The following is a 72089-nucleotide window of genomic DNA, read 5'->3' on the forward strand; positions in this document are numbered from 1 at the left end:
GGACGTTTAGTTATTAAATAAGTTGGGAAAATCTCTATTAAAGTCATATTATTTTATCTTAATTTACAAATAAGTCTCAACTAAAATTTGTTTACAAAAAACATGAATTATCGATATAAGTGATGATTTGATTATTTTCTCCTTGTGACATATTTTATGGGTTACATTATTAACTTGAACACCTAGTCATTAAATTGATGGGTTTCATAGGTTATAAAATTCATGTACAATGCGGAATATAACACTTAATAATTAAAGGTACATGCAATTTATTAAGGATCTAAGTCTTCACATTAAGGCAACATACTATGAAATACAAACCCTGGATCAATCCTACTATTATCGAAAATCATAGAATGTGATTACATACATTTTGAATTGTTATAACAAACAATGCTTTGAATCATTCCTTGAACTTTAGAAAATGAACACCAAAAGTATGATGTCTCTAATAACTCACCCAAAACCCTAGAAACCCTATAATAAAGAGGAGAGAGAGGAAAAAAAATGATATTCCATTCATATGCCTCTTAGAAAGGTTATGCATAGAAATAATGAGCTAAGGGGTCCTATTTATAGTTAAGGTAACTTGCAGATAAAGCCATATTTGAATCAATTAAATAATAGATTTAATCACAATTTAAATCATTTCCTTATCTACAACTAGGAGACTTCCGAAAACCTTAGGAATCCCTGCACAACCGTCCATACCATGGATGGTTCTATAATTGATTCTTTTGTTCAACTATTGAACAAATACAATTCAATTCTTGCACCTTTAAATAATTCCAATTAATCCAAAATTTAATTTTAGTTAAATATGATTATGTCTAAATTAATTTTCATTGATTTCTTATTAAGTTATTAATCATATAAAATAACAAGTCAAATTTTTAACCATTGATCTTATTTTAATTTACTAATCACATAATAAATTAACAAATCAATTATATATTTATAATTAATATATTAATCATATAATATATGAACAAATCATTTCTTTTCTCTCGTAATATCATTTCTAGTTATGTATGGTTATGAAGGCAACCCAAAAATGACTTTGATTTAATTACAAGTATATACCAATTTAGTTATGAGCTTAGATACATTAATCCAACAGTCTCTCACTTGGATAACTTTATAATTATATTTGCAAGTATAACCCGAACCAAACAACAAAATGTACTATCCAAAGCCACTGTCGAACTCTGATTCAAATCAAACGTTGGCCCTAAGATAAGTGATCGACTATTCCTTCGTTCTACAATGTGACATCCCCAATTTTAAGGTCGGAAAATACCGATTTGTTTATGCTTATTAAAAAATCAGATTATCATTTTCAAAGAAAAATATTGTGGACTTTGTTCCCTAAAACATGATAATGATATCATCAACGCATTTCCGAGGAAATGTATTTTATTTATCTTAAAACATAGGGATTTCATCGTCATTACAGAAACATAAGCATAAAAAAATATTACAAGCCTTACAATAATTAAACTAGTGGCCTAATACTCCTTGAATCTCTCAGCATAATGTATCTTTAATATCGCCACCTATGATACAATAAGCTGAGTGGGTGAGGTTGGGAAACCTGGTGAGTACATAGGGTTTTCAACCCACAATAATATAACTAATATGTTTAATCATCAAACAATTAACCCAATTTATCATCCCCTTTATCTTCTTTATTCTTAAGGATTTACCCTAAGGATCATCTATGTTGATAGTACTAGTTCAAGGATTCCTCCATGATACTTGTCAGTAGGTATTCTTCCATATTTATTCCTAATGATTTGTCCTAAGGAGTAGGCACGACGTCCATCACTACCAAGGTTTATCTAATAGGCAATAAGTCCATAGCTGCCAGTGTTATCTATTAGGCACAAAGTCCATAGCTACAATGTTTATTTAATAGGAACTAAGTCCATAGCTGCCAAGGTTTATCTAATCGGCACTAAGTCCATAGTTTTCAGGGTTTATCTTCTTTATTGACAACATTATTTTAGGGTGTCCACCCACAATACATGTTAATGTGCTTTTAGGGTACATCTGATTAACACATGGTTCACGAACACCTACAGGTTGCAAAGCCTGCAAGTGTTCCACTGAATTCTCTAGAATAGTCTATGGTTGTCATATATACTCTGCTAGATGACATCATCTTTAAAGTCAAGGCCTCTCATCATCTATTTCATCTTTCATCTCTCATCATCTATATCATATTTCATCTTTCATCATCTACGTCATCTTTCATCTACCCATCTTTACCTAATATATTTATAGGTACAACAATATGTATACAATTTAATAGATATCAGGAACACAGATAATAAGAACATTTAGCATGTATTCATATTAAATACTTCATATCTATGTGTAATATGAAAGTAACTATGCACTCATTTGTTAAAGTGATGATTCAAAATTCGGACAACGCTTCGCTTCTAGCAACTGTCTTTTCCTTTGACGTAACCTAGTATCATTATCACTAAGTCTTAGTATAATATTTACTACGACTCTTTATTAGTCTAGATTCATCATTAACTCAAAGTCTACTTCAAGATCTATCATGTAAGGATCGGTCAGGAAAGACAGTTGGGAGGCAGGATTATTTCGGCGTATAGCTTTTTTGAAATCCAACAACCAAGCCAATGTAACCATTCTAGACACTTCTCCCATAAGTAGATCAATCAGTATAACAACTTAGAATCACTGATAAATCTTGTTTATAGGTTCATAATAACGATAATGAACTTAAACATAAGTTATAGTTAAAGTACGATACGCATAAGTCAACTTATAAGTGGTTTAGCGAGAAACTAGACTTTGCACGAGCAGAGCTTCTAAGCCGAAATCTCTACTTCTCGGAGCTTTATGACACTCCGGAGCTTCGCTAATAACACCTAGGAAATGCTAGAGAAAGTCACTGAGGCCTTTGGGGGTGGGGGGAGAGAATAGAATGGAATGGTGTGAGGAAAATAGTGAAAATCGAGTTCTATTTATAGGCTACCCAGTCCCCAGTACATGGGGCGTACACAAGACTTATGTGGGGCGTATTCAGTATGTTGTGTGTATGCGAATTATGTTGGGTGTACTAAGGGCCAGGTGTCTCCATCAGATTTCAAGCCTTGTGGAGGAAGGTGTATGCCATATCGCGCCACGTGTCACACCGAGGTTAACTCAAAAATTAATTGTCTTGTAAAAATCACAACTTTTGCATACAAGCTTCATTTTTTACTTTCTTTATATCCACGCGTAGATATCGATGAGATATACAACTTTCGTTTAGACTCTGTCGTCAAATTTTGACTTTATTTTTAAAGTTATATTTTAATAGTCTTAAACCGTTAAAGTCCGTTAAAATTTCATAACTTTGTCATCCAACGTTTGTTTTCGACTGTCTTTATATCATTGAGCTCTTATTAATAATATATTCAATTCTTGTTTAGATTTTGTTGGCTAATAATCGATCGATATAAAATTTAATTTTCGAGCTGTATACTGCTACGCTGAATCTTAGAAAAATCATAAAATCCTCAAACGAAGTCAGATTTGGACGTTCTCTATATGCATGCTATTGGTTTAACGTCTACTACGAATTTCATTTAGATTGCTAAGGCTAAAAAATATTTTGTCAAAAATGTACTTTTTACGATACACGGAGCCGTATCGGTTTAATCGTGAAACTTCGACGGGTCATGACTTCTTCGTTATAAGTCAGATTTCAACGTTCTTTATATATACGAAATCCTTGTGACATATATTATAAATTTGGTTAAGATTATTTAACTTATATAATATTCTATCAAAAGCCATTTTTAATGTTTATTATCTCTAAATTGACTAGCACGGATCTACGAGCGTTACATACAAGATATCATATGAACAAAGTCATAGATTAAAACATCAACCTCATGTTCATTTATTTGTTTCTCGATCTCCGATTTTATGACCATATTCAGACTACAAAGTTGAGCACATTAATTTAGTCCGGACCAGACCTAGTTCTTATAGATAAAATCAACTCACCGATGGGTCCAAAGATATTGTTTTTTCTGTTAAGGCAAAAAGAAGGAATAAACTTTGACTACATAATTATAACCTTTACTTATCAAATTTTACATGACACTACGCTTTATAACATCAAGTTATTGATGTGTTTGCATAGTACCAATGCACAACTGACTTGCAAATTGCAACTTATGCATCTCTGTTTGAAGATAGAAGATATTATCGTCTTAGAATTACTTATGAATTAATCGATGAAGTAATCTCTAAGTTTTGGTTTATCTAATACTCAAAAACTCCATTTTCTAAGTACTCATGAATATTTCAGCAATCCTTATGCAATGTATAATCTCCATAGATAATCTACAAATGATTCATGACAATCTTAATTCACCACTTACTTCCAAAAGTATGGTCGAGTATGGATTTTGAATATTATTTAAATTACTCAGGGAAGTAAACATGCAAAGTGAAAAAAATAATAAATTAATTAACTATAGTATCATACCCCTTGAATATAAATAAATCTCCATTATTTACTCACCATAATAATTACGAATTTATTCATTGTATATTGTTTCGTGTAATCAACTAACCACTTTAATCAAACAACATCAATCATGCCATGTTATAAACATGTATACTATGTCTCTCTATGGTCCGTCCTTTGTGAATAGATTGACTGGACATTACTCCAACGATGCTCATTTTATAATTTCTAATTCTTATCGTTATTCAAGATGTAGTGGAATTTCATCTTTATAGGCATTAACCTCCAGTGATGTAGAGGTTCTAAAGTCACAGAGACTTAGCCTTCGATATTACAGAATGTTCCAATGGAACTTTTTACTTTAAACAATTCCATGGTTATGAAGTTTCAAATTCATGGTACACTCCTGTAACACTTTTCTTGCATTAAAGTTTCCAACTCACATGTATATTTTATAACCGTCTCCCATTATGGAAATATTTCCATATTCACATATGACCATCAATTTATGTCCAAGAATCATCTCAATCCAAAACATGTCAATATGATCGGCCCTAAATAATAACATACTTTCAACTATCCACAAACAACCAATCTTTGGTAAAACCTTAAAATTTTCTTGATAGGTGTTTAAAAACTTTAACCACATAAAATTCTAATCCTTTTCTCATACTTCTCAAGGCATTTGAAAAATTAGAATAAGCATATACTATAACATATATGATTGATCCGATATCTGAAGCATATGGGACTCAACTCATTGTTACTCGTATAAGAATTGAATATATGTTGAATTTCTTGCTATAATATTTACATGCAGAATCTCCTATGTTGAAACATTTCAACATCATATTCATATATGTCTTTGACTAATATACGATCTAAACATTTAGATTCAAAATTAAGTATGAGTGCCCACTCCCTTAAGTCCATTATAGCGAAGCAATTTGTAACACTCGGTTTCAAATTTGCTATGTTGCCTGGGGCTACGGCCCAGTCATCAGTTGTCATGAGAATTAGGGCTTCGGGAAAGGAAGGATTTAGTCCATTTAGGATGTAGTTGCCATGGTATAAGTGATCCAAGTATTTGAGTTTGTCTTCGGAGCCAAGAGTATGATTGTAATTGGGTATCATAGTATTTTATAGATTTTGAGTTTTGTTCGGGAGGTTTTAAGGCTTGGGTGTGTTGTTAGGAGCGTAGGGATTCTCACCACCTTTTCGTGGATATAAGGTTCATTGGAAACGGACCTAGAATGATGGAGTTATGATACTTTGAAGTTATCGATAGATTTAGTCCTTGGTGGAAAAAGCTTGCATTTCATCGATGCATGAAAAGGTGGCATGCACGTGAGTACACCCAACGTAGGTTGGTGTACGCCCAACATAGGAATGGAAAAGTGGAACGCAGTTTGGGAGACGTATGACCAACATACAGGAAGTATGCCAAGCGTACGTCCATGATCCCCAAAATCCCAATTGTTAGGGTTGAGCACTAAATAAAGAACATTATTAAGGACCATCCTCCCTCTCATCCTTAAGTAGCTCCCACAAAACCCTAATTCATATATTATGTGTTCATGTGTTTAGAAGGCCTCTTGAGAGCATTCTTGGTGTTTTGATCCATTCTCCAAGGAAGTGAAGGTTGAAGCAAGGTGATGGTTAAAAGGAGAAGGAGAAGATCTAGGATTGTTGCTGTTGGATTAGTGTCTAAGTCCATAACTATTTTGGTATGTACTTGACCCGATGGTGCATGGTCCTTTTGGGTTGCCTTCACCAAAGCAACTTGATTGGAGAAATAAATAAAGAGAGAGAGGTTATTATGATTTATTAATATGTTATAAGAATAATATATTAAAGGAGAAATCATATCTGCTTAATTAATATTGGTCAATAATTAATTAGGAATTAATTTTGTGATCAAGTGTAATTAATTAAACTAGAGGGGCTGAATTGTAATTATGTGATATTTACAAAATATGGTAATGGTTATCCTAAATATGGGTTGAACAAATTCAAGGAGATAAGGATCCTTGAAATCGTCCAAAGGATAAAGGATAAGGGTTTTCAAGGCTTATCTTATGGTTGCTTTGTGGATAAGCAACTAGATAAGGATAATGACTGAAACCCTATCTCTACACCTATATAAAGACCCTAAGGCCTTAGAATTCGTGTACTTGTTCCCAAGAAGTCCTAAGGATGAATTCTAACCTCTCTCCTCTCTCTTTATACCTTCTCCATTTGCTCTTGGTGTTTGTAAGCCATTAGAGGAGTGACACTTGTGACATTCAAGCCTTCCAAAGTCAAATCAAGGAGATTTGGGATTGTTATTGCTACATAACAATCAAGGTATGATCTTAAACCTAATTACATATTAATATGATTACTTGAATGCTAGAATTAGGGTTTATAGTCTTGGATTCAAAGCATGTACAATAGAGAAACCTAGATCCAAGCATTAGGGTTTGTATGAGCACATAGGATGTCTTATGACCAAAACCCATCAGTGGTATCAGAGCCATTGGTTTGGTTTCAATTGTATGAACTTGATATATTAGGGTTTATTGCCAATAAACCCTAAGAGGCTAGGGTTTTTCGAGATTAGGGTTTGCAAACCCTAATTTGCAAGAGTTTGAATAAGATCTTCAAATCCTTTCCTTAAACCCTTAAATTTCGAAATCTAGGGTTTGTTATAATCCCTTGATTTTCGAAATTTGCCTCCTCCCGAAGATAAGATCCTAATTTTTAGGGATTTGGATTATCCCATATCCTGTAATTATCCTTTAATTGTTATATATGGTAATTCAAGATCTTGCATTATCCATCCATATTTTCGAAATATATATAGATATTTAAGGAATTAGGATAACTTAAATGAATAAATGGTAATTATCCTCATTATTTAGATAATCCCTTAATGTTTAATAATTAAATTAATAGTCTAATTCAAGATAATTATTAAATCAAGAGTTTTAATATTTAAAATTTTAATTTAAATGTCATAAATTCGAAATTTTAAGATAGATTAAAACTAAATTGTTTTGAAATGTTTCAAAACTTCCCTCAAGTTTTGGAATTTAAAAGTGGATTAAAAGTTTAATTAGGAATGTTAAATTCTAAAACCCTAGTAATGTTTTGAAAAGTTCAAATCACACCCTTATGGTTTTATTAATCAATTAAGGTGTATAATTAAAGGAAGTTTAATAAATCCATAAAAGTTTAGGTTTACAATTTAATTGAATTAAAAGTATAATTGTTAAATTTGATCACCTAATATTTTAAAAGTGTCAAATGCACCCTATACTATATATAACATTAAAAGTCTAACATTATATATATGTATGAGTAAAAGTCAGTCTTACCGTTAGTAGGCCTCATTCACGAAGCTGGTCTATAAGGGGTGTTTAAGGAAATTGCCTATAATATGGCGATTGAATGGGTATCCACTCTTACCCACCGCACTCTTGACTAGTGGAGGGTCGTTAGCCGAACGGGTAGGATAGGACGAAACCTTCCATTATAAGTATAATGAAATACAAAGTTGATGGGTTTTGGTCATAAGACATCCTATGTGCTCATACAAACCCTAATGCTTGGATCTAGGTTTCTCTATTGTACATGCTTTGAATCCAAGACTATAAACCCTAATTCTAACATACAAGTAATCATATTAATATGTAATTAGGTTTAAGATCATACCTTGATTGTTATGTAGCAATAACAATCCTAATTCCTCCTTGTATTGACTTTGGAAGGCTTAGAGTCACAAGTGTCACTCCTCTAATGGTTCACAAACACCATAAGCAAGAGGATGAAGAGGAGAGAGGTTGGAGGCTGCCAAAAACGTGTGTAAACCCTTACAAGAAGCTTAGCCACGTTTTTGAGCCTTAAGGAGTCTTTATATAGTTGGGCTATTAGGGTTATCTAACAAGGAAATCCTAATTTGGATGCTTAAGCCCTAAGCAACCCATAGACTCCTTTTAATCAAGCCCTTGGACGATTTCCTTATGGGCTTCCCCATAGAATTCGTCCAACCCTTGATACAAGGCAATCCATGGCCCAAATTATAATTATCTTATAATTACAATTCCAGTCCCTTAAGTTTAATTAATCTCTTTTAGTCACAAAACTAATTACCAATTAATTATTGACTAATATTAATTAAACAATATGATTTCTCCTTTAATATATTATTCTTATAATACATTAATAAATCATATTTAATCCTTACTCTCCATAAATCATCCTATCAAGTTGCTTTGGTGAAGGCAACCCAAAAGGACCATGCACCATCGGGTTAAGTACATACCAAAATAGTTATGGACTTAGACACTAATCCAACAGTCTCCCACTTGGATAAGTCTAACAACTATTCTGCGTATGACTTCAGATCCCGATCTGCAATCGTAGCTTTCCAAAACCGCTGTCAACTCTGATCCTATCAGATACGCGTGTCCTTAGATAAGGGATCATATATTCCTCCATTCTAGATATCGTATGAGATATGATTTCAAATCATTCTCTTTGTACTATATCTCGATTTCCGATTTATGATGATAGACTAATTGAACAAATCAAATTAGCCCTAGCCCGGCCGAGCATTTACGTATGTCATCACTAAACCATCGAGGGGCCCAAAGATATCGCTTCTATCCTACCTTGGATAAAAGGAACGGATAAACTTTGATACAATGCTCGCTTGCACTCACTCACCGAATTACACACAACAATATGTTTTATAACACCAAGTTACTGGTGCGTTTACATATTATCAATGTGCAACCGATCAGCAAGATACAACTCACACATCTCGGTTTCAAGAATATAAGATGTTATCGTCTCACTAATCACTCGAGATAGTGATCCAAGTGAGCGTGGGTTTAATCCAATGCTCAAATCATATTCATAAGCACTCATGAACGTTGCAGCAAACATTTGCTTATGTCTAATACTCTTTTAGACAATCCACACACCAATTCACGACAATCTTCATTCATATCTACTTCCAACATATGAACGACTGTGGCCCGTTTGAATAATTCGATTATTATTAATAAACTCAATTATTCTGGAAGTCAAAACATGCAAGGTGAAACACAAGAATAATACTAATCCCATATGGCCTCAACCTTTGAGTATAAACAAAAACACGTTTTATTTATCATCATATCGATTACTCATTATTTGTCGTTTCGGGTAATCAACTTCTTACTTGAATTCCAACAGTTGTCCCATGCTCCTAGCACGCACACAATGTTTACCTATGGTTCTTACTTTTGTGAAATAGACAAATTGAACACATTTCCAATCATTCTCATTTTACAACTCCAAATCCATTTTCTTAAGTGTAAGAATATCAAATTCTTGTTACTTATAGAATATACTAGATTCTAACACTTTATGCAACGATCCTTTTGTAATGTCACTGCACCAAAGTCTCAAAGACTATTGCCAATGATATTACAAAGTCCTCTATCGGAGATTGTTACAAGACAATTCCTTAGATACGATGTCTCTCACTCAAAGCACATTCCTTTTGAACATCCTTTGACAACCCATCAGTGGTATCAGAATCTATGGGTTGCTTAGGGCTTAAGCATCCAAATTAGGGTTTCCTTGTTAGATAACCCTAATAGCCCAACTATATAAAGACCCCTTAAGGCTCAAAAACGTGGCTAATGTTCTTGTAAGGGTTTACACATGTTTTTGGCATCCTCCAACCTCTCTCCTCTTCATCCTCTTGCTTATGGTGTTTGTAAGCCATTAGAGGAGTGACACTTGTGACTCTAAGCCTTCCAAAGTCAATACAAGGAGGAATTGCGATTGTTATTGCTACATAACAATCAAGGTATGATCTTAAACCTAATTACATATTAATATGATTACTTGTATGCTAGAATTAGGGTTTATAGTCTTGGATTCAAAGCATGTACAATAGAGAAACCTAGATCCAAGCATTAGGGTTTGTATGAGCACATAGGATGTCTTATGACCAAAACCCATCAGTGGTATCAGAGCCTAGCTTGGTTTCAATTGTATTGATGCATTGTATAACTGGAAAATCGTTTTTTGGGCTTTATGGCTGAGGAACTCGGCGAGTACCCCTCAACTCGGCGAGTACAGTGTAGTACTCGGCGAGTTCGGCATCAGATAATGCTTATCTCGGGATTTCTTGTTGTTTTTGCATTTGGATAGTTACCTTATCATGTTAGATCAATAATAATCCGATTATATGATATATTTGACTATATTTTTGATCTAATTAAAGATAATTATCAATTAACAAGATAATTGTTTCCTTATAAGATAATTGATTAATTATTTTGAGTAAATTGATAAATTGTTTTGCAAGAAATCATTAAATAAATCAAATATAGATAATTATGTGATTAAATGTTAATTTAGATTATTTGTTATTTGATCCTTGTTGTTATAAAAAGTTTCATATTTTACCATTTACGTTTTATAGTTTAAATTTGAACCTAAAAGTTTTGTTGTTTTGAAATTTAAATAGTTAAAACCCTAATGTTTTGAAAAAGGTTTCAAAACTTGCCCTCAAGTTTTGGAATTTAAAAGTTGATTAAAGGTTTAATTAGAAATGTTAAATTCTAAAACCCTAGTAATGTTTTGAAAAGTTCAAATCACACCCTTATGGTTTTATTAATTAATTAAGGAGTATAATTAAAAGAGGTTTAATAAATCCATAAAAGTTTAGGTTAACCATTTAATCGAATTAAAAGTGTAATTGTTAAAGTTAACCATATAGTATTTTAAAAGTGTGAAATACACCCTATACTATATATATAACATTAAAGGTCTAACATTATATATATGTATGAGTAAAAGTCAGTCTTACCGTTAGTAGGCCTCATTCACGAAGCTAGTCTGTAAGGGGTGTTTAAGGAAATTGCCTATAAAATGGCGATTGAATGGGTATCCACTCTTACCCACCGCAGTCTTGACTAGTGGAGGGTCGTTAGCCGAACGGGTAGGATAGGACGAAACCTTCCATTATAAGTATAATAATATACAAAGTAACTAAATGTTTTTCAAATTCCCAATCTTAGTTACTTCGGAAAAAGTGAATTGATGCAATTCCATGAAATTACACTTTGTGCCTTTGCGAAGACCTTAGTGGAGCGTGTGTGGTTTACCGGCACACTAAATGGTTCTAAGCAAAGGTAGCAAAGGGTGACTCAATGTTTGTCATAGTTCGGTGCAGCGTGTGTGGTTTACCGGCACATCGTATAGGTGATTGTAACATGTGAGGGCACCATGTAGTTTGCATGGTTATTCACACCCGCTTTGTGATCCTCGGCATCCCAGTCACAAACAAGAGGGGCATATCGAGATTTAAACATGCCATTGAAAGTTCAATGAATCTCAAAGGATCTAGGAGTTTTCATAGATTTAAAACTTAAATTTCTTTTTCGTTTTTTCATGGTGGAAATTAGTGAATCGTCATTCCCTTACCTTCAAATGTTCTGCAATTTGGGTTACGGCATCCCTCTCCCGAGTTGTAGGATATTGTGTTGGGTCCTAGCCTTGGATTTTCATTTGGGTGATTTACCAAGGACTCAATCAATCAACTAACTTGAATTCGTTTTTCTCCCGATGTCAAAGTTCGAGAACTATGGTCTTCTCAAATCCCGTGGAACAAGCATTCCACATGAAGATGATATTCCACGATTCGATCGAGGAACAAGAAATCATGCTTCACTTCCTCCTCCTCCTCCAATTATTCTCCCTAACCCATAAGATTGTAAAATTGAAAGGTTCAATATCACTCAAGCCCTTTTGGCAAGTAAACATAAAGAGGGCAAGTCGGTGTGTGCACACGTCTTAGGGATGAAGTCACACATTGATAGATTAAGAATGATGGGATCCGTTGTCGGTGAAGCGATGGCTATTGATTGGGTTCTTGAGTCACTTCCCAACTCATATAGTAAGTTTGTAAGAGAGTACTATATGATGAGCTACGACGTGACCCTTATAGATATCACCTATATGCTTGTTGCTGCTGAATCAGCAATGATTTGGCGCAATAGAAAAGCAAAGTTGATTGGTGAATATTCCTTCAAGACCTCTAAGGATATAGACAATGGCAATGAAAGACATGCAATGATCGAAAAGTTTGATCATAAGAGAAAGGCGATATCTGAAGTAGTTCCATGTGTTGTTCCAAAAGAGTCAATTTGCTTTTATTGCCAAGAGAAGGGGCATTGGAGACGAAGTTGCCCTATTTACCTAAGAGATCTAAGAGATGGGAGAGTCAAAAGTATGACTACGCTTTAGGTAAGAATCCACTATCTAACTCCATTAAGTTCCTATTCATTGATTCTTAATACATGATGTGATAAGATTGCATTTGAATGTTTTGAAGGATCGGTGAAAAGAAAGGAAGCTTGGTAAGAGAGCAAGATGAATCTAATCACAAGAGATGGATCTTAATCGCATGGACTTGAAGATTGGATTTTTAGCTTAGATAGTTATGATAGAGTTGTTAGAAATTTTCTTTTTACATAGTTTTCAATAGATTTTGCATTGTAAGGACAAATGTTTTTCCGTTGCTTTTATAAATAAAATAAATTTTGTTTGACTTATTTATTTATTTGTTTACTTCCTTGCAATGAAATCATTATGTGAAAATTGATGTTTGCATATTTCTACAACGAATGGATATGATTCTTAGTTATGTTATTTATGGAAATGTCAAGAATTTACCAAATAGGGAGAGTTTCTCATCGCCCAAGTTTCAATTGGACAGAAACTTGGAATCATGCAACGTGGATGCACGATGAATGAGAAATTTCGTATTTGGAAATTGGACTAATTCATTGACAAAGTGTCAAGTGAAGGACTAGGAGATCGAGTACACAAAGTTGTGTGTTGATCAAGTTCACCATAAGAGTAACAAAGATATTCGTCATGATTTACTAAAGGCTTAGTAAATATGATTACACTTACAAGATTAAGTGTAATTTTGAATTGATTAAAGGGTTTAAATCAATAGCAAAACGAATAAGAAGAGTCAAGTAGGCAGAAAGATAAAAGTTTCTCCATTCTAAGAAGAAGGGAGAGTACCTTTTATGCATTATGATAGGTCTTAATGATTAAGAACCATATCTCAATTGATCCTCTAAGTGAGTCTTAGTACAATTGTATGTTTAAGAAGAGGAATCAAGGATTGAAGAAATGGTTAAATCAAGAAGTCAATCATACTTCGTTCCAAAACAAGTCTTAAAGTCAAGATTGTGACATTGAGTGAATAGTATTAAGAAGGTTTATAACATTCATCAATTGTGGAAAGTTGTGATGTCTTGGATAAGACAAAGACCAACTAAGACCAAAATTATGAAGTGTTTTGTTTTGATATAAGCTACACTAACTCTTGAATATTTGTTTATCAAAAAATGTTTTGATAAGAGAATCGTATATGTCAAGGAGTCAGTGGGAGTCTTAATAGTTTTGAAAAGTTTCAAGAACAAATCAAATAAGACTCATCGATCATCACTAGCACACGAGTTGAGGTTTACAACCTATCGTGAAGACATTATTTTATTTTTGTGCCAATCCAATCGAGTTAATTATGCATGTGAGTCCTATGAGTTCTCATTTGAATGCATAAAAGGCAAGGACCTTGATCAATGGAAAGTACATTGATAGGAAAAGGTGCGCTGCTTAACTACTTGGAAGACGTGGTGGGCAGCTGTGCTACCATAAGGCAAGAAATCAAGATTAAGGAAGTTCGATCCATATGAGTTTGAATTTGTTGTAAACTTTGGTTTTAACAAATTCACATGGATAGGAACACATACACCGTTTAAATCTAAGTGTCATAAGATTTCCTCCTTCATGAAAATGATTGTGAGAAAATGCTTTCACTAAGAAAGATTTTAAAAGATAGTGATTGTAAAATTGCATTCTCGAATTCGATCATGGTTACGACATCCCTTTCCATAATTTGAATTGTGAGGTTTGGCAATTAGTCTTAATTCTTAAGACACACATATGAACTATCTAAGGCAAAAGTGTATAAGTTCAAGAAGCCTTGATAAAAGATTATCAAAGCACTAAGTATTAGAAACATGGACTTAAGAAATTCAATAAGTATTGTCTCTCTGAAAGTTAAGATGTTTATGAATACATGTCGAAGCTAGTGGGAGCATAAGTGTTATGTCTTATAATAATCATCATGATAGTGGGAGCATAAATGTTATGATTGTATGATTATTAAGGAAAGTATTGCAAGTTGGCAATATTAATTATAGAAAACAATAGTCATTCTTTGCAAAGTTGTAAGGATGGAATAGTTGTTTTGCTATAATTAAGGGAGAGAATATTATGCTTCATTTCAAATCTAAAGGATTAGGTTGTGGAATGTTAATAAATTTAGTCAAAGGTACATAGTGTGTTCTTAAAATTTCGATTATGATTACGGCATTCCTCTTCACAATTCGAATTTTGAGAACATAGCAAATAAAACATTGTGCATCATGTCCCATACGCTTCGGGTATAGGATCGATTGAAAATGCTTTAATGTTTGGCCATTCTAAAATTTTCCAAATGTCTAGCGCATTTAGAGGGAAAAGGGACTAGAATCGGTTTTGACTAAAATAATTAAACAACTGTCAAAGAACAATCCAAAGTTCGACGAGGATTGGTTGCTTGTGAGTAGTTGGAAGCATGGTATTAATGGACCATATTGACATTATGATGAATAGAAAAGATTCTATTAAGGAATGAGTTGTCATATGGAAAATATGGAAGCGTGTCCATATTGGGAAGTAAATATTGAAAATCTATGTCTAGATTAGAAACTTTTATGCAAAAGGATGTTCAAAGGAATGTACTTTGAGAGAGAGAGACATCATATCTAAGGAATTGTCTTGTAACAATCTACGTTAGAGGAATTTGTAATATCATTGGCAATAGTCTTTGAGACTTTGGTGCAGTGACATTACAAAAGGATCGTTGCATAAAGTGTTAGAATCTAGTATATTCTATAAGTAACAAGAATTTGATATTCTTACACTTAAGAAAATGGATTTGGAGTTGTGAAATGAGAATGATTGGAAATGTGTTCAATTTGTCTATTTCACAAAAGTAAGAACCATAGATAAACATTGTGTGCATGCTAGGAGCATGGGACAAGTGTAATAATTCAAGTAAAAAGTTGATTACCCGAAACGACAAATAATGAGTAATCGATATGGTGATAAATAAAACGTGTTTTGTTTATACTCAAAAGTTTGAGGCCATATGGGATTAGTATTATTCTTGTGTTTCACCTTGAATGTTTTGACTTCCAGAATAATTGAGTTTATTAAGAATAATCGAATTATTCAAACGGGCCACAGTCGTTCATATGTTGGAAGTAGATATGAATGAAGATTGTCGTGAATTGGTGTGTTGATTGTCTAGAAGAGTATTAGACATAAGCAAATGTTTGCTGCAACGTTCATGAGTGCTTATGAATATGGTTTGAGCATTGGATTAAACCCACGCTCACTTGGATCACTCCATGAATTGTATCTCGAGTGATTAGTGAGACGATAACATTTTATATTCTTGAAACCGAGATGTGTGAGTTGTATCTTGCGAATCGGTTGCACGTTGATAATATGTAAACGCACTAGTAACTTGGTGTTATAAAACATATTGTTGTGTGTAATTCGGTGAGTGAGTGCAAGCGAGCATTGTATCAAATTTTATCCGTTCCTTTTATCCAAGGTAGGATAAAAGCGATATCTTTGGGCCCCTCGATGGTTTAGTGATGACATACGTAAATGCTCGGCCGGGCTAGGGCTAATTTGATTTGTTCAATTAGAATGTCGTCATAAATCGGAAATCGAGATATAGTACAAAGAGAATGATTAGATCTCATACGATATCTAGAATGGAGGAGTATATGATCCCTTATCTAAGGACACGCGTATCTGATAGGATCAGAGTTGACAGCAGCTTTGGAAAGCTACGATTGCAGATCAGGATCTGAAGTCATACGCAGAATAGTTGTTAGACTTATCCAAGTGGGAGACTGTTGGATTAGTGTCTAAGTCCATAACTATTTTGGTATGTACTTGACCCGATGGTGCATGGTCCTTTTGGGTTGCCTTCACCAAAGCAACTTGATAGGATGAATTATGGAGAGAAAGGATTAAATATGATTTATTAATATATTATGGGTATAATATATTAAAGGAGAAATCATATTGTTTAATTAATATTAGTCAATAATTAATTGGTAATTAGTTTTATGACTAAAAGAGATTAATTAAACTTAAGGGACTGGAATTGTAATTATAAGATAATTGCAATTTGGGCCATGGATTGCCTTGTATTAAGGGATGAACGAATTCTAATGGGAAACCCATAAGGAAATCGTCCATGGGCTTAATAAAAGGAGTCTATGGGTTGCTTAGGGATTAAGCATCCAAATTAGGGTTTCCTTGTTAGATAACCCTAATAGCCCAACTATATAAAGACCCCTTAAGGCTCAAAAACGTGGCTAATGTTCTTGTAAGGGTTTACACACATTTTTGGCATCCTCCAACCTCTCTCCTCTTCATCCTCTTGCTTATGGTGTTTGTAAGCCATTAGAGGAGTGACACTTGTGACTCTAAGCCTTCCAAAGTCAATACAAGGAGGAATTGCGATTGTTATTGCTACATAACAATCAAGGTATGATCTTAAACCTAATTACATATTAATATGATTACTTGTATGCTAGAATTAGGGTTTATAGTCTTGGATTCAAAGCATGTACAATAGAGAAACCTAGATCCAAGTATTAGGGTTTGTATGAGCACATAGGATGTCTTATGACCAAAACCCATCAGTGGTATTAGAGCCTAGCTATTTTGGTATGTACTTGACCCGATGGTGCATGGTCCTTTTGGGTTGTCTTCACCAAAGCAACTTGATAGGATGAATTATGGACTTAGACATAGATTTTCAATATTCAATTCAATATAGATACATTTCCATATTTTCCATATGACAACTTATTTTTGATAGAATCTTATATATTCCTAATAATGTCGATATGGTCCATCCAATATGGAAACATTTCCATAATTTCCAATACTATACTTCCAACTACTCACAAGCGACCAATCCTCGTCGAACTTTGGATTGTTCTTTGATAGTTGTTTAATTATTTTAGTCAAAACCGATTCTAGTCCTTTTTCCCTCTCAATGCGCTAGACATTTGGAAAATTTTAGAATGGTCAAACATTAAAGCATTTGCAATCGATCCTATACCCGAAGCGTATGGGACATGATGCACAATGTTTTATTTGCTATGTTCTCAAAATTCGAATTGTGAAGAGGAATGCCGTAATCATAATCGAAATTTTAAGAACACACTATGTACCTTTGACTAAATTTATTAACATTTCACAACCTAATCCTTTAGATATGAAATGAAGCATAATATTCTCTCCCTTAATTATAGCAAAACAACCTTTCAACTCTTACAACTTTGCAAAGTATGACTCTTGTTTTCTATAATTAATATTGCCAACTATGCAATACTTGCCTTAATAATCATACAATCATAACATTAATGCTCCCACTATCATGATGATTATTATAAAACATAACACTTATGCTCCCACTAGCTTCGACATGTATTCATAAACATCTTAACTTTCAGAAGAAAAAAAACAATACCTATTGAATTTCTTAAGTCCATGTTTCTAATACTTAGTGCTTTGATAATCTTTTATCAAGGCTTCTTGAACTTATACACCTTTGCCTTAGATAGTTCATATGTGTGTCTTAACAATTAAGACTAATTGCCAAACCTCACAATTCAAATTATGGAAAGGGATGCCGTAACCATGATCGAATTCGAGAATGCAATTTTACAACCACTATCTTTTAAAATCTTTCTTAGTGAAAGCATTTTCTCACAATCATTTTCATGAAGGAGGAAATCTTATGACACTTAGATTTAAACGGTGTATGTGTTCCTATCCATGTGAATTTGTTAAAACCAAAGTTTACGACAAATTCAAACTCATATGGATCGAACTTTCTTAATCTTGATTTCTTGCCTTATGGTAGCACAGCTGCCCACCACGTCTTCCAAGTAGTTAAGCAGCTCACCCTTTCCTATCAATGTACTTTCCATTGATCAAGGTCCTTGCCTTTTATGCACTCAAATGAGAACTCATAGGACTCATATGCATAATTAACTTGATTGGATTGGCACAGAAACAAAATAATGTCTTCACGATAGGTTGTAAACCTCAACTCGTGTGCTAGTGATGATCGATAAGGTTTATTTGATTTGTTCTTGAAACCTTTCAAGACCATTAAGACTCCCACTGACTCCTTGACATATAAGATTCTTTTGTCAATAAACATTTCTTGACAAACAAACATTCAAGAGTTAGTGTAGCTTTTATCAAAACAAAACACTTCATAATTTTGGTCTAAGTTGGTCTTTGTCTTATTCAAGACATCACAACTTTCCACATTTGATGAATGTTATAAACCTTTAATACTTTTTACTCATTGTCACAATCTTAACTTTAAGACTTGTTATTGGAACGAAGTATGATAGACTTCTTGATTTAACCATTTCTTCAATCCTTGATTCCTCTTCTTAAACATACAATTGTACTAAGACTCACTTAGAGGATCAATTGAGATATGGTTCTTAATCATTAAGGCCTATCATAAAGCATAAAAGGTACTCTCCCTTCTTCTTAGAATGGAGAAACTTTTATCTTTCTGCCTACTTGACTCTTCTTATTCGTTCTGCTATTGATTTAAACATTTTCAATCAATTCAGAATTACACTTAATCTTATAAGCATAATCATATTTACTAAACCTTTAGTAAATCATGACGAATATCTTTGTTACTCTTATGGTGAACTGGATCAACACACAACTTTGTGTACTCGATCTCCTAGTCCTTCACTTGACACTTTGTCAATGAATTAGTCCAATTTCCAAATACGAAATTTCTCATTCATCATGCATCCACGTTGCATGATTCCAAGTTTCTGTCCAATTGAAACTTTGGGTGATGAGAAACTCTCCCTATTTGGTAAATTCTTGACATTTCCATAAATAACATAACTAAGAATCATATCCATTCGTTATAGAAATATGCAAACATCAATTTTCACATAACGATTTCATTGCAAGGAAGTAAAGAAATAAATAAATAAGTCAAACAAAATTTATTTTATTTATAAAAGCAGCGGAAAAACATTTGTCCTTACAATGCAAAATCTATTGAAAACTATGTAAAAAGAAAATTTCTAACAACTCTATCATAACTATCTAAGCTCAAAATCCAATCTTCAAGTCCATGAGATCGAGATCCATCTCTTGTGATTAGATTCATCTTGCTCTCTTATCAAGCTTCCTTTCTTTTCATTGATCCTTCAAAACATTCAAATGCAATCTTATCACATCATGTATTAAGAATCAATGAATAGGAACTTAATGGAGTTAGATAGTGGATTCTTACCTAAAGCGTAGTCATACTTTTGACTCTCCCGTCTCTTAGATCTCTTAGGTAAATAGGGCAACTTCGTCACCAATTCCCCTTCTCTTGGCAATAAAAGCAAATTGATTCTTTTGGAACAACACATGGAACTACTTCAGACATCGCCTTTCACTTATGATCAAACTTTTCAATCATTGGATGTCTTCCATTGCCATTGTCTAAATCCATAGAGGTATTGAAGGCAGATTCTCCAATCAACTTTGCTTTTCTATTGTGCCAAACCATTGTTGATTCAGCAGCAATAAGCATGTAGGTGAGATCTATAAGTGTCACGTTGTGGTTCATCATATAGTACTCTCTTACGAACTCACTATACGAGTTAGGAAGTGACTGAAGAACCCAATCAACAGCCATCTCTTCACCGACAACGAATCCCATCATTCTTAACCTATCAATGTGTGACTTCATCCCTAATACGTGTGCACACACTGACTTGCCAAAAGGGCTTGAGTGATATTGAACTTTTCAATTTTACAATCTTGTGGGTTAGGGAGAATAATTGGAGGAGGAGGAGGAAGTGAAGCATGATTTCTTGTTCCTCGATCAAATCGTGGAATATCATCTTCATGTGGAATGCTTGTTCCACGGGATTTGAGAAGACCATAGTTGTCGAACTTTGACATCGGGAGAAAACGAATTCAAGTTAGTTGATTGATTGAGTCCTTGGTAAATCACCCAAATGAAATTCCAAGGCTAGGACCCAACACAATATCCTACAACTCGGGAGAGGGATGCCGTAACCCAAATTGCAGAACATTTGAAGGTAAGTGAATGACGATTCACTAATTTCCACCATGAAAAACGAAAAAGAAATTTAAGTTTTAAATCTATGAAAAATCCTAGATCCTTTGAGATTCATTGAACATTTCAATGGCATGTTTAAATCTCGATATGCCCCTCTTGTTTGTGACTGGGATGCCGAGGATCACAAAGCGGGTGTGAATAACCATGCAAACTACATGGTTCCCTCACATGTTACAATCACCTATTCGATGTGCCGGTAAACCACACACGCTCCACCGAACTATGACAAACATTGAGTCACACTTTGCTACCTTTGCTTAGAACCATTTAGTGTGCCGGTAAACCACACACGCTCCACTAACGTCTTCGCAAGGGCACAAAGTGTAATTTCATGGAATTGCATCAATTCACTTTTGCCTAAGTAACTAAGATTGGGAATTTGAAAAACATTTAGTTACTTGGTATTTCATTATACTTATAATGGAAGGTTTCGTCCTATCCTACCCGTTCGGCTAACGACCCTCCACCAGTCAAGAGTGCGGTGGGTAAGAGTGGATACCCATTCAATCGCCATTTTATAGGCAATTTCCTTAAACACCCCTTATAGACTAGCTTCGTGAATGAGGCCTACTAACGGTAAGACTGACTTTTACTCATACATATATATAATGTTAGACATTTAATGTTATATATAGTATAGGGTGTATTTTATACTTTTAAATACTATATGGTTAACTTTAACAATTACAATTTTAATTCAATTAAAAGGTTAACCTAAACTTTTATGGATTTATTAAACCTCTTTTAATTATACTCCTTAATTAATTAATAAAACCATAAGGGTGTGATTTGAACTTTTCAAAACATTACTAGAGTTTTAGAATTTAACATTTCTAATTAAACCTTTTAATCAACTTTTAAATTCCAAAACTTGAGGGCAAGTTTTGAAACCTTTTTCAAAACATTAGGTTTTTAACTATTTAAATTTCAAAACTTCAAAACTTTTGGGTTCAAATTTAAATTATAAAACCTAAAGGGTAAAATATGAAACTTTTCATAACAACAAGGATCAAATAACAAATAATCTAAACTAACATTTAGTTACATAATTATCCATATTTGATTTGTTTAATGATTTCTTGCAAAACAATTTATCAATTTACTCAAAATAATTAATCAATTATCTTATAAGGAAACAATTATCTTGTTAATTGATAATTATCTTTAATTTGATCAAGAATATAGTCATATATATCATAAAATCGGATTTATATTGATCTAACATGATAAGGTAACTATCCAAATGAAAAAACAACAAGAAATCCCGAGATAAGCATTATCTGATGCTCGAACTCGCTGAGTACTACACTGTACTCGCCGAGTTGAGGGGTACTCGCCGAGTTCCTCAGCCATAAAGCCCAAAAAACGATTTTCCAGTTATACAATGCATCAATACAATTGAAACCAAGCTAGGCTCTGATACCACTGATCGGTTTTGGTCATAAGACATCCTATGTGCTCATACAAACCCTAATGCTTGGATCTAGGTTTCTCTATTGTACATGCTTTGAATCCAAGACTATAAACCCTAATTCTAACATACAAGTAATCATATTAATATGTAATTAGGTTTAAGATCATACCTTGATTGTTATGTAGCAATAACAATCCTAATTCCTCCTTGTATTGACTTTGGAAGGCTTAGAGTCACAAGTGTCACTCCTCTAATGGTTCACAAACACCATAAGCAAGAGGATGAAGAGGAGAGAGGTTGGAGGCTGCCAAAAACGTGTGTAAACCCTTACAAGAAGCTTAGCCACGTTTTTGAGCCTTAAGGAGTCTTTATATAGTTGGGCTATTAGGGTTATCTAACAAGGAAATCCTAATTTGGATGCTTAAGCCCTAAGCAACCCATAGACTCCTTTTAATCAAGCCCTTGGACGATTTCCTTATGGGCTTCCCCATAGAATTCGTCCAACCCTTGATACAAGGCAATCCATGGCCCAAATTATAATTATCTTATAATTACAATTCCAGTCCCTTAAGTTTAATTAATCTCTTTTAGTCACAAAACTAATTACCAATTAATTATTGACTAATATTAATTAAACAATATGATTTCTCCTTTAATATATTATTCTCATAATACATTAATAAATCATATTTAATCCTTACTCTCCATAAATCATCCTATCAAGTTGCTTTGGTGAAGGCAACCCAAAAGGACCATGCACCATCGGGTTAAGTACATACCAAAATAGTTATGGACTTAGACACTAATCCAACAAAAGTAACTAAATGTTTTTCAAATTCCCAATCTTAGTTACTTAGGCAAAAGTGAATTGATGCAATTCCATGAAATTACACTTTGTGCCCTTGCGAAGACGTTAGCGGAGCGTGTGTGGTTTACCGGCACAATAAATGGTTCTAAGCAAAGGTAGCAAAGGGTGACTCAATGTTTGTCATAGTTCGGTGGAGCGTGTGTGGTTTACCGGCACATCGAATAGGTGATTGTAACATGTGAGGGCACCATGTAAGTTTGCATGGTTATTCACACCCGCTTTGTGATCCTCGGCATCCCAGTCACAAACAAGAGGGGCATATCGAGATTTAAACATGCCATTGAAAGTTCAATGAATCTCAAAGGATCTAGGAGTTTTCATAGATTTAAAACTTAAATTTCTTTTTCGTTTTTCGTGGTGGAAATTAGTGAATCGTCATTCACTTACCTTCAAATATTCTGCAATTAGGGTTACGGCATCCCTCTTCCGAGTTGTAGAATATTGTGTTGGGTCCTAGCCTTAGTATTTTATTTGGGTGATTTACTAAGGACTCAATCTATCAACTAACTTGAATTCGTTTTTCTCCCGTTTTGTAGATGTCAAAGTTCGACAACCATGGTCTTCCCAAATCCCGTGGAACAAGCATTCCACATGAAGATGATATTCCACGATTCGATCGAGGAATAAGAAAGCATGCTTCACTTCCTCCTCCTCCTCCTCCTCCAATTATTCTCCTTAACCCACAAGTTCAAAGGCTTGAAAAGTTCAAGATCACTCAAACCCTTTTGGCAAGTGAACATAAAGAAGGAAAGTCGGTGTGTGCACACGTCCTAGGGATGAAGTCACACATTGATAGGTTAAGAATGTTGGTATCCGTTGTCTGTGAGGAAATGGTTGTTGATTGGGTTCTTCAATCACTTCCTAACTCATATAGTGAGTTCGTAAGAGAGTACTATGTGATGAACCGCGACGTGACCCTTATAGATCTCACCTATATGCTTATTGCTGTTGAATCAGCAATGGTTTGGCGCAATAGAAAAGCAAAGTTGATTGGTGAATCTGCCTTCGAGACCTCTATGGATATAGACAATGGCAACGAAAGACATGCTATGATTGAAAAGATTGATCATAAGAGAAAGGTGATGTCTGAAGTAGTTCCATGTCCTGTTCCAAAAAGAGTAAATTTGCTTTTATTGCCAAGAGAATGGGCATTGGAGACGAAGCTGCCCTATTTACCTAAGAGATCTAAGAGATGGGAGAGTCGAAACGTATGGCTCTAATATAGGTAAAACCCATTAACTAACTCTTTTAAGCTTCTATTCTAGATTCTTAATGCTTAATGTGATAAGATTACAATTAATGCCTTGTAAGATCAAAGAAAAGAAAGGAAGCTTAAGGGAAGAAGTGAGCAGAATCTAATCGTGAAGGAATGGATTTCGATCACGTTTCTCGAAGATTAGATTCTTGAGCTACTACTTAGAGTTAGAATTAGATTGCTAAGAAAGATGTATTAGCATAAGTTTTTCAATGAGTTGCATTGTGAAGGACAAATTTTTCCGCAATAAAATAAATTTTGATTTTAAACTTTATTTATTTATCCTTACAATGGCGTGTATGAAAAATTGATGTTAAAATTATTAGCAATAATGGATTTGTTTCTTATTGTGTTATGGAAAGTCAAGAATTTACCAAATAGGGAGAGTTTCTTATCGCCCAAGTTTCAATTGGACAGAAACTTGGAATCACGCAACTTGGTTGCATGATGAATGAGAAATTTCATATTTGGAAATTAGACAAATTCGTTGACAAAGTGTCAAGTGAAGGACTAGGAGATCAAGTACACAAAGTTGCGTGTTGATAAAAGTCCACCATAAGAGTAACAAAGACATTTGTCATGATTTACTAAAGGTTTAGTAAATATGATTAAGTGTAATTCTCAATTGATTGAAAATGTTTAAATCAATAGCAGAACGAATAAGAAGAGTCAAGTAGGCAGAAAGATAAAAGTTTCTCCATTCTAAGAAGAAGGGAGAGTACCTTTTATGCTTTATGATAGGTCTTAATGATTAAGAACCATATCTCAATTGATCCTCTAAGTAAGTCTTAGTACAATTGTATGTTTGAGAAGAGGAATCAAGAATTGAAGAAATGGAAAAATCAAGAAGTCTATCATATTTCGTTCCAATAACAAGTCTTAAAGTTAAGATTGTGACAATGAGTGAAAAGTATTAAGAAGGTTTATAACATTCATCAAATATGGAAATTTGTGATGTCTTGGATAAGACAAAGGCCAACTAGGACCAATTTATGAAGTGATTTGATAAAAACTACACTAACTCTTGAATATTTGTTTGTCAAGAATTGTTTATTGACAAGAGAATCTTATATGTCAATGAGTCAGTGGGAGTCTTAATGGTCTTGAAAGGTTTCAAGAACAAATCAAATAAACCTTATCGATCATCACTAGCACACGAGTTGAGGTTTACAACCTATCGTGTTGACAATATTTTGATTCTGTGCTGTTCCAATTGAGTTAATTATGCATGTGAGTCCTATGAGTACTCATTTTGAACGCATAAAAGGCAAAACACCTTGATCAATGAAAGGTACATTGATAGGAAAAGGGTGAGATGCTTAACTACTTGGAAGATGTGGTGGGCAGTTGTGCTACCATAAGGCAAGAATTCAAGATTAAAAAAAGGCTCGGTCCATATGAGTTTGAATTTGTTGTAAACTTTGGTTTTAACAAATTCACATGGATAGGAACAAATACACCATTTAAATCTAAGTGTCATAAGATTTCCTCCTTCATGAAAATGATTGTGAGGAAATGCTTTCACTAAGAAAGATTTTAAGAAGATAGTGATTGTAAAATTGCATTCTCAAATTCGATCATGGTTACGGTATCCCTTTCCATAATTTGAGTTGTGAGGTTTGGCAATTATTCTTAATTGTTGAGACACACATATGAACTATCTAAAGGCAAAGGTGTATAACTTCAAGAAGCCTTGATAAAAGATTATCAAAGCACTAAGTATTAGAAACATGGACTTAAGAAATTCAATAGGTATTGTCTTTCTGAAAGTTAAGATGTTTATGAATACATGTCGAAGCTAGTGGGAGCATAAGTGTTATGTTTTATAGTAATCATCATGATAGTGGGAGCATAAAAGTTATGATTGTATGATTATTATGGAAAGTATTGCAAGTTGGTAATATTAATTATAGAAAAACAAGAGTTATACCTTGCAAAGTCGTAAGAGTTGTAAAGTTGTTTTGCTATAATTAAGGGAGAGAATATTATGCTTCATTTCAAATCTAAAGGCTTAGGTTGAGAAATGTTAATAAATTTAGTCAAAGGTACATAGTGTGTTCTTAAAATTTCGATTATGATTACGGAATTCCTTTTCACAATTCGAATTTTGAGAACATAGCAAATAAAACATTGTGCATCGTGTCTCATAGGCTTCGGGTATAGGATCGATTGCAAATGCTTTAATGTTTCACCATTCTAAAATTTTCCAAATGTCTAGCGCATTTAGAGGAAAAAGGGACTAGAATTGGTTTTGACTAAAATAATTAAACAACTATCAAAGGACAATCCAAAGTTCGACGAGGATTGGTTGCTTGTGAGTAGTTGGAAGCATGGTATTGAATGGACCAGATCGACATTATGACGAATAGAAAAGATTATATTAAGAAATGAGTTGTCATATGGAACATATGGAAGCGTGTCCATACTGGGAAGTAAATATTGAAAATCTATGACTAGATTAGAAACTTTTATGCAAAAGGATGTTCAAAGGAATGTACTTTGAGTAAGAGACATCATATCCAAGGAATTGTCTTGTAACAATCTACGTTAGAGGACTTTGTAATATCATTGGCAATAGTCTTTGAGACTTTGATGCAGTGACATTACAAAAGGATCGTTGCATAAAGTGTTAGAATCTAGTATATTCTATAAGTAACAAGAATTTGATATTCTTACACTTAAGAAAATGGATTTGGAGTTGTAATATGAGAATGATTGGAAATGTGTTCAATTTGTCTATTTCACAAAAGTAAGAACCATAGGTAAACATTGTGTGCATGCTAGGAGCATGGGACAAGTGTAATAATTCAAGTAAGAAGTTGATTACCCGAAACGACAAATAATGAGTAATCGATATGGTGATAAATAAAACGTGTTTTATTTATGCTCAAAGGGTTGAGGCCATATGGGATTAGTATTATTCTTGTGTTTCACTTTGCATGTTTTGACTTCCAGAATAATTGAGTTTATTAAGAATAATCGAATTATTCAAACAGGCCACAGTCGTTCATATGTTGGAAGTAGATATGAATGAAGACTGTCGTGAATTGGTGTGTGGATTGTCTAAAAGAGTATTAGACATAAGCAAATGTTTGCTGCAACATTCATGAGTGCTTATGAATATGAATTTGAGCATTGGATTAAACCCACGCTCACTTGGATCACTCCATGAATTGTATCACGAGTGATTGGTGAGACGATAACATCTTATATTCTTGAAACCGAGATGTGTGAGTTGTATCTTGCTAATCGGTTGCACATTGATAATATGAAAACGCACTAGTAACTTGGTGATATAAAACATATTGTTGTGTGTGATTTGGTTAGTGAGTGCAAGCAAGCATTGTATCAAAGTTTATCCGTTCCTTTTATCCAAAGAAGGATAAAAGAGATATCTTTGGGCCCCTCGATGGTTTAGTGATGACAAACGTAAATGCTCGGCCGGGCTAGGGCTAATTTGATTTGTTCAAATTATTCAGTCGTCATAAATCGGGAATCGAGATATAGTACAAAGAGAATGATTAGAAATCATATCTCATATGATATCTAGAATGGAGGAATATATGATCCCTTATCTAAGGACACGCGTATCTGATTGGATCAGAGTTGACAGCGGCTTTGGAAAGCTACGATTGCAGATCAGGATCTGAAGTCATACACAGAATAGTTATTAGACTTATCCAAGTGGGAGACTGTTGGATTAGTGTCTAAGTCCATAACTATTTTGGTATGTACTTGACCCGATGGTGCATGGTCCTTTTGGGTTGCCTTCACCAAAGCAACTTGATTGGAGAAATAAATAAAGAGAGAGAGGTTATTATGATTTATTAATATGTTATAAGAATAATATATTAAAGGATAAATCATATTTGCTTAATTAATATTGGTCAATAATTAATTAGAAATTAATTTTGTGATCAAGTGTAATTAATTAAACTAGAGGGGCTGAATTGTAATTATGTGATAGTTACAAAATATGGTAATGGTTATCCTAAATATGGGTTGAACGAATTCAAGGAGATAAGGATCCTTGAAATCGTCCAAAGGATAAAGGATAAGGGTTTTCAAGGCTTATCTTATGGTTGCTTTGTGGATAAGCAACTAGATAAGGATAATGACTGAAACCCTATCTCTACACCTATATAAAGACCCTAAGGCCTTAGAATTCGTGTACTTGTTCCCAAGAAGTCCTAAGGACGAATTCTAATCTCTCTCCTCTCTCTCTTTATACCTTCTCCATTTGCTCTTGGTGTTTGTAAGCCATTAGAGGAGTGACACTTATGACTCTAAGCCTTCCAAAGTCAAATCAAGGAGATTTAGGATTGTTATTGCTACATAACAATCAAGGTATGATCTTAAACCTAATTACATATTAATATGATTACTTGAATGCTAGAATTAGGGTTTATAGTCTTGGATTCAAAGTATGTACAATAGAGAAACCTAGATCCAAGCATTAGGATTTGTATGAGCACATAGGATGTCTTATGACCAAAACCCATCAGTTGCTTCATTTAAGACCTTTTCAAGATATAAAGTCGTGAACTTGGCTTATGAATGCTTAGATCTCTTGAGTTGAGTTTTTGGACCTCTTTGGTCCAAAGTATGAAGCTTTATTGTCCAAAGTCGTTTTCTAGGTTTAGGGTTGCCATCCTTGGTGTTGTGTGTGTCCTTAAGGCATGAAGTTACCATCTTAAGAGTCTTGAAGTATCCATGCATGATTTTTGTCACTTTTGAGGAAGTAGTGTAACATCCTGACTCCTAGGTATAGAATTTAATTAATTTACATTCATGTTATCAGAGCAACTCGACGAGTTGGAGGCCCCAACTCGCCGAGTAGAGAGATAAATGGACGCGTGTTTTTTAGAGTCTACTCTCAAGAGTTTCCAACTTGTTTCGGTGATTTGTGACACCACTTGAGCTATCCACATTATTGGTGCTAGGCTCATAAACTCCAAGCTACTCACTACAAGAAAAGGTATGTAATTCTATCTAGAGTTTTTGTTATTTATGTACCTAGGATTGCATGCTAGATATGTGAAGGCTTTGGAAATCATTTTGCATGTATAATAGAGAAAACATAGTTCCAAAGCTTCTAGGGTTGTATGTGCACCTTAAGGTTGCTAGGAGGCTCAAAACCCATCACATAACATCCCAATTATCAACCTCCCTCTTATCTTCATATAGCCACCACGAAACCCTAACCCTCCCTTGGATGTCCTTGGAGCTCTAGAGGTCATTAGAGAGCATTTTTGTGATTGTGAAGCCATTTCCAAGCAAGCAAAGAGTATAACAAGGTGGTGGATCAAAGGGGAAACAATAGATCTGAGTTTGGGGTTCCATTTCAGATCACTTGGAGGTATAAAGCTATAAACTTTATCTAAGAGTGCTTAAATCTAGTGTGGTTTAGTTTTGAAGTCATTTTGGTCCAAAGGTTGAAGCTTCTTAGTCTAAATCCAGCTTCTAGGCTAAGGGTTGCCACCCTTAGTGCTAAATGACTCCCTAGGACATAAAGTTGTCATCTTGGTGGTCTTAATGGGTTCATGCAAGAGTTAAGACCACTTTCGTGAAAGTAGAATATCATTTTTGGAGTTTGGACTTATTCGGGGGTATGTAAAGTCACCAAGTCAGTAGCTTTATGGATTAAGACGTTGGAAAGGACTTGGATCTGTGTTTGTAGCTTCTGAATCTGATTATTAAACACTTAATGGGAAAATGACTTAACCGGGGAGTACGTTGAGCGTACAAGTAGGTACACCCAATGTACACATCATTTGGCTAGTACGCTTAGCGTACATAGGAGTACGCCCAACGTACTCATCAGTTATGGGACTTATGGATTTTGGGCCCCGGTTTGGGCCATACGGGGGGATTTTGGTCCTTTGGGCCTTAGTGGGCCATCAAGAGTCAGATAATGTGGGCCAAGAAGATGTGTGGGCTTAGGGTAAGTCCCATAAGAGAGATCGGGACCAATTTAGCAGATTGGGCCATTAGTGGGCCACTAGTGGGTTTGGGAAGCCCATCCAATGTTAGGCTTTTCATATTATGATTTTGAGCCTTGGATATGGACCAAGTTGGGCTAGGGGTAAAATGGTCATTTTACCCTAAGGAGGATTATTGTTTAAACTAAATGATATTTTGGTATTGATAGCTTTAGGAGTCGAGAGATCAGTTGTTCGGGAATTTTGGTAAGGCAGCAATTCAGGAGTTCGATTCTTCAGTTCAGTTCGACAGTGCGAAGTGAGTTATTCTCACTTTATCAAAAGGGTCTAAGGCAGCAAGGCCGACCCTTTATCGGAGTTGTATCCGGGTATTTGCTTGATATGTTTATTGACTTGCTAGATCTACATCTTGGTAGTTAGGATGGTATTATGTTAGTGACCTAGTTTAGATCGGTATCCTGGTATATAGGATGATGTTATGTTAGTGACCAGTTAGGTCGGAATCCTGGTTATTGGATAGCTAATGTGTTAGTGATCTGTTAGATCGGTATGATTATCTGTTATATACATGCTAACATATGATATTTATATACACATGATTGTTTGATTAGTATGGGGGTTAGGTTGAGGCGGGTCTTGCTTCGTGTTGTTGGCCAACATACCCAGGGCGGACCGGATAGACTACAGGCCCAGGAGGGCACCTAGTCAGGCCGAAGGCACGACGAGCGGTCTGGATAGGCTGAAGGCCCCGAGAGGGCGGTCCAGACGTGTCGAGGCTTGGAGAGTTGGCTAGATAGACTGAAGGATTGGTGCGGGCGGTCCAGTCATATTGTAGACTCAGAGAGTAGACCAGGTGGACTGAAGGCCCGGTGTGGGCGGACCAGTCACACTGTAGACTCGAGATGCATGGCTGTTCTGTTGCTTATATGTTTATATTATATGGTTATATCGGTGTAAGGTTGGTATTTTGGGGTAACTCACTAAGCCTTCGAGCTTACAGTTTCAGTTTATTGTTTCAGGTTCAACGAATGACCGTGGGAAGGCGCAGGCGTGACCGTACACTTCCTCGATTGATGATTATGATTTCTAGGAACTCTGATGTTTAAACTATTTTGAAAACAAATTGTAATAACTGAATGGTTTTAAATGATTTAAAAAGTTTAAAATAGGCTCGAATTTTATGGATGTTACACTGACAGTGGACTTTAGCAGTGTAAGGTGAGTTACCTTCCAGTAGAAGTGGGTCTAAGGCCACAATGTCAGCCTACTAGTAGGAGATGTTTGTTAGATGATTGTCTTTGTGATAATTTTCTAGTATGCCACTATGTGTTATGTTTATGTGTTAGTATGATATGTTACTATGTGGTAGTGGTATGGGTGAAATATTCCCCGGTTACCGGTTGAAAGATACCGAAGATAGTTACCAGTTGAAAGATATCGAAGGGGAGGCCAGCTCCTAGATATACTAGGTAGTATGTGATTTATGTGTTTATGCTAGATTATTTATGTGGTAGTGGTAGGGGTGAAATAGTCCCCGAATACCGGTTGAAAGATATTGAAGGGGAGGTCAACTCCTAGATACCTGTTGAAAGATACTGAAGGGGAGGCCAGCTCCCGGTTACCTGTTGAAAGATATCGAAGGAGATGCCAGCTCCCGGTTACCGATGGAAAAATACCGAAGGGGAGTCCAACTTCCAGTTATGTCAGTCAGATACCGGTTGAAAGCTAACGAGGGATTGGCATTATGTGTATATGGTATGTGGTATGATGGGAGAACTCACTAAACTTCATGCTTACGGTTTTCAGTTTTGATTTCAGATACTTCGTTTTTAAAGGAATGGAGTTGGCTCGATCGCCGCGCATCATACTATGTTTTCCACACATGAGATCTTTGGGACTACACTCTGATGTTATTTAATGATAACATGTTTTGATTATTGACACTTTGGTTTTGAAATGGAATGTTTCTATGGATGTTTTTATACTGTTGGTTTTTATAACAACTTATTTAAAAACGAAATTTTTGATTTTAAATTTTAGGATATTACAGTAAAAAACTAAAAATAAATATAAAAGAAATAAAAGGTTCAGAAAGATCTAGAAAGAGATTGAAGATAAATAAGGGAAAGGTTTTGAAGGATTTAAAAAATATGAAGATAAATGTAGGAAATGGTTGCAAGGATCTACCAAAAAAAAAAAAAAAGGAAGGTTTGGACTTTGGAAGGATCGAGAAGGGGTGTCATGTAAGTTAAATATATTTTGGTTTGTAGCCTTCCTCATGTCATTCAATTATACAGTGGTGGTATAGGTTTTGAAGGATTTAAAAAATATGAAGATAAATGTAGGAAATGGTTGCAAGGATCTACCAAAAAAAAAAAAAAAAAAGGAAGGTTTGGACTTTGGAAGGATCGAGAAGGGGTGTCATGTAAGTTAAATATATTTTGGTTTGTAGCCTTCCTCATGTCATTCAATTATACAGTGGTGGTATACTGATATATGAAGTTAAATTAAAGTGATAATATTAAATATTATGCCAACTGGTTATATACAAATTGCAAAGTTCAATTTAAGTGATAATATTAAATATTATGCCAACTGGTGATATACAAAATTAAACTTACTGGTAATTTTTGTTATCGGTTATAGACAATGACAAGTAATTAAAATTAATTTATAAATTAAAGTTCTAAAATAAATTGAATCAAAATTAAGATACATTACTTAAACGTATATATGACAACAAAACGAAAAATGTAAGCTAAATACGAAATACAAAACAAGCGGTTGAACAACGTTACAATGAGTTATTATAATCAAGCTTTCGACTTGATAGTTGCCCACACACAATTTTTCACGGGACATCGTAAAATAGTTTAAAATTTTATGTCTGTTGTGATTTGATCATCAAGGTTGTAGCTGGCAACCGCAGGTAGTGGTGTCATCACCATATAAATATATACATATTTTCTCGTTCACTTAAGATTTAACCATTAATAAGATGGGGTTATCTAACTGCTAATCAACTAAATGATGAATAATATCGTTCTCACCTAACACAATTTTTTTAGCCTTTTAGTATGTTTATCGTTCTTCAATCTCGTTATCCATTGTTTTGAACTACTTTGTTTTGATTTCTCACACACACACACACACACACACACACATATATATATATATATATATATATATATATATATATATATAGAGAGAGAGAGAGAGAGAGAAAGCTAGGTTCATGTATTCTAACTTTTTATTGTGTGGATGTAGAAATGATTGTGAAGCAATCATTTCAAAACTTACATTAAGGGTAAACAAGTAATATTACCTATTAATTAATTATGTTATTGATCAAATTAAAGGAATTCCCTTTGATTCAAGTTGCCATCTCTATAACCCTACCCCATTAATTCACAAATCGGTTTATTATGTCGGTGCCTTCTCTTTTCCATGTTCTCCACATCTTGCTCTCTAAATCCCTAATTCTCGATTTCTCCACTCCGATGGGAAAATCCCAGGTCACCTGCAAATCCTTCACGCCTCTTTCTTCATCGGAGACTATCTCATCCGACAAGTGTATTATGATCAAGGGTATTTTTGGTACCTGATATGAAGCAAGGGGCATCTCGGTAGAAAAAAGGAACGATAATACATCGGAAGACGATGAGTCTCGTTGGTGCTTCTATCAGAAAAACCCTAATGTCGCCACCACCGTCATCAAGCGACCACCCTCCTCTTCTGTAATTTTTATTTAAAACAATTTTATTTTTTCTTCATGTTTTCAAATCACTTAGATTTACAATAAATTTGATTGTTTTTTTTTATTGTTTCTTTGCTTTACTCCACATTAGATCACATTTATGTGGCTTCGGGGTGGGGATTTTCTCTTTTGCTCATTTTCTTCCAGATTCTAGGTTTGCGAATTCCAAGCATTTGATTTGTCGACTCTAATGTCGAATAAATTTTGAAGGTTAAGCTGTCAGCCTTCCTAATTAACATGGAAGAGATTCATTTCCGTGCCTCGAGTTTTCGATTGAACTAACAACAACATGATCACAGGTTTGTAGAAGAAATTTTTTATCTAAATCACAGTAAATATTTTCGTTATAACCGTTTATTCTCCATCTCAACATTTATTTTTGTGCTACAATGGAACAATATTTATTTTTCTTTACCATACTTTTTTTGTTTAACTTATCCTCCTAAATTTACTAGGAACATGACGTTAGGGTTCTGGATGTAAGTTGATTGTTTTCTTTCATGTGGCTTCGGGGTGGGGGTGGGTCTGTTTGTGGGGTGTGTGTGTGTGTGTGTTTTGCTTTCTTTGGTCGTTTATTGTCTATTTGCTTGTAGTTTTTCTTAGTTATTTCCATGGTGTGGTTGTTTCTATGGATTCTTCCTATGCATTTTTGTTTCATGGAGTTTCCCTAAGTTTGAGTTTTGATTGGCTCGATTCGTAGCTGTCTTGTTTGGTTTTGTTGGGGCTCATATGCGATTCTTGTTGTCCGGAATGGTATTTAGGGTGGTTGACCTTATAACCCTGGTTTTTTTTTTGTGTGTGTGTGTGTGTGTTGCTGGTTCTTTGGCTTGTGTGCAATTGTTTGTTGTTGCTTAGTGGTAGTATGGTGGGTTTTTCTTGGAGTTGTGGTATATTTTTCCTGTTGGTTCCTTTTACGCTATGTTTGTATTGAGCTTCTCTTTTGTTGGTGGTTTTTCTTTTACACATAAGCATTTGATGCTATTTGTTTTTATTTTTGTATAGATATTGCTGAAGCAAGGTTATAAATTCTTATGGAACTATAAAGTCTGAAAGAAATAACATCAATTAAATAAAAAGAAGCTAGGTGAAGAATGAAAACTCGGTTTGGAGCATGGTAAGGATTTAAAAGTAAGGCAATAATATTCGTTCAGAATGGATTAATATTTTTTTCTGTCAGAATGATTAGCAACATATATTCTGTCAGAATGTATTAGTATTTTACTTAGATTTTAATTTTTATTCTTAAAGAATAAACGTAATTGTTAAAGATTATTACTTACATTCTTTCAGAATGAATGTCATTTATGTATGTTCATAGTTGTATTTGTTAAGAATGAATGTAATTATTGATTTTAAGATATTAAAATTCTTTTAATATAAAATTTGTATTTATTAAAAATTATTAATCTTGATAATATATGTTTATAGTATTATGTCAAAATTTAATGTTTCTTTCAAGATGATCATAAACACATTCTTTTAGAATGTCCTAATTAATATATTTATTATCCAAAAAATCATATTTTTAAAGTTTAGAGAATTTATTATTTCTTAAAATTTGTAATTTTTTTTTAAATTTATGTTAATTAACTAAAATATCTTTATAATGAAATTAGATGGTATTTTTTAATTATCTTTAATTTAATAGTATGCATTAATCACTTTAATAATTAGTTAGAATACAATAACTTAAGCATAAATATATATATATATATATATATATATATATATATATATATATATATATATATATATATATATATATATATATATATATATATATATTGTTAAGATATTCAAAGTATCAGCTAGGTATAATGCTATCATTCAGATTTATCTAACATAACAACTAGGTATTATTTTACTCTAGAAAGTTGGTCATCATAATGACTATATAATATCATATAATATCATATCATATCATTTCATATCATACTATATTATAAATGAAACATTTTTCCTTTCACCACATTCATTTGAAACTCTCATATATTTTTTTCTTTCACCACATTCATTTAAAACTCCCATGACTTTTCAATTTCTTTCTAATAATAGTTATTATAAGTTGGTTAATAAGGTTAAATAAATATCAAACCTAAAGTGTAATAATATATAAACTTAATTTCAATATTAAAATAATATATTTACTTCTACTTATAAAGTTATGTTTTTTTAACTTTTAAAATATCGTACTTAATTTATTAGTTATAATATAGTATCGGATGTAAACCATTATCATTTTAAAGATACAATTTTGGAATAATTTGTATAAAATACTTAAATTATTAATTTAAATATAACATTACAGGGTCAATTTAAATATAAATTTTAGTTTAACTTAAACAACCCAACAAATATTTTGTAAATAGTTAAATGTGATAAATTGTAGTGTCTTTCTAATAATGATTATAAGTTGATTAATAGAGTTAAATAAATACCAAACCTAAATAAACTAAATTTCAATTTTAAAACAATGTTTGATGTTTTAAATAATTACAATGATAGAAATTAAAATCTTAAGCAAATAAACTTTTTTAAATTAATTAATCATAACAACTATATATGTAATTAAATCATATATTATATTTAATTTTATTTATAAGTAACCTTGCAGGTAGACGTAATTAATACACTTAGGATTATATAATTTTAAAATATATTTACATTATCATATAATTAAACAAACAATGTTTATACAAACTTATTATAAGATTTATTACATAAATAACTAATAACAATATCATTGATATATTTAAAAAACATATATTTGTAAAAATTTCAAATATATATTATTGTATTCTGCGCAACATACGAGTATTCGTCTATTATTAGCTTAAAGAATTGGCCATTATAATGACCATATATAATATTATCATAAATTTTAAGTAGAGTGACTACCATGTATAATATTATCTTAAGACTATGTGTAATATAAGACAAGAAATATTATTCCTTACCTTTCAGCATTTTAGAATTTTATAAATTACCGATATAATGTAAATAATAATATTTTACAAAATCAGTAATATATTAATTTAACATGTATTCTAGGAACTCACCATTAGTATTACCCTGAAATTTTCAATTGCATTAGTGGGATCGCCATATGAGTTTCTTCGATCCTTTGTTCAACGATTAAATGTTTTAACCCTAGTCCTTTGGCTTCTCTTCTTCATTTTTGGTGCTCTAATTTTTATTCTTCGCACTTCCTTTTTCGAATTCCAATTGCTCATTATATGTATGAACATAACAAGTTTATGTTGCCAGAAATTTCGTTAATCATTTCATCCATAGAATCCATTTCTTTTGATGAAGATGATGTTGCCTTTCTTGTGGCTTTTCTCACCTTATCCTTCATCCTTATTGATAGGGCATCATAGTTCTTCTTCATCTTCAGAGTAATTGGAGTCATTCAGATTGAAAAAGCAAAGATCATCGGACGACTTGGTTATGACTATAAGAATAAAAGAATGAGTTTTAGGATTTATTTGATAGTTAATATAATTTATAAAAGTTTTAATAATATTTACATTTTCTTAAGAGAGTTTAATTGACATGTAGTTGAGTCGAAGACTAAAGCTATAAAAGATTTAAACAAAACTAAAATAAAAAAATAAATAATTATAGAACTTTGGGGTGTTTTTAAAGATAAGAGAAAAAAAAAAAACTTGGATTTAAATTACAGTTTTGAATGTAGAAGTTTCTGATTAGTAATGAAAACTATAAAATTCGATTTAAAATTGAAACGAAGAATAGAAGAAAATGGAGGTTACCTTCAATGGCTATTAGAGAATGGAGATGCTCTAGACGTCAACGAACAACGAATCCCTGCTATTACTTTACGAGTGTGGAAGCTGAAAATTTTGTGAACAAAATTGTGCCACGTGTCTCAAAATAAAATTTCTAATGTTGGATTTAAAGGATATATTTAATAACATAACATTTAAAGCATAAAATATGTTAAAAAAAAATACTTTGAAATTGAACGAATAATAAATAGAGTACTTCAATTTTGAATAGATATATTTATGTTTGAATGCACAGACGATGAAGGTGATATTTTTTTGAATATTTAATATAAAATAATAATTTATTTTGTAAAATACTTTTACTAATTATATTATTTTTGATAAAAAAAACAATTATTCGAACAATATATGAAACATTTTTGATTTTGTAGTTTATTGATATTTTGTGAATTATTAGTATTTATGAGGTGGAAGCAGAAAAATAAAAACGAAATGTGTTTTTCATACTTTTCTTTGGAGTTTAGTATGGAGAGAGTAAAATGAAAAAAAAAAAAAAAAAAAAAGTTAGAAAGATCTAGAAAGAGGTGAAGATAATAGAGGAAGCGTTTTGAAGACTCTAGAAAATGATGAAGATAAGTGAAAGAAAGGATTGGAAGGATCTAGAAAATGATGAAGATAGATGAAAGGAAGGTTTGGAAAGAACGAGAAGGGATGGCATATATTTTGGCTTTTAGCCTTCCTTATGTCGTTCAATTACGGGAAATTGGAAATGGGTGATATACAAAGTTAAATTTAAGCGATAATATTAAAAATTATCATTTCTGACGGATATAATGTTTTAACTATTTATAAACTATTTGAAGTTATATTTTTGGAGAATTACCTCTTACATTTATGCTTATAAATATTTTTACCTATGATAAATTATAATTCAATTTAATTTTATTTGATATATTCCTAATATAATCTTAACGAGCTAGTTAAAAAAAAATATGAAATGATAACATTTGTCATAATTTTATTTGGTAGAAATATTTGTAAGCATAAAAAATAAGAATCAATTTAATTTTTCATATTTTTGAAACAAGTTATTAGTTTTTAATTTTCTACGACTTGCCATCTTTAGATTGGATACCTATTAATTTAAAATATTTATATTCCAAAAAAATACAATAAATTTTGTTAGTTTTTTGAAATCAAATTAGGTAAAAAAGATTATATATATATATATATATATATATATATATATATATATATATATATATATATATATATATATATATATATATATATATATATATAAAACGACAACGACAAATTATTATTATTATTAGTAAAGTTAATAATAAAAATATAATTATTAAATAATAACATTTTGTAATTTTTATATATACCCTTCTAATATTGTTTACCCCTTAAATATGAATGTAATAATGCTTGTGCATCATGGTGTTGCGATAGTATATGAATAAATGAGTATTTATAGTACAATCTTAAAGTTTTATTGATTAAGTTATAATGAAATAAATATAAAAAGTTAATGTAATAATAATTATATGATAATGATTACTTAAAAGGCAAGACTAATTGATGATTAATTATTTAAAAAAAAGATAAACTGCAATCATTAAGAATATTATTAAATGAAAATGGAGTAGGGGTAAAAAGAACCTAACAAAATTTTTTTTGTCATATTTAAGAACCTTTTAATTTGTTTTTTTCACATTTCATAGAACTTTGGACTATTTTTTTTTTGTTTTGTTTTTTTACTTTTTTTTTTTTTTTTTTTTTTTTTTTTTTGTCTTCGTGTCATTTTAAAGAAGTAAACACATAATACATGGGGACGATGTGGTGCTCGAATAGACCGCTGAGAAGAGGTAGAGAGACGAATCAACTTGTGGAGTTGCGCATGAAATTGAGATTGTAAGGTTGACTACATCTTTTAGTTCTTGGAGTTTTAAAGATAATGCAAATGGATATTTCTTGGTTAGCATATTAGGAATGTGCATGGGTGATTTTGACTCCTATCTTTCAATTGGATTAATTTTATCTCATTGAAAGTGAATTGTTTTGTTTGGAGAAGTGGTTTTGTGCTTGGTCGAGACCTATAGGTGTTCCCATGTGAACTTTTCTTCATTCATTTTGGTTTTATCTGAAAGGTTGACAAAAGGAGATGTAAATTGTTTTTTTGGCTTATATAGTGTTGTGGCCTTTATGGAAAGCTATGAATGATATCATTTTCAAAAAGTAGAGGTGCAATCTGATGAGAACGGCGAATGATATTCAACTTTCTGACTTTCGATTAGATTAAGTATATAGCTAAATTGTCGAGGTAATGTTAGTTTGATTGGTTTATTAATCATACTGTACTTTGTACTATATCATTTTCTAGCTTCTTTAATTTTAATGTTATTGTCTTTGTTATAAAAGAAACTATTTAGAATATTGACCCTATTAAGTGTTGTAATGAACTCAAGAATCTCTACTTGATTTTCAAAAAAAATTGTCTTTATGTTCCAACTTTTTATTAGATAACTTCGATTTTGTAGTAACCTTTGTCAACTTTAGCTACTTTGCAACATTTGGAACTTTTACTACTTCTCACATAGTAAAAACGTGAGAGATGATCATGACTCGAGAATTGGTGAGACGATAGAGACAAAAGATGAATGAAACTAAAGAAGTCGTTGAATACTGGTGCCATCAACTCAACATACGGTCAACTTGGATAATCGAGTACGAAATGCTAGGAGCTTGAGAGTCCAACTTTGCAATTTTAATTATGAAAGTATTATATATCAATATTATGGATTATGATGTAAACACTAATTACATAATAAACTTCGTATTTATAATATCACATATAATATTCAAATATAATTTTAAAAATCGTATATATTAATAACAAAACTATAAATATTATAAAAATATAAAAGATTCGATGTAAGATAATAAGATCGAATAATTAGATTGAAATAAACTTTATATCATCACAATATCAAACTCAAATATTTTTATAGATTTTTTTTCTATACCTCGATTAGGATTATGTAGCAAAAACCGTTGCAAAAGTTTCATGTTCGAGTATTTTCTTTTTAGGATAATAACTTAGGAGAGTAATTAGGTTTTCAGTTTGTCTGTATTAGGTCACTAAGGTTTTTTTTTATGCGTATTAGACAAATATAGTTGTTATTATCGTTTAGAAATAATCATTTTTACCGGTTAAATACAAAGAAACAGGTAAAAATGACTATTTCTAAACGGTAATAACAATGATATTGATCTAATACGCAAAAAAAAAAAAAATAAAAATAAAAATAAAAAAAAAATAAAAAAATCTTAGTAATCTAACATAGACAAACTAAAAACCTAATTACCTCCTAAGTCATTACCCCTTTCTTTTTCTCTCCATCCTCATGGCGTGTTTATAAATTATAAGTTATAACTCATTTTTAAAAGGGGAAAAATCCAAGTGATAAGGACCTTTATAGAAAAATAGAAAGAAAAAAGAGTAAATATGACAATTAATTAATCCTAAGAACTACTTTTGTAAACTACTTAAAATAAGTCACGATGCTCGACGAACTGGTAAAACCTTATTGCCTGACTGCGTTGCAAAGCGAAGGATCGGTAGGGTTTTTTTTTTCGCCGGAGTTTCTCGCCGGAGATGGAGATAATGGAGGCATCTTCACATCCTTCCCCTGCTCCCGCTGCAATTAGGTATCGGAATCTGATTTTTTCACTGTAATTCATTTGTTGATTCGAAACTATTTTGTTTTCACAGCTAGAGCGAGAATGTATAGAGAAGCTAATTTGATGAATCATGTTGTGTATATTGCAGTCCACAACGCCATTTCTATCTCGCCGTCGACAGAATCCAGTTTAAGATGGTCAATCTCTTGCTCTATTTTAGTTTCAGTTAAGAAAAATCGTTTCTTATTCGGAATCATCAATTCATTTTATCCCTTTTGTAAAATTCAACCACATACACGACTTTCTATCTCCATGTTCATTTAGATCTTTCCTCAATTTATCCCTAAAAATCCTTTATCCTTCATATTAAGTTCAATTCTCAATCCGGAGGTGAAAATTGTGTATTTTTTCAACTATAATCCGATTCGTAATTCAATATTTCTCTGCAATTTGGAAGTATATAGGAATCATCTATTACATTCATGGAGAAAATTCGAGATTGTTATTGAAGTTTTGAGTGAAAATCGACAGGAGACATTGGTGGATCTATTAGAAATGGCAGGGCGTCGTCCATGGCTGCCAATGGTGGTTTGTTGCAGCACACGAGATGAGCTTGATGCTGTTTGTTCTTCCATTTCCAACATCTCCTACATCTCTGTTACACCTCTGGTATTTCATCTACCTTTTTCTCTTAACATCTTTGCATTCAAGGTCAATAATTTACATTCTATCACCATTTTCTGAACCTTTTCTTCTCAGTATAGTGACCTTGCTGAAGCTGAACGTGCATTGATTCTAGATAAATTTCGCTATGCAACAACAAAATGGAAGCAAAATTCAGCAGCCATTCAATCTGGAGATGAAAAGGAAGAACAGAAATCTCATATGATTGTTGCAACTGATGCTTGTCTTCCTCTTCTTGCTTCAGGAGAATCATCCATCAGTTCTAGTGTTCTTATAAACTATGAACTCCCATCAAAAAAGGTACTCTCATACAATTATACCTAAATATAATCATATAAACTAGCTTATTTATTTATTTTTATGTACAGATTCTGTTTAATAAACGATATTTGATATTTATCAGGAATCATATATGAGGCGAATGACAACTTGTTTGGCTACAGGTTTTTTCCATATATATTTTTAATAAATGTTACTTTTTAATTAATAATTATATAAAAATAATATCTTAAAGTTATGTTCTTGAATAATGTTAGATGGGATTGTGATTAACATGGTTGTTGGGGGAGAAGTGGTGACTCTTAAAACCATTGAGGAAAGCAGCAATCTTGTGATTGCAGAAATGCCGATAAATGTAAGTTTTTGTTATTCTTTTTGAATATTTTCATTTTTTTTCATACAAACCAAAGATTTTTCTTGCTTGAATATTTGAATTTGGTTTTCTGATTTTCTCTTGAACAGATTTTTGAAATGTTCTAAAGACATTTTTTGGAGGTTTCTTTCAAGTAAATGAGTAATCAGGAATTTTAGATATCGGTCCCTTAATATGATTAAGTATGATTACAATTTACAAGAACTATTTTGTTAAAACAATAATATGTGATTTTTAAGTAAAGTTTTCTTATTAGACTTTTGAGACGTTTGATTTGTTTATTTTGTAGTTATTTTTTTTCTAGTTTAATTGTTTGATATGATGTTAATAAAATAAAGTTGAAATTAACTTGTTATTATTGTGTTTTAAATAAATTTATCGGTTACATTTATTATGTTAAGCATCTTTTGAAAATCGTTATACACTTTGAAAATAAGTACATTAAAGAAAAAAAAAAAAAACTCAACTTTAAAAAGGTTTAAACGCACATAAATGTAAATAAAAATCTCATGAGGTGTGTTCTACAAGTCCAAAAGGATAAACAATGTATAAAAAATAAAACAATGATATTATGGCCCTTTTTCGATAGTAATAATAATAATAATATTAGGGTTGATTACCATTTCCTCATAATATGTTGCTTCGTTTTCATGCATTTTCTATCATTTGTCTCTAGTTTTAGTTCCTACAAACATTATTCCCAAAGAATAGAAGTAAATTCCATCCATATACAACATTACTATTTATCATGATGAAGCACAAGGTAGAATAAAGTCAAATCGACGATCAAACATTCCCAAATTTATTTTTTCTCGTCTTGTGAATGGCTTTCACAGAATTACAACTGTTAGAAATATTAGGTAAAAGCGAACTAGAATGAGATTTTATTAGATTTGTAGAATATAGAGTCATCACACAGTCTTTCTATTTTGGGTTATAAAGGCATATTAAGATGTTTATATTTATAATGACAAAAGTTGACTTAGGACTCAACGTGGGCCTTAAAAGCCCAATATGTCACCATTTGGTTTGGTTGAGCACTATTGTTTTGCCGCTCAGGATCGCAACTCCTTAGAAACGACCCGAGCACCGCAACCTTGTTACCAAACACCATGACTCCTTAAGCCTGTGTTTGTTTGTTTGTGTATTATTTTTTATTTTTTTTAGATTCTTTTCATCTTTTTTTGTCTGCACCATGCAGACTATACGTAGACATTAGCTTTTGTAGACTGTTTGTTTTTAGAAAACCGTAGATCTAAAAACGTCTGTGCGTCCTCTTCTTGACAAATATGTTGACCAAAGTCTTTTAATATCTTCTAGCTTAAAAAAATTCAACTTCTCAAATCAAAAAGATTCAATTGCAAATAATTTGAATGAAAATTCTAATCCAAGAATTCTTCAAGATCATCCTGAATCTCAAATTATTGGAGATGTCAATTATGAGATTTTTACTCGCAGCAGAGTCAGCAGTAACTCTTGCATGTTTGTGAATAAGCCTGGCAATCGTGTCGTGTTCGGGTTGGCGTGTCGCGGGTCGGCGGGTTGGCGGGTCAAAATATGCCAACCCAAACACAACCCATTTAAATATACAGGTCACGGGTTGGCGGGTCACAGTTTGGCGGGTTTGGAGCATAAACCCATATATGACCCACCAACCCATTTATTTATACGGGTTCACAAGTTGGCGGGTTCGTAGGTCAGATTTGGGTTCGTGGGTCTAAATTTTAGATATTTAAGTCTTAAACATCCAAATGAAAATTAAAAACATTCATAGAAACATGTTACAGATTTAGCCTTATAGGTTACGACTTATAACCTTAGACCATCCACCACGAGTAATAATGTCAAAACAATCAAATGGTCTATAAATAAGTGGTATATATTATATAATACTTATTAATATTAATACTTGACACATAAATACATTTAAAAATATAATAATTTTTTTTATTAAGAATATAAACCGGTTGGTGGGTCAACCAATTTATTTTTTGAGAAACCCATATATGACCCGTTTAATAAACGGGTTGGCGGGTTGACAGGTTGAAAAACTCAACCCAAACCCATTTATTTCATGTCGTGTTGTGGGTCGTGTCGCGTGTCGTGTCGAGAATTGCCAGCCCTATTTGTGAACTTTCTCTTGATGATTGAACAAAATAATGTTATTGATGATTTCAAAGAAGCTGACTGGATTAATGTTATGCAAGACGAACTGAATGAGTTTGAGCGTCATCAAGTGTGGAATCTAGTTCCCAGGCCACAAGGAAGGACTATTATCGGTACTCGCTGGGTGGTCAGGAACAAGATGAATGAAGATGGAATTGTTATTAGAAACAAAGAAAGACTTGTGGCCCAAAGATTTTGTCAGTTGGAAGGTTTGGAGTATGATGAAACCTTCGCCCATGTAGCTAGACTTGAGGCAATTCGTATGTTCCTTACTTTTGCCTCATTCAAGAACTTCAAGGTCTATCAAATGGATGTAAAGTCAGCTTTCCAGGGTTTGAAAGTGAAGAATTTCCTAATCATGTATATCGTATTGATAAAGCTGTCTATGGTATGAAGCCGACACCTATGGCATGGTATGGCACATTATATAGTTATCTTCTGGAGAGTAGATATAAACAAGGAAAATTTGAAAACACTTTGTTCATCAAGCAATCAAGATCTCATATCATCCTTGATCAAGTGTATGTTGATGATATCATTTTCGGACCCACTAGTGAAAAACTGAGTTTTGACTTCGTTGAGGTTATGGCAAAGAAATTTGAAATGATTATGATGGGTGAAGTAACTTTTTTTTTTAGGTTTGTAGGTTTAACAACTCACTGATGGAATCTTTTTCTGTCAAGCTAAATACATTGCAAACATTGAAGAAGTTTGGTCTTTCTTAAGGGTGGCAATTAATGACACGAAACGACAAAAATACAAGAAACAAAATGAAGTTGGGATAAAATTAAAATTTGAATTTGTATTTGTGTCGTGTTCATGTCAAGTGTAAAAAACACGATATTGTGTCGTGCCATGTTTGTATTTGTCATGTTTTTCATGTTTGTTGTGTTATGTATGATTAAATATTAATTAAATAAACTAATTGTTATAGTAGATTATCTTTGTCGTGTTGTGTATGTCATTTTTTAATTAGTTCATTTGTGTGTTAGTTAAAAAAACGACATCGTGTTTTGTCGTGTTCGTGTTACATAAAACCTTGTCGTGTTATGTCATGTCAGACAAAAACATGAAACGATGGCCCGATTTTTTACCCCTAGTCTTTTTGATAACAAACTAGGGAATACTCCAATGTCTTCATCAACGTCTATCTCCGCTCGTCCAACTAGCACTGATATGAATGCAACTTTGTATCGAGGAATGATAGGATCACTTCTCTGTCTTACTGCTAGTCGCCTTGACATTATGTTCACCACCATATTCTATGCTCGTTATCTATCTTGTCCTAAGGAATCTCGTATTCTCATTGTAAAAAGATCTTTCGTTACTTGAAACATACAACTGATCTTAGGTTATGGTATCCTCATAACTCCGATTTTAAGCTGGTAGGATACACTAACTTAGATCATGGTGGGTGAGGGATTGATCGAAAAAGTACTTCAGGATGAGCTCAAATATCGGGAAATAGACTGGTGAGCTAGTCCAGCAAGAAGTAGATGTTAGTATCTTGCTCTAATGCTGAAGCTTAATATATAGCTATTGGAAGATGTTGTGCTCAAATTCCTTGGATTCAAAACCAGCTACAAGATTATGGCTTCAACTTCACAAAGACTCTTATTTGTTGCGATAATATTAATGCCATCCAAATGATTCAAAATCTTGTGCAACATTCTAAGTCCAAGCACATTGACATCCATCATCATTTCATTAGGGACATAGTTCAGAAGGGAAAAGTGGAATTATTCTACGTTGTAACGCCGGTAGATCCGGGCTAATCAATTTAGAGGCAATAAGGGTCGAAAATGACTTTTTGACAAAACATTATATAGAATAAATAATTTGAACCAAGTTGTAGTATATGTCAAAAGGTTTCCGTACATATAAAGAACGCCGAAATCCGAGTTATAACAAAGAAGTTATGACCCGTCGAAGTTTCGCGACGGAACCGGCATGATACCGGGAAGTATAAATATTGAATTTACGATAGAGCGAGATTTAGCCTTAGCAATCTAAATGAAAGTCGTATAATACATTAAACTGAGAGAGTGCATAAAAATAAGGCCCGAATCTGACTTCATATGAGGAAGTTATGATTTTTCGATGTTTCGGATTAGCAGTGTACAACCCAAAATTCGAATATTAGATCGAGCAGTTTTTAGCCGACACGACCTAAATGAGAATCGAAGATCTCATTAAGAGTAGCTTAACAAGAAAAAGATGGACGATAACGAACGTCGGATGAAGAAGTTATGAATTTTTAACAGACCAATCATGTCCCGGCCTGCTAATAATATAACATTTAAAATAATGTCAAAATTAGTTGACAGAGTCTAAACGAAAGTCGTATATTACATTCCCACCTTCGCGAGGATATAAAGAACGTCGAAAACGGAGCTCGTATGCGAACGTTACGATTTTTAGAAGTAGGAGGGGGAAATTGAGAAACTGATGCGGACTCGATGACGTGGCGCGATCTAGATCGTCCATCGCTGATCAGAGCATTGCTTCGGATTCGGACACATCACTCCTCGCATTACGCCCAACGTCCGAAATGGAGTACGCCCAACGTTCTTTGGCCTTGTGCGGTCCGAAAAGAAGCCACGTCGCTCCACCGAGGTCTCGCCATCTGGCAGCTCTATCTGAATTACACCCCACGTAAGGGCCTCAGTACGCCCATCGTAGTCCGGGGCTGAGGCCTATAAAAGGGAGGCGAAGCCTCTCGAATTTTTCACACCTTCCACCACAACATTCTCTCTCTACTTTCTCTCACTACCCCTAACCCTCTTCTAAGCCTAGGTAAACCCCCTAGCACACTAAGGAAGCCCTGAGGCTCCCGGAGTCCCGAGAAAAAGGGTCTTTTGGTTTCAAAATGCTGCTCCGAGCAAAGCTCGATTTTATCTAAAATCCGCTGTAAGTGAGCTACGCGTATGCAATTTTTAATATATCTTTCAAATAATTATAGTAATGTTATTAGGTCCTTAAAATAAATATTTGGGCTACTATTATGAGTTATATTGAGTGTTATTTAACGCTTGTATAATAATAATAATAGTCAGACTATTAATTTGTCGTGGTTGCCGCTAGACTAAACCCTAGTGGTATTGATACTAGGTTTTATCGAAGGAAATTGTTTTGAGAGTATCAAAGCGCTATTCGAGTGCTGAGTCACCACCTTTCAAGTGGATGCATAGTTATTTTCATCTTATACATAGATATGAAGTATTTTATATAAATTACGTGCTATGTGTACATATTACCTGAATACTTGTTGTCTATGCTGGATGAACAATTTTATACACGTTTTAAATAATTTAAATTGTATATGTATTTTATATCTACGATAATGTTGGGGTAAAACATGGGTAGATGTAATAGATGGAATATGAGTTGGATGATGTGTTGAGAGGTGTTATAGACCATGAGGTGAGGGTGAGATGTGGAAGATGTGAGAAGCCTTTTCCCCAAATGATGGCTCCGTCATTCAGTAGAATATGGATGACAACCACAAACTATTCTAGATAGTCCAGTGGAACACTAGTAGGCTCGCAACCTGTAGGTGTTGTGAACGATGTGTTCACGCGGTGTACTCTAAACCTTGGTGACCATGCAGAATTGGTGCCTAAACCCTGATGATCATGCAGACTTGATGCCTAAACCATGTTGATCATGCAGACTTGATGCCTAAACCTTGATGGTCATGCAAACTTGATGCATAAAATCTGGCGACTATGCAGACTTAGTGCCCATTGTGAAAACCGTGGCAACGATGGACTTCGTGCCGATTCGTTAGGATGATCCTTAGGAATGAGTAAACGAGAAATAGCTAATTCTTAGGGTAGATCCTTAAGAATAATGAAGATCATGGGGGATGGGTAATTGGGTTGATTGCTTGATTGTTTAAACATAATAATTATATTATTATGGGTTGAAAACCCTATGTACTCACCAGGTTTCCCAACCTGACCCACTCAGTTTATTTATATCACAGATGTTGTTATGATGTCACATTACACTGAGAGATTAAGGAGATGTAAATCCCTAGTGATAATGAATGTAATTTTTGTTTATTCTTATGTTTCTGTATTGACGATGACATCCCAAATGTTTTAAAATGAATAAAAATACTTTTTCTTCGGAAATGCTTTGATAACGTATTTATCATGTTTTTCTGGGAAAAAATTCTGCAACATTTTTATTAAAAGAGGTACTCTGATTTTAATAAAGCATAAACAAAATCGGTCTTTTCTGGCTATGAAAATGGGTGATGTCACAGTTGGTGTCAAAGCATTTGTTTAAGCGAACTAGGAATAAGAATTTATTTCTAGACTTAAACTTAGAATGCTAAACGATGATCGTGAGGAGTGTGTCTAATATATTTTAGGAAGTACACCTGAATAGACACAAGCACTAGCTTAATTAGGGAAGATGCCTAAAATGCTTTTATGTGCTAAATGATTTGTGATGCTTTATGCTATTGTTCGATCGGATCTATGGTCTGTTGCCGACCAGATCTGGAAATTTTATGTGCTCAGGTTTCTAAACGTTTAATTACGATATTAGAACTGGAATGTAACTTTTCGGAGTAATACGGAGGAATATGCGTCTAAATCTTCCTCTGTCTATATTCTCGTCTCGATACACCGAACGTCGGCTTTGGTGTATAGAATGTCATGATAAGGACTCATAGCAGACTGAGCAAATGGAGGAAATGATAAGGCTTACGATGGTGAATGATCCCTATCGGAAGATATTTTAAGAGTGGGATCTTGCCTTTAGAATACGTCTGATAAAATAGCAGTACGTTTATAGAAGTAGGGTACATTTGAATGTACACATTTGATTGGCGGGATGATAAAACGATTGGTATAATTACTAAAGTTTTCCTATCATCTAGAATATACATCACCAACCGAGTTGAAGCATAATTGATGATTGAAGATATGCATGGAAGAAGTCCTAGTAGAGTCTAGGGAATTTTTTATGATTATTTGGTTACACTCGTATGTGTTAAATTGTTTTGTGATTTAGGACTTGGGGACTACTAGACAATACTTGGGATGAGTATGAATAAGTGTGAAAGGTAGTAGATGCATATACTACCGGAAGCACAGGACTCACGCTTGGATCATGGAAAGTCACAAGGTTACCAAGAAGCTAGTAATTGATACCGTTTTATTCAAGCATGTTGTAACCATCGTTTTGGTAATGACTAATAAGATTGTTGTTATTCCGAACCTAAAGGTCATATCAAGTTAAGTCCGGCTACGATGAGTATGTTACATGGTTCAGAGAACCAAGTTCGATGTAACATCCAACTTAAGCCAGAAGATTGAAGATAGTCAAAGCAATTGTGATCGCTGTTAAAGTAAGAAAATTGTAGTTAGAAGTACTACGACGTGACTAAATCACATAAGAACATGAAGATCATGATTGAAAGTCTAACATGAGATAAAGTGCAGATGCAAGATCGAGCACCGCCTGTAGTTAAGGAGTCTAAGAGTTAGATACTCGTTCACAGAAACATCGAAGTTATGACTTACGATGAAGAGATAATGTATGGATTCATCATGTAAGCCATGTTTCGTTTATGATTCTGGGATGTAATCATCCTAAGGGGGAGATAATTGTAATGCCCGTAGATCCGGTCTAGTCAATTTAGAGGCAATAAGGGTCGAAAATGACTTTTGGAAAAAAGATTATTTAGAATAAATAGATTGAACCAAGTTTTAGTATATTTCACTAGGTTTCCGTACATATAAAGAACGCCGAAATCCGAGTTATAACGAAGAAGTTATGACCCGTCGAAGTTTCGCGACGGAACCGGCACGATACTGGGAAGTATAAATATTGAATTTATGATAGAGCGATATTTAGCCTTAGCAATCTAAATGAAAGTCGTATAATACATTGAACCGAGAGAGTCCATAAAAAGAACGCCCAAATCTGACTTCGTATGAGGAAGTTATGATTTTTCAATGTTTTGGATTAACAGTGTACAATCCGAAATTCGAATATTAGATCGAGCAGTTTTTAGCCAACACGACCTAAATGAGAATCGAAGATCTCATTAAGATTAGCTTAACGAGAAAAAGATGGACGATAACGGACGTCGGATGAAGAAGTTATGAATTTTTAACTGACTAATCATGTCCCGACCTGCTAATAATATAACTTTTAAAATAATGTCAAAATTAGCTGACGTAGTCTAAATGAAAGTTGTATATTACATTCCCACCTTCACGAAGATATAAAGAACGTCAAAAACGGAGCTCGTATGCGAAAGTTACGATTTTTAGAAGTCGGAGGGGGAAATTGCGAAACTGATGCGGACTTGATGACGTGGCGCGATCTAGATCGTCCATCGCTGATCAGAGCATTGCTTCGGATTCGGACACATCACTCCTCACATTACGCCCAACGTCCGAAATGGAGTACGCCCAACGTTCTTCGGCCTTGTGCGGTCCGAAAAGAAGCCACGTCGCTCCACCGAGGTCTCGCCATCTGGCAGCTCTATCTGAATTACGCCCGCGTAAGGGCCTCGGTTCGCCCAGCGTACTCCGAGGCTGAGGCCTATAAAAGGGAGGCGAAGCCTCTCGGATTTTTCACACCTTCCACCACAACTTTCTCTCTCTATTTTCTCTCACTACCCCTAAGCCTCTCTTAAGCCTAGGTAAACCCCCTAGCACCCTAAGGAAGCCCCGAGGCTCCCGGAGTCTCGAGAAAAAGGGTCTTTCGGTTTCAAAACGCTACTCCGAGCAAAGCCCGATTTTATCTAAAATCTGCTGTAAGTGAGCTACGCATATGCAATTTTTAATATATCTTTCAAATAATTATAGTAATGTTATTAGGTCCTTAAAATAAATATTTAGGCTATTATTATGAGTTATATTGAGTGTTATTTAACGCTTATATCATAATAATAATAGTCAGACTATTAATTTGTCGCGGTTACCGTTAGACTAAACCCTAGTGGTATTGATACTAGGTTTTATCGAAGGAAATTGTTTTGAGAGTATCGAAGCGCTATTCGAGTTCTCAGTCACCACCTTTCAAGTGGGTGCATAGTTACTTTCATCTTACACATAGATATGAAGTATTTTATATAAATTACGTGCTATGTGTACATATTACCTGAATACTTGTTGTCTATGCTGGATGAACAATTTTATACACATTTTAAATAACTTAAACTGTATATGTATTTTATATCTACGATAATGTTGGGGTAAAACATGGGTAGATGTAATAGATGGAAAATGAATTGGATGATGAGTTGAGAGGTGTTATAGACCACGAGGTGAGGGTGAGAGGTGGAAGATGTGATAAGCCTTTTCCCCAAATGATGGCCCCGTCATTCAGAAAAATATGGATGATAAACACAGACTATTCTAGTTAGTCCAGTGGAACACTAGTAGGCTCGTAACCTGTAGGTGTTGTGAACGATGTGTTCACGCGGTGTACTCTAAACCTTGGTGACCATGCAGAATTGGTGCCTAAACCCTGATGATCATGCAGACTTGATGCCTAAACCCTGTTGATCATGCAGACTTGATGCCTAAAACTTGGTGGTCATGCAAACTTGATGCCTAAACCCTGGCGACTGTGCAGACTTAGTGCCCATTGTGAAAACCGTGGCAACGATGGACTTCGTGCCGATTCGTTAGGATGATCTTTAGGAATGAGTAAACGAGAAATAGATAATTCTTAGGGTAGATCCTTAAGAATAATGAAGATCATGGGGGATGGGTAATTGGGTTGATTGCTTGATTGTTTAAACATAATAATTATATTATTGTGGGTTGAAAACCCTATGTACTCACCAGGTTTCCCAACCTGACCCATTCAGTTTATTTATATCTATCAGACTATTAATTTGTCGCGATTATCGTTAGACTAAACCCTAGTGGTATTGATACTAGGTTTTATCGAAGGAAATTGTTTTGAGAGTATCGAAGCGCGGTTCAAGTGCTGAGTCACCACCTTTCAAGTGAGTGCATAGGTACTTTCATCTTACACATAGATATGAAGTATGTTATATAAATTATATGCTATGTGTATGTATTACCTCAATACTTGTTGTCTATGCTGGATGAACAATTTTATACACGTTTTAAATAATTTAAACTGTGTATGTGTTTTATATCTACGATAATGTTGGGGTAAAACATGGATAGATGTAATAGATGGAATATGAGTTGGATGATGAGTTGAGAGGTATTATAGACCACGAGGTGAGGGTGAGAGGTGGACGATGTGAGAAGCGTTTTCACCAAATGATGTCCCCGTCATTCAGCAGCATATGGATGACAACCACGGACTATTCTAGATAGTCTAGTGGAACACTAGCAGGCTTGCAACCTGTAGGTGTTGTGAACGATGTGCTCACCCGATGTACTGTAAACCTTGGTGACCATGCAGACTTGGTGCCTAAACCCTGATGATCATGCAGACTTGATGCCTAAACCCTGGTGATCATGCAGACTTGATGCCTAAACCTTGGTGATCATGCAGACTTGATGCCTAAACCCTGGCGACTATGCAGGCTTAGTGCCCATTGTGAAAATCATGGCAATGATGGACTTCGTGTCGATTCCTTAGGATGATCCTTAGGAATGAGTGAACGAGAAATAGCAAATTCTTAGGGTAGATCCTTAAGAATAAAGAAGATAATGGGGATGGGTAATTGGGCTGATTGATTGATTGTTTAAACATAATAATTATATTATTGTGGGTTGAAAACCCTATGTACTCACCAGGTTTCCCAACCTGACCCACTCAGTTTATTTATATCACAGGTATTGTTATGATGTCACATTACACTGAGAGATTAAGGAGATGTAAATCCCTAGTGATAATGAATGTAATTTCTATTTATGCTTATGTTTCTATATTGACGATGACATCCCAAATGTTTTAAAATGAATAAAAATACTTTTTCTTCGGAAATGCTTTGATAACGTATTTATCATGTTTTACTGGGAACAAATTCCGCAACATTTTTATTAAAAGAGGTACTCTGATTTTAATAAAGCATAAACAAAATCGGTCTTTTCTGACCGTGAAAATGGGGATGTCACATATGTTCCATCCACTAATCAATCAGTTATCATTTTCACTAAGGAATTGGATGAGAAGACCTTGAATAAATTGATTGCTAATCTCGGCATGCTTTCAATGTCTTAATTACTTTTAACTTGCTTTGAAAAACCTTGCTTTTATTGATTTCTTAAAAACAAAAAACACAAAAACAAGTACTTTATTTTTCTTTCAAAGAAGTTTACACTTGCTAAATTTTTGTATTTAATATTTACAAGTGCTTTCTTTTCTCTTTATTCTTCTTTTCAGGTTTATCAATATTTTATCTATAAGTGATCTGCATCTATTGGGGTATGAAATCTTGTCCAACATAGACCACTTAGATCACAATGGAGCACTTGATGATCATAGAGCATGTGAAAAAGGAACGGATATTCTGAGAAAGGAATGGATCATTAGATAAAGGAACGAATCAAGTGAAAAAGGAGAAAATCTTCCAAAAGGTGGTTTGGAGCAACTTGGAGCAACATTGAGCATCATGTTGCGCCATGTAGAAGGAAGTTGTGCCATCCTTAGGCATGTTGTGCCAAATGATAGTATGATTGTTCGATGCATTTTTACGTATCTTTTAGCATGTTTTTCTTATTATTTTCTATAAAAAGCTAACTATCTCCCTAATGTTAATGTAAATTGTGTGTTTTTCATTATATATGTAGAATGCAAATACTACTCACTTTTTCTATGATTTTTAGGTGAAACTGGAGCACATTGACACATGTGACATCTCGGGATGTGTTCTAGGGAGCATTGGAGCTTTATTGGAGATGGAATTAAGGAAAGATGCTGAAGAATGATCAAGAATAGCTTGACAGTATGAATAGAGCCCGAAATGAGGCAGGAATGAAGAAATGCAATCGGATTTTCCGTATATGTTATCGCAGATTATGCTCGAACAATTACTTTGAGGTTTATTCGTGCAAAAATCTGATAAAAAAAAAAGTCCAAAAATGCGACCGCTTTTCCCATATATGCGATTGCAGTTTTTCCACGAAGTCCCGAAAAGCTCAAAAATGGCGTCTTATTGAATTAAATCACCTTAGGACTTGTTTTTAAAAAAATGTGATCGCAGAATCAGTATATGAGATCACATATTTTCCACGCTTTTTGAATGGACGTATAAAAGGCTTTGAAGAACACCCCAGTAGCCTAGTTTGTGATTCCAGACGACTGATTTGCAATTTCTAGAGGTTTTCAAGTGACCAAAATAAATATGAAGAACACGATCCGAGTTTTATTTTCGTTTAGTAAGATTTGTCAAATAGATTTTGTTTCTACTTCTTTTAATTCATTTTTAACCATGTTAGACTAAAAACATTAGATTTCAGTTTCACAAACGACTCGACTTTTTGTGCAAGTAATCATTAGGCAAGATTTTTTATTGTGTTTACTGTTTAGTTTGATCGGTTTTATGCTTAATTGAACGTTTGATTTTGATTTAGTTTTTGTTGGCCACTTTAATTATTAATAAATCATTCCAGTTATCTGAATTTTTTAGATCCATAATTATCTTTATTAATCAGTAAAAGTAACAAATATTAGATTAATTCAGTTTTAGGGTACCCTCTAATATAAAATGATCAAACAAGTCTTTATGCTTTTTTGCTTGTGATAAGTATTAGACTTTATTGGGAATTTTACGTTGTGTCTAATGCTACTTTTCTAAAGTCATTAAGTTCTTATTTAGTTAAGTTATTAAAAAGTAAGGTTTAATTCAAAGAGCTTGTCTTTGTTAAACATTTTAGTAAAAGAAAATTGTTAGAGCTTATTGATAGTCAGTTAAGCTTAAACATTACAAAATTTAAGTATCATGTTGATGGTTATTTGCATGATTAGGAGAGTCACCGCAAAACTGAAATTGCTTTTACCTTCTGAATTTTGTTCTAGTGTTTAAGTTGCATTTTTCTTTTTTAAATTTCTGTCCAAGTTAGCTTTAATAGTCAATAAATTCCCTAATTTTAATTTCTGTTAATTTAGCGTGTGCCTTATGTAAGAGAGGCATAGACCTTAGACGTGTCCCTATGGATTCGACCTTGCTTTCCTGTACTACCCCTTAGTGCATTAGAGCATAATTTTTATTTATATTATTCGTTTGTTAGGCTTTATGACACGTTGCTAACAATGATGTGCTAATCATGTCGGAAGTTGCACCAAGGTGAGGTTAAGTTAAGGAGACGTTGAGCAAGTGAAGATGTTGAGCCAAGTGAAGATGTTAAGCCAATGATACGTTGATCCAAGAAAATGTTGAGCTATGAAGATGATGTTGTGCCATCTTGATTCATTTGTTGTGCCATGTTGATCCATGTATGCTTAGAAGATGATCATACTTAAGAAATACACCATGTTGTGCTACCATGATAAATGTTGGGCCATTAGTGATCATGATGCTCCACCTGTGCATCATGTTGCTCTACTATGGTCAAGGTGGTCCATCATGTGTGTTGCTGATGCTCATGGATTGTATGACATGGATGAATGTTTCAAAAATTCTTCATGGCAAAATATGGTTAGTTGGCACCATTCATAGGCCTATGGGCCAATGGGATTTGCCCATTAGGGTTTTAAGTCTGATCCTTCAAGTATAAATAGGCTCATATTGATATCATTGTAAGTTGCCTGATTTTTTTGAGAGCTCAAAGTGAGATACAATTTTGAGTGCTTGTAATAGTTCCGGAAAGTTAATAAAATCACATATCTCTCATTCGCCCGTGGACATAAGTCATCTTGACCGAACCACGTTAAATATTGTGTTTTTTTTATTTACATTTTTCAGAAGTTTTCGTGAGTTCACTGAAGTTTTTTTTTTTTTTTTTTTTTTTTTTTTTTTTTTTTTTTTTTTTTTTTTTTTGTCTGAAGTGCTTAACTTGTTTTGCTATCACCCAACAAACTAGTATTAGAGCTATGGCTAAATATGGGAGAGTTAAGATCGAACAATTTCAGTGGAAAAGATTTCGGTTTTTGGAAGATGCAAACTGAAGACTACCTATACCATAAGAATTTACATGAACCTTTGTGAGAAGAGAATTCGTTCCTTATGAAGGAGGAGGATTGGCAGTTGTTAGACTGACAAGCACTTGGTGTGGTGCGTTTATTATTGGCAAAGAACGTTGCTTACAACATTGTTAATGAGAAGACAACTTATGGGTTGATCAAAGCGTTATCTAACATGTACGAGAAACCTTTAGTAGTGAATAAGGTTCACTTGATTCGACAATTGGTAAATCTGAAGATGAAGGAAAGTGGCTCAGTGACTGATCATGTCAATGAATTTAATTTAATCCTGTCAGGGTTGACATCAGTTGAGGTTAAATTTGAAGATGAAGTCCAAGTATTACTACTATTATCATCATTACCAAAAATTTGGTTGAGTACAATGACAACAATAAGTAATCCAGCTGGAGGTGCCAAGTTGACATTCGAAGGCATCTGCGACTTAATCATTGGTGAGGATGTATGCAAACGAAGTGCTAGAGAATCTTCTAACAGTCTTCTTAGTATTGAGGAAAGAGGAAGGAAGTCGAACAAATGGAGTAGGGGTTGAGGAATATCAAAGTCGAGGAAGAGAGGTGTATCGAAAAACAAGAAGAACATCATCTGTTGGAACTGCAAAGAAAAAGGCCATTTAAAGAATCAATGTATGAAGCCTCTTGCAGACAAAGACAAGAATGAGATGAATATTGAATCAAACTCTGAAGGAGATGATCTTATCTGTGTAGTTGAAAAATCAATTGAATCCTCGATCATGGATTCTGGTGCGTCATTCCATGCTAGTCACTCCAAAGATGTAATGCAGAACTTCAAGCAGTACCAAGGGAAGGTCAGACTAGTAGACAATAAGAGCCTTGATATTATAGATGTTAGGGATGTTGTCCTCAAGACTAATTTTGGTGGAAAGTGGACTTCAAAGAATGTCTAGCTTATTACAGTATTGAAAATAATGTTGATATCAGTGGGGCAACTTGATGATGAAGGACACCATGTCACTTTTGGTGATCATTTGTGGAAGGTGACAAAGGGAAACTTGGTGGTTGCCAGAATTCAGAAGTGGGTTACACTTTACATGATGCAAGTCTATGAGGATGAGACACATGTTGTTGAAGAAGTTGGTGCATCACTCTATGGCACTAGAGACTTGGGCACATGAGTGAAAAAGATGAATATTCTTGCCTCTAAAGCAAGAATTATATATCTGAAGAATGTGATAATGGATTTCTATGAGCCATGTGTTCTTGGAAAACAGAGGAAAGTTACTTTCATGAAGATAGGGCATCCACCCAAGGCAAGGAAATTGGAGCTTGTTCATTTAGATGTTTATGGTCCCACTTAAGTTGCTTCAGTGGGAGGATCTCAGTATTATGTTACTTTCATTGATGAATGCACCTGGAAAGTTTGGGTCTATTTATTGAAGCAGAAGTCTAAAGTTTTTAGTTCTCTCAAGAAATGGAAAACAATGGTGGAAAATGAAGCTAACTTGAAAATCAAGTGTTTTAGATCCGATAATGGGGGCGAATATATAGCAACAAAGAATTCATTGAACTTTGTGCTTAACATGGAATCAGGATGCAGAAGACCATTCTAGAAACTATTCAGCAGAATGGAGTAGCTGGGAGGATGAATATAACACTGAATGAAAGGGCAAAGAGCATGAGATTTCATGCAGGTTTAACTAAGATGTTTTGGGAAAATGCAATCAAGACAACTACATACCTAATCAATAGAGGACCATCAATTCCCTTAGGGTTCAAGATTCCAGAGGAAGAATGGAAAATTCGTGAGGTTTTATTCAAACACATGAAGGTCTTTGGTTGTGTCATGTATGTAAAAGTTAAAGAATCCGAGAGAGACAAGCTAGAGGTAAAGTCAAGGAAGTGCACCTTTATCGGTTATGTGTTAGACATCATAGGATACTGCTTCTGGGATAACGAGCACAAAAAGGTTTTTAGAAGTCGGGATGTGGTGTTAGATTAGAATGCGCTAAACAAGGATGAACTTGCTAAGGGATTAAGCAGGAACAAGCAACCATAAACGAAAGAACAAGTCAAGTTAGAAGAAACTTCAGAAGAAACAATTATAAAACCTATCAGTACTCCGAAGATATGTGAAAGTTCAGGAAGCAGTGACAGCTCTAATAAAGCTGGTGATAATGGGAGCATGGATGATAGTAGTTCAAAGAATGAAGGTGTAGAAACTGAAACTCCTACCAACCGTAGATCCACTAGAGTACAAAGGCCTCCATTCAGGTATTCTCCTTCAAAAAACTTGTAACACCCGGTTCTTGTTTCATATTTTTTTAAATATGAAATTTTATATTTTTACATTGGGACTCGACGAGTTGGAGGCCCCAACTCGTCGAGTAGATGCGAATCTTGGATGCGGGTGGAAGAGCCTACTCGCCGAGTCGGAAGCCCCGACTCGACGAGTAGACTTGTCTGGATGAAACCATAAATTTTACGGTTTGAACCCTATTTAAACACATTAACCAGCCTCCCATGCAGCCCCCATGTCTCCCTTAGTCCAGAAAACCCTAACTCGTGACCCTTAAGCTTTGTTGAGTGTGTGAGTCGTTTCTTAGAGTGTTTGTGTGATCTTGAAGCTAGAGGAAGAATAAGAAGGAGCTAGAAGGTTCAAGGAAGTAGAAGATCCAGGGTTCAAGCTCCATCTCTAGTCCCTTTAAGGTATAAAGTTGCTTACTTGACTTCCCTATTGCTAGATCTCTCCATGTTTGACTTTAGCGTCATCTTTTAGCAATTTTGTGAACCTTTTTGAGTACGGAGTGTGATTTGAAGTTGTAACTTCAGCTAGATCCCTTTCATCCTTATATCCATAAAGTTCATGAATCTATAATGCTTTAACCCTTCCCTTTGGCCTAGACTTTATTTTAGACTTGGAAATGGTGTTTTTGATAAGACCTTGCATGAACATAAAGTTTGTAACTTTATGTTTAATATCAATCGTAGGAGGTCAGATCTACATTTTAGATACGTGAAGCCCGATTGAAACGCTTGGTAGACGATTTTGTAGTGGTGCCTCTAAAGGATATTCAGGTGGATGACTGCCTGAACTACATCGAGCGACCAATAGCTATCCTCGACAGGAAGTCAAAGGATCTGAGGAAAAAGAGGGTCGAGCTAGTGAAGGTGCAATGGCAGCACTGCAAGGGATCAGAATGGACTTGGGATGCAGAGGACGAGATGAGGGAGCACTACCCCAAGCTTTTTCCAGGTGCAGCAGCTGACTTCGAGGAAGAAGTCTAAAATAAGTGGGGGAGATTTGTAATGCCTAGTTCCTGGTACGATTTTTTTTAAAATATGAATTCTTTTATTTTTACATTGGGACTAGACGAGTTGGAGGCCCTAACTTGTTGAGTAGATGCGAATCTTGGATGCGGGTAGAAGAGCCTACTCACAGAGTTGGAAGCCCCGACTCAACGAGTAGACCTATCTGGATGAAACCCTAAATTTTAGGGTTTGCACCCTATTTAAACACATTAACCAGCCTCCCATGCATCTCCCATCATCTCCCTTAGTCCAGAAAACCCTAACTCGTGACCCTTGAGCTTTGTTGAGTGTGTGAGTCGTTTATTAGAGTGTTTGTGTGATCTTGAAGCTAGAGGAACATGAAAAAGGAGCTAGAAGGTTCAAGTAAGCAGTAGATCTGGGGTTCAAGCTCCATTTCCAGTCCCTTTAAGGTATAATGTTGCTTCATTGACTTCCTTATTGCTAGATCTCTCCATGTTTGAGTTTAGGGACATCTTTTAGCAATTTTGTGAACCTTTTTTGAGTGTGGAGTGAGATCTGAAGTTGTAACTTCAGATCCAAATCCCTTTCAGCCCCTAGAAATAAAGTTCACGAATCTATCATGCTTTAACCATTCCCTTTGGCATAGACTTCATTTTAGACATGCAAATGGTGTTTTTGGCTCATAACACCTTGCATGCACGTAAAGTTTGTAACTTTACGTGTAATATCGACCCTAGGAGGTCAGATCTACGTTTTAGATGCATTAAGCCCGATTGAAGTCGGCTGTATGGATTTGGATATTGAAGGACTCGATGAGTTGCTCATACGACTCGACTAGTTGGGTCATAGTTTCGTAATATTTTCTGGTATTGAACAACTTGTTGAGTTTTGAAGATGACTTAGCAAGTTGGGCTCCTTTATGGACTTGAACATCATGGAACTTGAAAGACCCCAACTTTTGTATTTTTGAAAGACCCAAACTTTCATACTTCACAATATTATTACTCTAAAACATGCTAATTGCATATTCATAAAAGCAATATTTTACATTGATAAAGAGATTACAAACTACTGGATAAAAACCAACTATTACAAAGTGTTATATATTACATAACTACTCAGGATATTGTAATTTATACAAACATAAACTAGAGTACAAAAGTACTATTACAAACTATTCTAAATCTTTCAACAGTATGTGATCATACTAGTTACTTATCACCTGCAATTATTAAACATCGATAGGATAAGCAGTGACGTTTAGTGAGTTCAATAATAGATACAATATAACGTTATGCTATATATATATATATATATATATATATATATATATATATATATACTTAAATATGGCAGAAGCAAAGAGAAACAAGGAACAACAAAGGCATATGAGAATCATGTGTTAAGCATTTCATATCATGCGATGACTTGAGTCAAAGATGTACAATCAATGAGACATAACAATTTCCATACTTGATATACATCAATAAAACTTTGGCACAAATGGTATAGAAGACATACAATTTCTGATTAACATCTTGTTAGATTTCGGGCTTATAGTCCTGTCTAACCATTTGCCAATGCCATAGAATAGAAGTCATTATCTTACGGAGACATGCTCTACATGGCCAGAGGCTACGTACCAGTACCAATATGAATCTAAGTCCTTTCACTGATCACATGGTCAAAGGTATTACATTTGCTATAAAAATAGAAAATAAAATAACACGGGAAAATAACCCGGAATAATAACATTTAAAAGTACATAGCACATATAACACATAACATACAATTGTTCCTATATATTGAACTCACCTTGAATTAAACGGGGGTCAAAATAGTAATTTGGGCAGCACTTCGGCTTTAAATATGACCTTCTATGTTGAAAAACGGGAGCTTAATTGAAAACCGGGTTCTGCGAAGGTAGGGCTTTAAAACCGAAAAGATAAAATTTTCGGGCTTCTCAGGAGCTTTGGTATGTGTTTCGGATGCTAAAATTGATACTGGGGCTTCGGGGAAAGTCAAAATGAAGAAAATATGGAAAAAGGGGTGAAAAGTGGCAAATTTCCAAAATTAGTCAGCAAGTCTCGCAGGTCTCCCTTTTATAGGGTGCGAGACCAAGGACTTCATGGCTGAGGAAGCCCCACATCGTAGCTACGAAGCTTGGACCGAAGGGGAGGCTTGGCTCATGCGAGCTTCGGACACGCGACAAGAGAAGTGGAGGCCACGAGGTTGCAGCGAGGCTCGGACGTGGTTCCGATGCGAAGGGTGCGTCAGAGGCTCGTGGGAATGACGTGGCTGCTTTAGATTCCTCCACACATGCGACACGCATTGCTCCTTAGACTGGGCCATGACTTCGGTGACGCAACTATTCGTGCGAGGTGACGTGGCCTCTTCTTATCCATGCGAATTTCTCGAAAATTGCACCTAAACTTCTAAAATCCATAACTTTTGCATACAAGCTCCATTTTTGACGTTCTTTATATGCACGCATAGAAAAATTATGCTCTACAACTTTCGTTTAGACTTTGTCGGATAATTTTGAATTTAATTTTAATAGTATTATTTTTAACAGATCGGGAAAGGAAAATCCGTTAAAAAGTCATAACTTCTTCATCCGACGTCCGTTTTCGTCAGACTTTTTACCGTTGTACTACAAATGACGATACCTTCGATTCTTGTTTAGGATGTATCGGCCAAATACTGCTCAATCTAAAATTCGATTTTTTAGCTGTCTACTGCTAATCCGAAACTTAGAAAAATCATAACTTCCTCATACGAAGACAGATTTTGGTGTTCTTTTTATCGAATTTCTCAGTCTAACGTATAATACGACTTTCATTTAGGTCACTAAGGCTAAAAAGTAGTTTATCAAAAACTCACTTTTTACATCATTTGGCGCCATGTCGGTTTTGTCGAGAATCTTCGATTGATCATAACTTCTTCGTTATAACTCGGATTTTGACGAGGTTTTCGCCTACAAGTTTCTAACGAGATTATTTACAACTTTCAATAATAAAATTTTACCTATTTAAAATTTTATATATTCGCTAAATTTCACTATTTGACTTTTAATTGGAATCTCATAAGACTTCCAATATTTTATGAGTGATTCTAAACACAATTTTACTTCATTTCTAGTAAAAACCACATGTTAGAACTCAACACTCAATTTCACATAGTATTTCACAGTTTTATTCATTACAAAACATGATTTCAAAACGTGTATGTTACAGAAATCGACGAGTTCAAGGATGAAATCGACGAGTTACGAGCAACTTTCCCAGCTGACATGAAGATGAACTCGACGAGTCCAAGGAAGGACTCGATGAGTTCAAATGGAAAGTCCCGATTCTATCATAAGGAGAAACCTGATGAGTTGAAGGGCAACTTGACGAGTCAGATCGCGATATCAAGATTCTCTTAATTATGGAACTCGACGAGTTGACGAACCAACTTGGCGAGTGGAGTAAACCAGATGTTGACTTTGAACAAAAGTTGAGTTTAACCAAGGTGTTGACGAATTCGGAATAGAATATGCAGTTGGGAAGAGAATACCACGAATACACTATTTTGTATATAAGGATTCGCATGCGTACAATTCGATGAGGACGATTTCTAGCCAACATTACTTTCGAAAGAGTCTGTCTTTACTTTACCAACTTCTCTAAGATATCAATCACTAAACTAAACAAAGTAGCAAAAATCATAAGAGAAGAAAAGTTCACAGAAGGTTGAGAAGTAGTACGCCCGGTTCACCAGGTTCTACCACTGTAGGGCCAAATCATAGTCAAAAGAAGAGTTTGATTTTGGCTCAGAAGGAACTCACCCCTTGAATGGATTATGAGTATGAAATGGTGATTAAGGAAGATTGTTATGTGTAGGAGTCGAGGAGTTTGAGAGGAATTGATCCCAGGACCAAGGGCAATTCAAATACTATACTACATTGAGGTGAGTTACCTTCCAGTAGAAGTGGGTCTAAGGCCACAATGTCAGCCCACTAGTAGGAATGATTGTGGATGATTGTCTTCATGATAATTTTCTGGTTTGCAACTGTCTGTTATGTGTTATGTGCTAGTATAATATGATGTTATGTGATAGTGGTAGTAGGGGGTAAATTTTCCCCATATCCGATCGATAGAGCCAAGGGGTAGGTCGGGCACCCCGGTATGCCTGACAATATAATTATGTTATGCTTTTATGTGGTAGTATTAGGGGGTGAAATAGTCCCTGTAACTAGTTGAGATAAACCGGAGGGATATGTCGGACAACCCGATATGTACGACAGGGGTACGTTAGGCACACCTGTATGCCTAGCAGGGGTAGGTTGAGCTCTCTAGTATGCTCAGTAGGGTAGGTCGGGTACCCAAATATACCTGGCAGTACGTGTTATGTATGGTATGTGGTATGATGGGGGGAATCACTAAGCTTTGTGCATATAATTTTCAGTTTTGTTTTCAGGTAACTCTTCATTGAAGGGGAAGGAGCCGGCACGGTAGCAACGCATCACACACATACTGGATTTCCACATTATGAGATTCTTGGGATTGTACTATGATATTATTACTATTTCATCAAATGCTTTTAGGACATGTGATTATGGTTTTATGATATGATGTGATACGATGATGTTTTCTTATAAATGTTTTTATAAATCGTTATATATCAAATGAAATTGTTGGCCTTGAAAATTAGGTTGTTAGAAAACTTCTTGTTGTTTATAGAGAATGAAAAACTTGAGTCTTATCTAGAAGACTTGAGGATGAAAGAATCCATATAGTGGAAGAAATCTATAGAAGAAGAATTGAGCTCACTTGACAAGAATTACACTTGGTCCTTGGTCTGCAAAACAAGTGGGTGTTTCGGGTTAATGATGAGATTGATGGCACCAAGAGATACAAGGTAAGGTTGGTAGTGAAGGGGTTACAACATAAAAGAGGGATTGATTATAATGAGATCTTTTTTCCAGTTGTGAAGATGACTAGAATTAGAATGGTTTTGGGAATTGTGGCCTCAGAAGATCTCCATCTAGAGCAACTAGATGTGAAAACAACTTTTCTCAATGGTGACCTTGAAGAAGACATCTACAGGGCACAACCAGAAGGTGTTCCATAGTTGGCAAGGAAAAATATGGTGTGCAAACTAAAAAGAAGTATGTATGGTTTCAAGTAGGCTCCAAGGCAGTGTTACTTGAAGTTTGATAGCTTCATGCAGAGGAATGGGTACAACAGATGTAAGATGGATCATTGCTGATATTTGAAGAAATTCATGTCCTCTTATATCATCCTATTATTAGATGTTTATGACATGTTGATTGTTGGATATGACATGTAGGAGATCAATAAGCTAAAGAAGAAATTGGCCATTGAGTTCGAGATGAAGGAATTAGGGGAAACTGAACAAATATTGAGCATGGGCATAGCCAGGGACATAGTTACCGGTACACTAAAAACTTTCACATGCCAAGTACATGAAGAAAGTTTTAAAAAATTTTAGCATGGCAGATGCGAAATCGAAAAGTATACCATTTTGGAGTCAGTTGAAACACAACAAGAAGCAATCCTTAAAAATGGAAGAAGATAAAGAATACATCACAAAAGAACCCTATGCATCTATAGTTGGTAGTTTAATGTATGAAATGGTTTGCACTGGACTTGACATTGCTCATGTAGTGGGAGTTATGAGTAGGTTCATGTCAAATCTAGGAACACAACATTAGGAAGGAGTGAAATGGTTACTAGATAACTTAAATGGAAGAGCTGAATGTTCCTTATGTTTTAAAAGAAAAGGAATAGTTTTAGAAGGGTTCGATGATGCAGACTTAGGTGGATGTATAGATTCAGGAAAGAGCACAACGGGTTATGCATTCATGATTGGAGGTACATCAATCTGTTGGATGTTAAGGTTACAAAATAATGTTGTTCTTTCAACCACAGAAATAGAATACATGACACTTGCAAAAGCTTCCAAAGCGCTCATATGATTGAAGAGTTTCTTTTCAGAACTTGGAGTGCAACAAGATGATTATGTACTGCACTGTGACAACCAAAGTGCGGTTCACTTAGCAAAGAATCCAATGTTTCATAGTAGAACGGAACACATTTAGATGAGGCACCTTTTTATTCGAGAGTTATTCAATGAAGGGACTCTAAACTTAAAACAATATCCTTGGAATGAAGAATCGAACTGATATGTTCACCATGGTGGTTACCACAGAGAAGCTGAAGATTTGCATCGATTCAACTGGCATTTCATAAGTTTGAAGATACGGGCTTAGTAGAGAGAGAGAGAGAGAGAGAAAGAGAGAGAGAGAGAGAGAGAGAGCTTACTTTGAGGAATGGTGAAATTTGAATGGTAGATGAAGTTGTTCAAGCCTTCAAGTTGGAGATTGTTTGGGTATGAAGTCTTGTTCAACATGGAGCACTTAGATCATAATAGAGCACTTGAGGTTCCTGGAGCATGTGACACATGAACAGATCTTATAAGAAAGGAATGAATCATCAGACAAAGGAAAGGATCAAGTGACAAGGAACATATCTTCCAAAATATGGTTTGGAGCAACTTGGAGTGGCTTGGAGAAACTTGAAGCAACTTGGAGTACTTGGAGAAACTTAGAGCAACATGGAGCAACATGGAGAATCATATTGCGCCATGTAGAAGGAAGTTGTTCATCCTTAGGGATGTTGCACCAAATGTTAAAATGATGCACCAATCATATCTAAAGTTGAGCCAAGCTGATGTTGTGCCAAAGAGATGTTGAGCCAAGAAGATGTTGAGCCAAGGTGATGTTGAGCCAAGGAGATGTTGAACCAAGTGAAGATGTTGAGCCAAGGAGATGTTGATCCAAGCATATGTTGATCCATGAAGATGATGTTGCGCCATCTTGATTCCTTTGTTGTGCCATGTTGATCCATGTATGCTTAGAAGATAATCATACTCAAGAAATACACCATGTTGTGCCATCATGATAGATGTTGGGCCATTAGCAATCACGATGCTCCATATGCATCAGGTTTCTCCACTATGGTTAAGGTGGTCCATCATTTGTATTGCTGATGCTCATGGGTTGTATGACATGCATGAATCTTCCAGAAGATTATGTATGTCAGAATATGATTGGTTATCAGCATTCATGGGCCTATGGGCCAATGGGCTTGGCTTATTAGGGTTTTAAGTTTGATCTCCTCAAATATAAATAGGCTTATATCTGCATCATTGTAAATTACTATATTTCTATAAGAGCTCAAAGTGAGATACAATTTTGAGTGCTTGTAATAGTTCTAGAACGTTAATAAAACTTTCTCTCTCTCTCTCTCTCTCTCTCTCTCTCTCTCTCTTTCTCTCTCTCTCTCTATTTCATTCAGCCATAAACGTAGGTCACCTTTCTCGAACCACATTAAATATTGTTTTCTTTTTATTTGTGTTTTTTAGAAATTTCATGAGTTCAACAAAGTATGTTTTTGATATTTTTTGGAAGTTCTTAACTTGTTTTGTTGTCACGACAACATCTCCCCTTCTGGAGTTAGAAAGAGCTGGTGTCGTGCAAAATGTTTTGAGTGCTCTGGTTGTTGAGGAGAATACTGTCATCATGTGTTCTTCTTGTTGACAATGCCCTCTTTCTCCTCCAATCACTATTATTGATGAAAAAAAGCCTCCATCAATACAATGTGTCTTACTTTCATCTACTGACACGAGTGCCCACGTGTTGATCTTGTCAACTCGATGGTTTCACAGATTAGAGCCCATTAAATTGTTGGTTACTGTAACATCCGGAATTTCAAGTATGATAGTCCGTGTTTCAATTTTGAGGATTTAGGAGGGACTTGACGAGTCGTAGGTCTGACTCGCCGAGTGACGTCGGGTTGATCACGTGGATTTAATGAGCAGAATCGACGAGTCCAAGTATGGACTCGCCGAGTAGGTACTGGGCAGAGAAAACCCTAAGTTTTAGGGTTGGAGCCTATTTAAAGGAACTTATGACATTGGATGCACCTCATATCTCCTGTGTGAAACCCTAAATCGCCATTGGAGCCAAGGGAGAGTTCTTATGATGAAATCAAGTAATTTTTGTTGGGATTTTTGCAAAGGAAGAGAAGGGATTCAAATAGAAGGGCCAAAGAAGGTTGTTATTCTGAGACATCGAAGCAAGGATCTCCATTCGGAGGTACTATTTCGCCCCTTCCTTCTATTTTGTGTAGAATCATTGAATCTGGGGTTTTCTTATGCCTTCTTTAGCTTGAATTCGAAGCGTATGAGGTCCCAGGGTGGAATTCTTCTTAGATCTGGACCTTAAGAGGTCAAGAGAGTCCTATCTATCCTGATTTATGCTATTCCTTTGGAGAGATGAACCTAGGTTGCCATTTTAGAAGCTATTTCAACAAAAGAAGCCCTATGAGCGTTGCATGAGTGTAAAGGTTGGACCTTTACGTGATTATTGTGTATGGGAAGGTTAGATATATAGGTTAGAGAAGCATATGTGACCTTAGAAGGTCTTTTGAGTGTTACCATGGAGGGAGCTCACCGAGTCCGTAAAGGGACTCGACGAGTCGAGTCGAGTTGCCCCATGATTTGTAACCATTGGTAACCCGTCGAATGAAAGGTTAACTCAACGAGAGTGGGGATTTTTGAAGATTAAGAGGACACACATGGACTCGCCGAGTCACACGAGTGCATTCAACGAGTTTGGTCAAAGTTTGACCATTGACTAGAGTTGACTTCAGTTGACCTTAGGGTTTTGGTCAAATTGGTTCAAGAGAGGTCAAGGAGGGGTAGAATGGTCTTCTACCCATTCTATAGAGATGAGGACAAGAGGAAGTATTAATTATAAATGTTTTCCTTATGTGTTAGGCGGAGGCACGATCGAGGTTATCAAGCCAAAAGGTTTACTAGATATCATGTGAGGTGAGTCTTCTCACTATACTTTACCTAGAGTGGTAATTATGTGTGACTGGAAGGTCGTATGTGCTATGATGAGTACGTGATGCTTGCTGTTATATGATATGTATGTGCTATGCTATGTCATGAGTATTATGATATGGACCAGAAGGTCAACAGTGTATGGACCGGAAGGCCAAAAGGGTATGGACCGGAACGTCAATATGGTATGGACCAGAAGGTCGGCAGAGTAGGACCAGAAGGTTAGAGAAGAGGGACCGGAAGGTCTACCGGGATTGTGGGACGGAAGTCCCCTGAGACACATTGACTAGAAGGTCTTGTAGAGTTGTAGCCTTGAGTGACGTATGTGTGTATGTGGTATTTTGGGGAACTCACTAAGCATTTATGCTTACCGTGCTGTGTGATATGCTTTTAAGGTACTAGCGAGGATCACGGCAAGGCACCGACATGATCTGTACACACTGATGAAGATCCATATGTTTGAGATTCTTAGATAACATTTGATTGAATGAGTTTTGAAATTATCTTATGAAGTTTGTTATGTCTGGAATGAAAAATTGTTTTGGAAATTCACGTTGTTACAGTTACAAAGACTGGTTCTTATTATTCTCTTGTTCTCGGTGAACATGAAGTTTGGAATCCATCTACAAAACCTCAATGGTTAAAGGCATTTGCTTTCTTAGTGAACATGAAGGGGGAACAATGTGTACGATGAGTCAGCGCCCGAGCGGTGATTTCCTAAAATACCCTTACATTATGGTTATGTGATATTATGTGATATGCTATGTATTCTAGAGTAGGCTAGGTATTCATATTAGGACTAGAGTGGCCTGATTTGTGATTCCTTAGCCTAGGAGATTGTTGCTGCTATGAGATACTTCGAGAGTGAGTAGGTAGCATTGAGGAGCTTACGAGTGAACTAACGGAAGGTAGCCTATGCTTAGCAAGATATAGAGTACTTGTGATTTGGGATCCTAGGAGGAAGACTTGGGATGAATGCTAATGCGGTGTGGAAAGTAGTATAGGGCCCGTACTATTGGCAGCACCGGATCAGTGAGCAGTCCAAGTAAGAATCCTTGGGATGCTAAGGAACAAGTAGGGCTGAGTGATCGAGTGCAAGTATACTCGAGCAAGTCTCTGATTTCTTTTATGTTGGGACACATCATGGTTGGTACACGACATACACCGGAGAGCAGCGGTGTTAGCGATGATGAGATTCACCGTATGATTCATGACGAGATGGTCGTGGTGATCCGGTAGGCTATTCTAGAGGATTCTAAAGTGGCAGATCGAGAAGTGATGTCATGGTTCGAGTACCATGATAAGTAGCAAATTTATAGGTGATGTCATGGTCCGAGTACCATAATAAGTGGCAGATTGAGAGGTGATGTCATGGTCTGAGTACCATGATAAGTGGCATATTGAGAAGTGATGTCATGGTTCGAGTACCATGATAAGTAGCGGATCGAGCAATGACATCATGGTTCGAGTACCGTGAGTTGTAGTAGGACGAGAGGTGATGTCATGGTTCGAGTGTCATGATTTGATGTGGATTGAGAAGAGGGAATATGGTTCGAGTACCATGATTAGTAGTAGATTAAAAGGAGATGACATGGTAGTGGTACCATGATTCGTAGCAGATCGAGAGGTGGCTACACGGTTTGAGTACCATGACAGGTGGCGGTTAGTGTTTTTTGATTTTATCGGTTATTCCATGGTGATTGTCTAGACTGAGATCATAGGTGAAGGAGTGGGGCCAGAAGGCCATGATGAACGAGTTTTAGTGGAGCATCCCTTGTATGGCGAAATCAAGTGAGCTCCGAGAGATTGTTGGTGATATGTCAGTTGGATTCGCAAGACTCAGGGATGAGTAAGGATGGTGCGTTTTGGGAAAATACGGTCTGGGCTGGGCGACTGTCCGATAGTGGAGATGTTACTTTCGGTGACCCGAGTGGTGCTATTTCCGCTTCCTGTGGGAGACAAAAGAGAGTGTTGAGATTTCAGTTTCTGGGTTTGGGGGTGAGCCATGTGGGATTGCACTGGTGATGATCTTCAACCAGAGTAAATGGCAGTAGGTTTTCCGCGAGGTAAAGATATAGCTTGAACAGGTCGTTAGTGGGGACTGGGATGGTCAAGGGCCCGGATACACCCTAATTGAGTATAATAGGGCATGTGTTAGCTGCAGCGTCGGACGATCAAGAGGAGTATATAAGGACAGTGGCCCTTATTGTATTTGATGGGTATCAAGAGTGGAAATATGGTTTCTGCTCTTATGATAAGTGACGTGATGGAATGTTGGTTGAGGAGTCGATGATTAGGGGTATAATAGATCATTACTTCCAGACCAAGAGTCAGGGTTAATACTGGACAGTTGGGAGGTCCAATGATGGAATGGTGTGAGATTATGAATGACTAGAGGCAGACATGATGAGGAGTTCTGAGGATTTCGTCTGAGTTTTGGGGTATTTGGAGTTGCTCGATCTATGTCGGGAGATCATCGAGCGTTGCATCACACCTTCCAAGAGTAGGTGCGATGTTACTGGTGGAAACAGTCTGTGGGATAGATTGCTAGTACGCCGATTGGGGATGGTTCAAACCCTAGGTGGGGGAGAACCAAGCATTTTATTAAGGGGATTAGAGATTCGATCGAGAATGGTTAGAGATCTGGATATAGAGACCTGCAGTGTGGATTCATGTGCCCAGGGATATTGGTGATTGAGTAAAGGTGCATAGCGAGATAATGCATGTGCTATATTTGAAAAGGATGAGTGCCTCCACGGCAAGTGGCCATTGGTCGGAGACCTTGGGGTGAACGGGAATGCTTCGAGGTCATAATGGTGAATTC

At 34.9% G+C, this 72089-nt stretch overlaps 1 protein-coding gene and 1 long non-coding RNA gene across 3 annotated transcripts; one reads left to right on the forward strand and one right to left on the reverse strand.

Annotated features, from left to right (window-relative positions):
* Positions 1–37099: 37099 nt before the first annotated feature.
* Positions 37100–37954, reverse strand: LOC145039375 (uncharacterized). Its single transcript, XR_013679809.1, has 2 exons — positions 37847–37954; positions 37100–37527 (listed from the first exon to the last, which is right to left on the reverse strand). It is a non-coding gene; the product is annotated as an uncharacterized LOC145039375 (long non-coding RNA).
* A 3443-nt stretch (positions 37955–41397) lies between these two features.
* Positions 41398–43126, forward strand: LOC145039378 (initiation factor 4A-like protein). 2 transcript variants are annotated; one of them, XM_078987443.1, is made up of 7 exons: positions 41398–41542; positions 41664–41712; positions 42047–42184; positions 42275–42499; positions 42603–42642; positions 42736–42833; positions 42941–43126. In XM_078987443.1, exons 1-7 carry the CDS (start codon positions 41490–41492, stop codon positions 42956–42958), a joined length of 621 nt encoding a protein of 206 aa, XP_078843569.1. In that variant the 5' UTR covers positions 41398–41489; the 3' UTR covers positions 42959–43126. The 2 variants fall into 2 exon arrangements, with proteins under 2 accessions (XP_078843569.1, XP_078843566.1); XM_078987440.1 differs by having other exon boundaries at positions 41426–41542; positions 41607–41740.
* The last annotated feature ends 28963 nt before the right edge of the window (positions 43127–72089 follow it).

Source organism: Lactuca saligna, chromosome 4 (genome assembly GCF_052625555.1).
Source record: "Lactuca saligna cultivar CGN05327 chromosome 4, ASM5262555v1, whole genome shotgun sequence".
NCBI classification, from domain to species: Eukaryota; Viridiplantae; Streptophyta; class Magnoliopsida; order Asterales; family Asteraceae; genus Lactuca; species Lactuca saligna.

Coding starts and splice junctions, on each gene's coding strand:
- LOC145039378 (XM_078987440.1), top strand. CDS start 41,618: ATGTATAGAGAAGCTAATTTGATGAATCATGTTGTGTATATTGCAGTC. Junction 41,741..42,046: donor CTTGCTCTATTTTAGTTTCA/GTTAAGAAAAAT, acceptor GAAAATCGACAG/GAGACATTGGTGGATCTATT. Junction 42,643..42,735: donor GACAACTTGTTTGGCTACAG/GTTTTTTCCATA, acceptor GAATAATGTTAG/ATGGGATTGTGATTAACATG.